General features: G+C 38.9%; 4 protein-coding genes across 4 annotated transcripts in view; 2 read left to right on the forward strand and 2 right to left on the reverse strand.

The window, feature by feature from the left end:
• The window catches only part of LOC114462196 (uncharacterized), a 3330-nt gene extending 1021 nt beyond the window's left edge, over positions 1-2309 (forward strand). Inside the window, exon 2 of the mRNA XM_028444893.1 lies at positions 411-2309. Within this exon, the coding sequence (XP_028300694.1) occupies positions 411-2309 (1899 nt within the window). The remainder of the gene's footprint in view (positions 1-410) is intronic.
• A 9314-nt stretch (positions 2310-11623) lies between these two features.
• LOC114462002 (inactive tyrosine-protein kinase PEAK1) lies at positions 11624-19938 on the forward strand. The gene is made up of 4 exons (XM_028444545.1): positions 11624-11882; positions 12051-12184; positions 14545-15023; positions 16401-19938. The coding sequence occupies exons 1-4, from the start codon at positions 11839-11841 to the stop codon at positions 17382-17384; spliced, it is 1641 nt and encodes a 546-aa protein (XP_028300346.1). The 5' UTR covers positions 11624-11838; the 3' UTR covers positions 17385-19938.
• Positions 19939-20378: 440 nt separating this feature from the next.
• Positions 20379-34973, reverse strand: oaz1a (ornithine decarboxylase antizyme 1a). The gene is given in 6 exon segments (XM_028445270.1): positions 20379-20998; positions 27528-27613; positions 28037-28212; positions 28309-28395; positions 28397-28463; positions 34761-34973. Coding segments are annotated over 6 exon segments (666 nt in total). The 5' UTR covers positions 34880-34973; the 3' UTR covers positions 20379-20867.
• Positions 34974-50824: 15851 nt separating this feature from the next.
• On the reverse strand, positions 50825-58823 carry amh (anti-Mullerian hormone). The gene is made up of 7 exons (XM_028443473.1): positions 58691-58823; positions 58385-58594; positions 58137-58303; positions 54774-54885; positions 54615-54705; positions 54117-54535; positions 50825-51546 (listed from the first exon to the last, which is right to left on the reverse strand). Exons 1-7 carry the CDS (start codon positions 58761-58763, stop codon positions 51161-51163), a joined length of 1458 nt encoding a protein of 485 aa, XP_028299274.1. The 5' UTR covers positions 58764-58823; the 3' UTR covers positions 50825-51160.
• Positions 58824-63490: the final 4667 nt, after the last annotated feature.

The raw sequence follows: 63490 nt of genomic DNA on the forward strand, positions 1-63490 counted from the left end.
GATGAATTCTGGATTGCGACCACAGTTATATACATCCTAGATATAATTTTAACTATAGTTAGGATAAAGACAACAAGAGTTAACCACTTTCGTTTTATAGGCGCAGGTATATATTCAATTTGTTTTCTATTAATATTAATAGCTATGTACAAAAAGGGATCGGCCCTCAGCAAAAAAATGACAAAAAATTTAGCAATAACATGGGGGTTTTTTATCTTCTCAGGAATCATCATGATAACTATGGGACAACCTACACAAGTTTTGGCCATAGCCTTTGTGGGGTTCGTCATAGGAATAAATCACCATAAAAGATTGATAGTACGGGATAGAAATGTTATTGACAGGGGAGGAATCCCCTTGCATAATATTTAATTTCATGCTAATGTTTGAATTCTCCTCCCCCATCATAGGACGGAAAATTGGTGCCCCGCGACATGACACTTCTACCAGAAAAAGCAGAATGGTACACCAAACAAATAAGGATTGCGGATGCAGAGCACGAGAGATCCCCAAGGGATTATGCTCCTGTGGGCGTCAGTAAAATGAGAGAAATTAATGACGATGCCTGGTTTTGGATGTCTTTCAGGCTTAACAAGTATAGATCTGATGGGAGAAATGGAGAGTTGCGCAAAGTGATTTGGGATACCTCAGGAATAAGGGGACAAGATGGATATTTAAATGACACGCCATACCCTTTCCGTAGGTGCGTGGGACTAAATCTCCCTGCACCAGCATGGATTAGAATTAATGGGGCCCAAAGAGAAAATAAGAATATAAAGACTACAATGATCATGTCCAAAGGTTTATTGATCCAAAACGAAAACAGAGAGTACAGATCTGCCTGTTTGGAATTAGATGTTGACGGTAATCCCTTTATTTCAGAAGACAAACCCCTGCATTGGCACCCAGGGGTTCTACCGTGTGACGTGATGATACCAAATGGGGCCACAATGGCAGAGGCTTTTGAAACTGATACAACTGGCTTTTTGCCCTTGTATGAGTTGCATCCTCGAATGGGAGTAGAGTTGTGGGAAGTGTTAATCAACCCACAGGATGGGGGGTGCCCATTTTGGCTTTTCGGGCAGAGGTTATTTTTAATGACACCAGAACCTTCAGTGAGATGGAACGATAGGGAAATGGCCGCTAGGCACCCCGATTACAAAAAGCAATCGGAAAGGATAAGCTGGGGTTTACGAGGCAGCACACGCTGGTGCCACACGGGGAGGAGGTGGTCTGCTTCTATGACATGTGACAGGGTCAGAATGGAAAGCGACCCCCTGAACTCGCGGGATCTTAGATCCACTGATTGCGGGGGTCCTGATTTAACGTACTGGGGGGATGCTTGGGTGCCCCGCAATAAAAAAGTCTATGAGACACCCTTGACCCTGGGGAATTACCCCTATCCGGACAGGGATACTCCTTATTTCTTCAGTGAAATTTCTGAGGGAAGGATGAGTTACCTGAACCCCCATCTTTACCTAATGACGAGAGCAGAAGCAAGGAAAGTTAATTTTACTGCACTCAGACAGGTGAGAGAGTTAGGCGATGGAATGGAGACAATTAACATCGGGAGTGACTACATCTCGTTTTACCAGAAACGTTACCAAAAACAAAACAGAAAAAACAACATCCTTGAAAAAAACAGATGTGGGGATATGTCCAAAATTCCTGCCGTGGCTCGGTTCCTGGCATTAGGGTGGAGCATGAGTGATGATAAAGACATAGAAGAGAAACTTAGCATTGAGGACGGGGAGGGAAGTGATTCTTCTTCAGGAGATGAAAAAGCTGGAGTTGGTTCCCCCGCTAAAAGACGAGGAGAGGATGGAGATGATATGGGTCCGGAGTGGAAAAAGGAGAGAATGACTCTGACTGAGGCCCTGTCTGTGTCACCTCCTCGTGCTGTCTCACAGTCTCCTGCGTGTATGGAGATGGAATGGGAGAGAGATGACAACACAGGAGAGATCTTCTTTGCCGAAAGGGTGGCCAGAATATCCCCCTTCCCCAGGGTGATGAAAGTCGAGTCTGCTGAAGAAGTGGCTGACTGCTTTCCCCCGCTGGAAAATGAATCGGATGATGATGGGGCGGAGCTGTTGGGTGCAGAGACATTCGTGGGTGAAAGGGGGGGGGAGGCCCCCAATGAAGGCATAGAGACAGTGACACCTGCCCCGACTGATGACAGTCTGGAAAGACTGGAGCGGGCGTTCTCGGTTCTCAGCGTCATACTGGAAGACGTCAGGGGTGTCGTTATGTCGGTTGTGAAGGAGGGTCTCACCCCGCCACAAGGGGCCTCGGATGCCAGCAGGCTCTGAGAAGTAACTTCGTAAGGGGTTGACACCCTAGACGGGGGTGGCTACTCTGGAAACACCCGGCGGGCGACAGCTCTGACCGATACCGGTCATATATGCTCATGATGATTAATAAGGAGGATGTTGTACGTTGTGTGTATTAATCATTCATTCATTATTCTGCAAAGAAGTGTTTATTTAACCACTACAGCTATATGCCTGTCCTGATGTGTCACGCCTATTAAACTGCCATTATTAATGATAGGAAAAATGTTACACAAGAAAAGTTATGACCATCTGGTGCTAATACTTCTATTTTCATAAAAAAGGGATACTGTGTTTTGCTAAAACGCCTTGTGCAACCTTTTACACTGTTGTACTCCCGTTGAACCATGACATCTGCATATATGCATAACCTTTTGTACTCTTGTATGCCATGACATCTGAGTGAACTTGAAGCATCTGTTACACCAGTAAGGCATTGAAAAAAAAAAAATGAACTTGTATTCTCTTTTCCTATTCGCTAAGGCGGTCAGGGCATGAATTATGACACACTATCACGCCACGCTTCTTGCTATATATATCTCACTGATTTTTAAGAACGGGAGCTTTTTAGAGGGAGAGCTTTTTAGAGACGGACATTCTAGTTGTTCGGCAGGCCCCTGTCCGTTCTTGTCGGCTGTCAGTTCAGGACTTTGATACTTTGAAACTTGTGATTGACTTTTGATTTTCTTTTTGTTTAATTTTTGTGAAACCTTTAATAAAATATATTAACTATTAAGAAGCCTTCTTGAGTAAATTAACCGCCTGCAATCATCCACCTGAGACAGCGCCCGGGTTTTGAAAACACACTCCTAGACCTCTGGTAAGTGAAAGCCCCCTCGGTTCCTTTCCTCACAGAGAAGGGAAAGGGGGGGGGCTAGCTCATACTGTTGTAAAAAAGAATTGTTTCCAGCTTTAACTTACACTCGGTGGGTCTTAATATCAATCCCACAAAATAGCGAGACGACTCTTAGACTTCCTATAAGAGGAGGTACAATTAGTCTTATCTTTTATTAGAAAACAATAATAAAGGATAGGCAGCCAGCCTCGGTGACAAGGTAGAGGGGGAATTCTTGTATTAAGAACGGCAGTTTTAGATCCCCTACCGTTATAAAGTCCCGCGGGCTATCGTCATTATCCTCATGGGAGTTTGTGTTTTAGCAAATGTTCAATAAAAGCTTGAAAAGAAAAACAAAAATAGTTTGTAGACTGTCGTCCCCAACGTGATTCCACATGATTTGAGCACTTTTGGGGACAAGCTCTCTGTGGTCTCATAGTCACTATGATATTTTAGGGTCTTTTTGTAGTTCGATTTTCTTTGGATTAAATTAAATATTCAAGTTAACACCATTTAAATAGTAAAAAGGTTAAAATACCAGTTAAAATGTAGTGCTTCAATAACAACATTCCATTGGTAATGAATACAGGAACATATAAATTAAAATAAAAACATGCAGATGAGCAGCAAGCACATCACAATGTTAATAAAAGGCTTTATTTTTAAAATCTAATAATTTATCCGCATTTTTCTTTTTAATGCTTTAACCATTTAGGGCAGACATGGGCAACTGGTGGATAATTTGATGCAGCCTTTTTTCAAATGTTGCAAAAAAAAAAAAATGTGAGATTGGTCATTATTCTAAATACTGACATGAATATTGATCATGTGGCCCTCCGATCAGATACAATCACATTTTTGTGGCCCCCACTGTGATAGAGTTGCCCATCCTTTCTTTAGGGGCTTTATGGTAGGACTAGAAAATGAGTGAATGAGGGTGAGTGTGTGATTGGGTGTAGGCCGGACATAGGCAACTGGTGCCCAACTGAGCCCAATTTTGTGCGGCCCCCAAAACAAACCCCCAAAAATTGTATTTCAAGAAGTTGGAACAAATATAAAAGATAAAATAAACATAAACATAAAATAAAAGATAACTCAGAAAACACAGACATCGACAGCAAAGTGGAGTACACAAAGAATTCCTAAAATATACAAAATGACAACAAAAACAGACACAACCACCACTTAAACAAACAAACTGTGAATGACTATGACAACACAAAGAACGACAACACATTACAGAATGGCTCCAAAGACACACAATCTGTAAACAAAATTATATAAAATGACATAAAAATACACGTAATTACAACAAGAACACAAACAATAATAAAAACACACATAATGACTCCAAAATGGCTAAAAACTGACAAAACAACACACCACAAAGACAAAACCGTTTATTATTCCTGTATTAAAACAACAGAAATACAGAAAGGGACCCCAAAAAAACACACAAATCGTTATCGACAACAGAAATGCATAAAAATTACAACAAGAACACACAAAATGACAAAAAACTGACAAAGCAACAAAACCACTAAGACAAAAATGATCAAATTAATGATCAGATGATTGGTCAAGTGTCTGTTTGTACGGTCTTAGTCACGACCTAAACTGGCCAAATAGGGGCATGGCGTATGGATAGAATGTCGGTATTGATACGGCAACCGTACAGATAGTCACTGCCTTATTCTAAATGTTGATAATGTGGCCCTCGCATCAGATACAATCACATTTTTGTGGCCCCCGCTGTGATAGTGTTGCCCATCCGTAGTGCACTGTTGGTCTTGCGGTCTGAACCACACTCCAGACCACTAAACTGGATAACAACCGCTGTAAAACACGAAGAAGAACCACTTAAAGCAGTAGAAGAAGAAATAAAACGAAGGAAAAGTTGTGTTTGTGTGCCTAATAGTGAATGTTAGTAATATACAGAGTTGCAGACATACACAGAGGCTGGAGGAGAATGCTAACCGAGCTAGCACAATGGCTCAGTTTAAAATACCGTCTCCACTGTCTCTAACCGCTAACCCTGCTCATAACTGGCACAGCTGGGAACAAAGCTTTCGGAGGTATATAGCGGCCTCAGGGCAGAAAGATGAACAAGTAAAGATTGACATTTTACTCCACACCATCGGCGAGGATACACTGGAGGTGTACAACACACTGACTGTTAGAGGGGAGGGAGATGAGCTGACAATGGAGGATGTTCTAAAAGCCTTTAAAGATTACTGCCGTGCACAGAAAAATGTTGTCTTTGAACGAGTTCAATATTGGTCCCATCAGAGGACAGGAGGGACATTAGTAAATACATTCATAACAGAGCTGAGACAGAAAAGCAAAAGATGTGAGTTTGGAATAAGTGAGAATGAAATGCTCAGAGATAAGCTTGTGTAAAGCATCACAGACTCTCACCTAAAAAAGAGACTGATACAGGAAAGAGGTCTAACGTTACACAGAGCAATAGAAATATGTAGAGCAACAGAGCAAGAAAAGACTGAATGTGGGGTGCAAGAAGATCCAGTGGATGGTGAACTGAAAATGATCTTCCCTGACCAGAGTCTCCACCATAACACCACTAGACAATCAGCTTCCCAATCTGTTCCAAATACAGATCAAACAGAAAAACTTGTGCTGGCTGCCTTCACACCCATCATTCATCTGCACCAATTACAGCTCCAGCAGCCAGTGACAGGAAAAATGTCTCCACATAAAGGAGGAACCAGAGATGCTCAGGCAAACTGCTTGTCCTGTTAAATGTGAAGATGAAGAGAAGAAGCCTCAGGCCTCCCAGCTACACTGGAGACAACTAACAGAAATCAACAGGAAGGAGGAACATTCAACCTGCACTTTAGATGAATTAATGAAAATACAAAGTGTGGGAATTAACAGCAAAGGACCAGAAGCAGCCCAGAACCCAGATCCAAGCAGTTCAGAAGTACAAGGTTCTGATGGAACGGAAACAGACTCGTCTCAGACTGAAGGTAGTAGCAAAGATGATGAAGACTGTTGGCAGAAACCTCTGTCAGAGTCTGACTGTGACTCCACCAGGAAAAAGAGAAAGATGTCTGACTCAAGTAAAAATGCTGCAATGGGACGTAAAGCTTCCAAAACACGGATTAGTTCATTTGAACAGATGAGTTTAAAGAAGAAGATTCAGGTAAAAATAACATCTGAATGTGTGGGTGGTAAGAAAGCATCACTTAGTGCAGCTTCAAAACTGAAAATCCACACAGGAGAGAAACCATTTAAATGTGATGTTTGTAGTAAATGTTTTATTCAAAAGAGGGAGCTTAAGTCACACATGAGAATCCACACTGCAGAGAAACCCTTTGAACGTGATGTTTGCAGTAAATGTTTTCCCCATAAGGCTGCACTGCTGTTACACATAAGACTCCACACAGGAGAGAAACCCTTCAAATGTGATATGTGTGGTAATTGTTTTCCTTTTAAACATTACCTTAAGTCACACATGATAATCCACACAGGAGAGAAACCATTTGAATGTGATGTTTATAGTAAAAGTTTTCTTCGAAAGGCTAACCTTAAGTTACACACGAGAATCCACACAGGACGGAAACCATTCAGTTGTGATGTTTGTAAGAAATGTTTTTCCTTTAAGGTTAACCAGCAGATACACATGAGGTTCCACACAGGAGTGAAACCATTCAAATGTGATTATTGTACTCAACGTTTTCCTCTAAAGCATCACCAGCAGATACACATGAGAATCTACACAGGAGACAAACTATTCAAATGTGATGTTTGACAATGGAAATGTTATGAACAAAAGTCTGAAGTTGATTGTATTTTTTTAGCTACATTGGTTTAGTTGACGTTTGAAGTGTAGTTAGAGGTTTGTAAGTTAGTTATTTCAGTAAGTTAACATAAAATATTGGGCAGCTTGTTTTTACAGTTGATTTATTTTGTGTAATTGTTTACCTTCTATACAGTTATACTTATAACTGTAAATATTTTTTTGTTTCTTGTTTTACTTTTGAATATTAACCACACAACTCACACTTAGCTAAATGTCATCCAAAAGTTGTCCTCATAAATCATATGAGTCATAATTTATTTATTGTGGATCCCCATTAGCGCAGTCAAGCTCACGCTATTCTTCCTGGGGTCCAATAAAATAGTTTTGTTTAAATACATAAAAAGTATCTTATCTCCAATGCAATCATTTTACATTTACATCATCAAAACAAAAATCAGCTCATTATACTCGTAATAAGTTATCTAAAAATCATAAAACATTATCCCAATACAAATTCATCAAACGTAAACTCCATATCATTTCCAATTTCAACCATAATACAATACTGTTATACATTCTCAAATCTGTGCTATATTCATATCTTCAGATAGGTTCCTTAATGACACAAATAGAACACTTTCATACATGTATGCCTAGAAGGAACTGTTTTAATAATATTTTAAATACCGTTACATTTTCTGTCTGTAATATTTCATTTGGCAGTGTGTTCCATGCATGAGTCGCCCTATAAGTGATCGTTCGTTGTAGGCATTTCAACTTGGCTTTTGGTAGAATAAACTTCCCTGCAGAGGCATGCCTCGTACTATAGTTGTGTTTGTCATTGCTAAATAGCAGGTTTTGATAGAGGATTTATGGACATTTATCATGTACAGTATTTTTAAAAATGAGAGTAATGAATAAAGTAGCCTGTCCTGCACAGATAACCACTTCAGTCTATTTCACATGTTCCGCACTGACAGCCCAACATCATATACGCGCTGCTCTGGTTTGTATGACCTGTCATTTTTTAATCTGAGCTGCTGAACTATTTGACCATATTGATGGACAGTAATCCAACTGCGAAAACACCAATGTTTGAGTAATTTGTTGCATTGACTTGCATGTCAAACAAAATGAATACCTTTTTATCATTGTTGCAGCTCTTGCCATTTTAGCACTTATGGATTAAGTGTGTTTGGTCCATGTCAGTTTGTGGTCTATAATGATTTCCAAAAGTTTTGCCTCATGGACTTGTGTAATTTTAACCCCTTGAATTTCCAAAGTAAGTTCAGGATTTGAATTTATTCTGTGGTCTGACCCTATGATCATTGTATAAATCGTCTCTGTGTTTAAGACCATCTGATTATTATTAATTCAAAACTTCTTTTAGCTCACCCTCCAAAACATTTTTTTTAAATCCCTTACATTTTTTGCTAATGTATATAGCGTTGAGTCGTCAGCGTATACGACACTATTTGCCTCGTTTAAGACAAAGGGCATTTCATTTGTAGAAATGGTGTAACGCAAGGGCCCTAAGCAGCTGCCCTGCGGTACTCCACATGTCATAGTCTTTATGTCTGTGTAGCAGCCATTAAAAAAGACCGATTGAGTTCTCCCTTTGAGGTAGCTCTGGAGCTTATATATTAGTAATGTATGATTAAGAATATCGAACACTGCTGAAAAATCCAGCATTACAGTTTCAACAATGTTCTTAGTTTCTATTTCTTCTAACCATTTATCTGTAATTTGAGATAAGGCTGTTATTGTAGAGTGCTCTTTTAGAAACTGGCATTCGTAAATCTGTTTTTGACTCCAGCATAAACAATTGGGTTGTTGTCAAATGGTCATGTGACACACATTGCATTGTGGGATTTGGAGTCCCATAGAAGAATGCAAAGCTGGTACAGAAGCACAAAGATTTCCATGAAGTGTTTTTTACTTAATTCTTTTTCTTTTTACTTCTTGTGTTTCTTATTCAGACAGGAAAGTGATTCACTTCATGTCATTTTTGTTGTGCTTTGTCTATCGTGTTTCCTGTGACATGCATGATGTCGCTTTGTGTTCGGGTGTTTCAAAGTCACAATATTAACATCCTCCATTGATTTATCAACAACTTTTCAATCTCAAAAAACACCAGTAATGCCACTGACTGTGATTTTGGGCTCACACTGGCATCAGTAGTTGATGAGAACAACCACTAGATGACTTACAGGAACAATTTTTAAAAAGTGATTTATGTGGTTAATAGGGCTGAACAATATGGATCAAAACTCATATCTCAATATTTTTTCTTAAAATGGTGATATATGATATAAATCTTGATATTTTTGACTCTATAAAGTATTTTCCAGAAAGTCAATTATGGGTTATATGTTATGGGACAGCACGTGTGAGTGAGTTCTGTAGTGTGGCTTATTTCGGGGAAGGTCTAGGTTAGGACGCACTCAGTGATCATCGAACTGAGCTTTTCATGTTGTTCTGAGAAGTAGCAAAAACAGCAACTCCTAAAATAGAATAGAGCAGACCTTTATTGATCCTCAGAGGGGAAATTCACATGTTGCAGCAGCACAATAGAAGAGCAGAAACTAAAATAAATGCCAACATAGGATAATAGTGCATTATATAGGGCTGTAGGACATACATAAATTAGAAAAAACAACAACAGCAGAAAAGAAAAAAAACAAATGTGCAAATGGCAATTGTGGAATTAAAAAATGAGTGTTATATAAGCTATAAAACATACAGATATAGGCAATATTGTAATTCTCTTTATCACCACAATAGAAAACTCAATATATCTTGAATCTCAATATGTTGCCTAGCACTAGTGTTTCAGCAGCTTTAAGGATTGGGTTCCTGGCCAAGGGATTCACAAAAAATGTCAAAATTGTAAAGATTTAAAACAAAGGTCCAATAAAGCTTTTTTTCCTCACAATTTAACCACTTGTTCCTTGTTTTTGGTTATGAATCATTGTCTTTACCAGCGTTTGGAGGTATTTCTTATCAACAGTAATTCATTTATTTATTTTATTAAACTTTTTTTTCTTCTCCCGAATGCTTGCAAATAAAATGTAAATCTGACAGTCTCACCATTGTAAAATCTGATTTTTAATAAGAGTACTACTTAAGGCAAAAGTCAAAATACACCAAAAGTTGACTCAATCAGAATGAATTTTGAGGTATTGAAATATGTTTGTTGATAATTATAGAACTCAAACTTATACCTTAGCTAGATTACATACCTTACATCAAATTAGTTTTATGGAATTTCCTCTCAGATTGAGATACTGACAATGGAGCTTTATTTCATAGGCATTGGGTGAAACTAAGGCTGCACGATTTTTGGTCAAAACAAAATTCCGATTTCAATTTGTATTTTTTATTTATTTTTTGCGCTGGTTTTATTATTACACGTATTTTCTTTTAATTGAAAAAGTGAAAAAAAAAATCCATTTTGGGAATAAAGTGCAACTGCAAAGCTTTAACAAAGAAGGTTAAATCCACTGTGGGTTTGATACAATAACAATCTGCCCAACCAAAAATGATCCATTTTAAAAAGAGAACCTTGCATTAGAAAGAAAAAAAAACTCACAAAATACACATTTTAAAAAGAAGCGGTTGTAGCTGGGGTCTATCACATTAAACATGCTGTTTGAAACTTGTTTTTCAGCAGTTTGTAAAGGGAAACAGACTCTTGCCTTGACTACACATGTAAAGACCATGTAAAGCGAGTTCTGACATTTTCTTCTAAACACATTAAATAGGTCATAAATGTATTCCTTAAAACATGTACAAAGCCATTCAAACATTTAGAATTTCATTGTGGAGCTAGGCTTCACAAACTGTTTCAAATTTCTGTGTTCTGGATTTAATGGGCGGGTCAGAAATCAGGGCCGCGTTATGTAACGGAGCCCTCATTAGCATTAATCCGTCCCTGCTGCTGAAGCACACCCAACTTCCGCGGCCTCCAGCGGGCACAATTGGGCCCCTAGCCGAAAACAACTTTTTTTGCACCACAATTTTGTTTTTTGCCTCTAGTGGGCGCAGTTCTGACTTTACCAGACCTTTCCGCTGACACCTTGTCTGGTTTTCTCATTTTTTTTTTTTTTTTTGGTCTTTCACACTGCTCTTTCCCATAGGGTTAGGGTTAATACACGAAGGTGGCGTGGTTCCAGCACCTCTAAGTAACATGCACCCAGCGTTTAAGTGTGGAGAGAAATGCTTGTTTTTTCATGATTTTGAGACCTAATTTTATATACTTTGCAATTTTTTTCATCTTTCAAATTTGGCTCAGTGGTCAATGACACGTCACTGTGGTGTGACAAACTCATGAAACGCATTTATTTCTGCTTCACACAGACTTTAACCTGAAATTAGATTTTCCGATTTGAACAAAATCTCCCTCAATAAATAATCCGATTTCAATTTTATATTGATTAATTGTGCAGCCTTAGGTCAAACAAAGTATTTGCTTCAACAACAAGAAGCCCCAATCAAACAACCTGGCATTGCACGTGTAAAAAAAAACTCAAACTACATCATCCGTCACCTCATGTTGAGGTCACACATTTACTGTAGATCACCTGCTGCTCAGAGATGGAAAGGGAAGAGTGAATTGAAGGGGTTGAGCTCTAACGGTTCCTGCACACTCAGAGAGGATGAGGTTAGCTCACAGAGCTCTTCTGACCTCAGAAACAGAACAAGGGTTTCCGGCACCAGAGAAAAGAGTTCAGCAAAAGACCAGCAGAGCAACCTCCAGAGAGAAAAGACGTCGGGGTGAATTGCACAGCTGAGAGAAGAAGTTACAGAGAAAAGGAGGCACAGAACAGATTTCAGACGTACTGTAGTCACATTTAGGGACAGAACGGAGTGTGAAAGGTGCAGGAATTGTTTTTCGTTGAACCTAACCGATGGCGTCAAACAAACCACCAGCACTTCCTGTCAAACAACACAGGTAGGACCAACTCAAAAAACCCTTGGATTGCTTTAAATTCAATGGAGGCAGAATGTTAAGTTTAGTTCGGTTTTTGTGAAACACTTTAAATATCACTGTAGTAATGATTACAGCATTGTGTTAATATGTTACTGTTGAAGTCGTTTCTACTTGTCTTTGTTCTTGCAGACATTCCAGTGTAGATTCTGATGACCGTGTATTCAGCCCAGTTGCAGTCCAGCATCAAAACTATTCATATGTTGATGTCTTCTCTGAGCCTGTTGACTGCCATGCAGCCCAGTGTCCCTTACACCAGCCCTGTGGTAGGTTAGCAAACCCCTTATGTTGTAATGAACTGCACAATGTGCTAACAACTTTGGCTGCAGCCTGTATGACATACTCCTCTCAGTTAACCTTTCAGTTCTTAAAAAAGTAAAGGAAGTCACTCATGACAGTTTTTGTTTTTCTAACTTTTTAACTTAATTTAATCAAGTGACAGTCACCCAAAAAAAGTCAAGCATTAGTCCAAACAATGACTAAATTAAAATATGAGCAGATATGAAATAATGTGATATTAAAAACAAGTCAATTAGAAATACAAGAGAAAAACAAGAGAAGACATCCTGCCTGTGCCAGGTGACCTCCACTCAGCAAGGATGGATCCCTATGCAAGACGCCTATTGCTAATCACCTATAACAATCATAATAATAATAATATTTTGGATTCATATAGCGCTTTTTTCAAGGAGACTTAAAGGGCATTACAGAAGTTACAGATACCAATATTCATTCACACGCGTCAGTCATACCGTGGTGCAAAAGCATGGCTGCCATTTCACGCCTATGGCCCCTCCGACCACCACCACCAACATTAATGCACAATTCATACCCATTCATACGAGGCAATGTGGGTAAATCGCCTTGCCCAAGGACACAACGACAATGACTTGGATAGAGCAGGATTCAAACCCCAAACACTTTGGTTGTTGGAAGACCCACTCTAGCACTGACCCACGGTCACCCCACCACCTACCTCAGAAATGAGCGATAACAATAATGATAGAGTCACACCAGCTCAGAGGTCGCCCGGGTTAACAAGGTACATGTAAGGTGTTGGGAAACCAGGACAATCTGTGAAGGGGAAAACGGGGAACCGATGGAATGCTACTATACCAGCAATCCCAGAGAGAGTCTGAGTAGCCGATTGATGTCATCATCTCCACCAAGATGGGAGACTAGGTAGGTATCAAGCCCCAGATACAAACAGCCTTAATGAAAGCTGCTGACCTAAGGAAGGAAATCATGAGAACAAAGGGATCCTGGTACTTCTGTAAACTACTGAAGCTGAGTTGTTAAGTACCATCAAAAAATCTTCTAGAAAATGTGAATGCTTCCCACAGTATCATACTGACAGTCACCGTCATTAAGACCAACAAGCTGATCCACAGCAACAGTAATTCTACAAATGCTGGAATATAAAATGGCAACAGTACATGAGAAACAGTACTCTCAATGAAAGAGATGGTTAGAGGCCATGATAAAGGTGACATGGAGAGAAGTCAGCAAGTTATTAGAGCTGCACAGGGGCATGGTGAATATAGGTTTACCAAAGAAATACAACAAGCTCTCCATTCCTGAGGCACTCGAAACAGTCAAACAAAGATTTATGGCTCTGTCCGTGGGACTGGAGCGGTACATCAAAGAAGTGGATCCCAGAAGAATAAACAGTATGTAGAATAGTAAGACTTGTATGGAATCAAACACGCTCCCCCCTCCAGTCTCTGTTTTGAATTCACCGGTATCCTCATGGACGAGCACAACTGTGGAGCTCTTAGTGACTTTTTTCTCAATAGAGCCTACTGACAAATGTAGAGATTTTATCTTGTGTTATAGGAGGGTTTTGTGATGTTTTAAAGACTCTGACAGGAATGCACGTATTACTCTCTAGTTACTGTCCTTTGCAATGCAATGTTGTGCCAAACAGCTTAAAATAACATCACGCGTTCCCCTGCTGGTCCATCACAGCAGCGCTCCTGTGATCCGGTGCAAGTTGCGCACTGCTGAACCTCTGTGTTCCTATCCGGTAGCAGGGTTTGTCAGTGGATTTATTAAGTATTCAGTTGAAGGAAAGCCAATTAAATTAAATATGTTTTACTTTGTTTTAATAATCTGCTTTGATCTGTTCTGAAAGCGTGTCTGCTTATGCTTAAATGACAGCTGAGGCTGGGTTAATACTTTATTTTCAGACTCAGTCAAATTTGGCTGTGCTTCAGCACAAATCCACTCACTCAGGTTTGCGTACACAAGGTCAGACTAGACGGGAGATCCAATTGTAACGTACGCTCACGTCAGAATTGATAAATACCCAAGCTTGTGTGAGTTTGGTCAAACGCACGTTGTATGCTCAGATCAGAACGTATGAACGGTTGATAAATGAGGGCCAAAGAGACTAAAATCATTTTAGGTTGGCAATAAATGAAGTTAATCTTTCAGAAAATTGTTGAATTGTAACATGTTGCAGATTCCATTGCATGTGTAGTACTATCCAATAGAAAATGACCTGTTGGTGATAGCTGAATTAGTTAGCAAGAAAATTGTCAGGAATATTCAACTACACAAAGATGGCAGATTGTGTTACTATTTGACGGTCCATCTCCTGAATCCTTCATGCTGTGTTTCTCAGATCCTTCCCCTCACCACTCAAGGTTTTTCTCTGATGGCGCCCCTCCACCTGTTCCAAAGAAGAGGTTGGCTCGCACCCTGTCCCGCCCTGCCACAGATGTGTCTATGCTCTCCTCTGTGTCCCCCCCACAACAAACACAACTTCATCACTTTGAAGACACACACGATGATGGGAGTCCTTTTCCTTCCCCGTCCATCTCCCAGCTGACGTTTGACTCGACAGATGAACATCTGTCCTCCATCCTCAATAGCTTTGTGGACCAGGAGGTTGTTTCTAATGCTCTCCAGCATAGTCAGCTCCTCTTTATTAGAAGAATGACAGAAAAAGTGCATGCTGGGATCCTGCTGCAGAGTGATACCAGTCTGTGTCAGCCTGAGGATTTCCTGTTGTGCGAAGACAGCAGAGCAAAAACCATCGGAAACCAGATTTACTACACTGTGCTCAACCCCAAGTTCCCAGGAAGGGAGTTTGGTTTAAAGGTGAGTTGGGATTGATTTCATTTGCTATTTTAAAATATTGTCTCTTTGCTGTTTCAGATCTAGATGTCTTATATAACAACACTGATCAGTGGTGAAACATGTTGGTTTATTTGTAGCACAGAGAGAACTCAGAGCTTTTTATCAACATAACACGTGTTACACTTACTGCTGTCACCTCAACCACTTCCTTCTCAGAGTGTCAAATACAGCAAGATTAATAAGCACACGACATCCTGTCACCTTTGGATGACTCCATCCTGTTTGTGGGTGCAACTTCCTTGTGTGGCAGAGCTTATTATCAGTATATTCAACTGGTAACTGTTGCAACATTTATAAACTGCTTAAGCTGTTTTCATTTTTAAACTAAATAATAACTGAAATATTTTAGAAAGAATCACAATTGTCGTCTTTCTCTACATCTGTGGTTTCAAACTGAACTGCTGTAAAAGGTCTGTCTGTGTTTACAACACAACTGAAATTATCTAAATGTTAAACTTGTCTTAATATACCTGGAGGGAATCATCACAAACATTTGGAATTTATTTTTAATCTGCAGTTTGCATGTCTTTTTGTCACAGCATAAAAAAAACAAACATATATATATATATATATATGGATTCAACAGGAAAATCTTTTTTCTAATTTTGACTTTATTTAAAAAAACCCTCAATGAATTATTTGATTTTATATTGATTAATCGTGCAGCCTTAGGTCAAACCTTGCCTTACCCCCAGGAAAAACCAATATAATCCAGCCAGCAGCAAAAAGGGACGTTTTAGTTTGTAACCGGGTACACCCCATTCAAAAACAGAAACACCCCATTCTTGTTTTTTACTTCTGAATTGTAACTTAACGTCTAGTCTTGATCGGTATTTCATCTGACCAGCAGCATAAAGAGTTAGGATTAGGGTTAGGGTTAGCGTTAAGGTTACTTCTACTTGACTTGGACAGAAGTCAAGGAGCGGAAAAGAGGTTTTTTCAAACCCTTTCTGATTGGTTGGTGAAAAGCTACCCGAACCCCCACTAAGGCAGTTTTGTAGCCCATCCAAAACGCACCACAGCTGGCCTGACCCTGCTCGGAAAAACACCAGTTCTGTCAATGAGACGTACCGTAAATGTTAAAGTTTTGTTTACTCAGAGAACTTTTTTTCAGGAAATTTGATTTCCTCACATGTTTCGACTGTAAACTGTCAGTCTTCCTCAGAGGATGGAACCTTACCAGTTTGTGCCAGCTTCACGCTGCCCTTTCTCCCACACAGTCCACACAATCAATCCCCAGTAGAATGTCAAAGAATAACAGATTGCAATTTCATTGAAGATTAAACTTCTGTTGCCTCCAAACTGAAATGACACTCATGTTTTCTTACTTCTGTGCAGGTACACAAACACACTGATGACTCTTTCTCAGCCCACCCAAAACTCCAACCATCACATGTCAATGTTCAAGATGTTATCGCCTACTTTACTCCCAGTTGCTTGTTAAAGTATGACACCAACACAAACAGAAGTCCAGCATGTTCGCCTTCAATGTCAACCTGCAGTACTACCCAACCATCAGACGGAGGCAGTCCCCTCACAGTCCAACACCTTCTGCAGAAAGGTCACAGTGTCAGCATTGAACGTGACCTTGCTCATGCCACTCTGCGGGACTTTGTTGAGGAAAGGCATTCACTGCATGGCGCTGACCGTTTGCGTTATGAGAGGCAGGTGTGTGTTGTGCTGCTGCAGGTGTTGATGGGTGCTCAGCGTCTGTACAGCAGTGGGAGTGCAGCTCAGCTCAGACCACAGGAGGTCCTCCTGCTGTGGACCTATAGGGGGAGAGAGGCTGAGGAAGCTTTCAACAGAATCCATCTGCACAAGTCATGGGGGTTGCAAGGTTGTCCTCGTGTGGTGTTAGTGCTGCAGTCTGCTCTTGTTTCAGGACAAAAAGCACTGGCCACCATTAAATGTGAGATCGAAGCATTGATTCAGTTCTGCCTGCAGCCACAGGAGAACTCTGAGGTTGTGGATTCACCTTTTCAATTCTACAAAAAAGGACTTCTCCACCTGTCCTCTCTGCTTCTGAATGAGAGTGGACCAAAGATGGCCGACATGGTAACAATGGTTCAGGTGCTTCTCTGGGGCCCACACACACCTGCATTCAGCCAGACACACTCGACCTGTGCTGCGGCTCATCACTGGCTGACTGAGAAGCGAGCGCTGCTGGTTATGATGCTGGCAGAGAGGGGACTGCTCCAGGACCAGGGAGGGTCCCCTCTGGATTGGGAGGATTGCTTGTATCTGCAGTATCTGTCCAGCGCAGACTCAGAAACAGTTGTGAATGTGAGCAGTCAGCTTCAGCATGTGCTGAACACTGAATAAAGTTTACAGTGGAAATGTGAGCATGGATCATCTAGAGCCTGTACTATGAAGCTGGATAAGTATACTGGCATATCTCTCTGTTAGCGGGCTTCACCTAACCAAGCATTCTCCATCAGAGAGCAGCTGTACTACGAAGCAGGATTTGAATATGCTCACTTAAAGCTAGGGTTTGTAGAATGGTGAGGCACTCCATGCTCCCCCCTCCCCTCCTGAATGAAACTGTGTGCACGTGCACACTGTGGATCTCTTTAGGACTGCTTTCTTCACAAAGACTTGTAGCAAATGTAGGAACTTTATCTTGTGCAATTGGAGAGTTTTCTGATGTTTTAGAGTTATGAAAGCACTTATCACTCGCTGCTGTGAGAACAGTAAGAGGATTAGAGTCACAGCTGCTGCTCAAACACAAGCAGCTGATCCCAGCTAATCAGAGCAGACACACAGTTGCTTCTCCACCTTGGCCTTCCTTTTTCCTCTTGATTTCCCGTGTAACCGCTGTAGCAAAAGCCACGTTAGAGACTTCTACTTGAATATAATGCCATATTATATTCAAGTTGATGTAAGTAATGTGCGTTCCCTGCTCTCAGCTCGGGAACGCACATTGAGTTTTGACGAGCAGCCAATAGTCATGCTTAAAACAGCTCATGGGATCGCCTTGTTATTAGAAAGACCTCTGATTGGCTGAAGTCCAGCGTCAAGCTCCTGTAATTCTAAAACTCATTTACAGAAATTCACTGTCCACTCAGAACACTTTGGACTTTGGATATGAATATTTGACCAAATAAACCCTAAAAAAAATTTACAAACTGCAGCTTTAAAAGAGTCGATTTCAGACAGAATACGTCTGCGCTCATGTGATCCCAAACAAAGAAACTACGTAGAGCAATTGAGGAACAATTCTTTAAAAACATGATGAATTAAAATCCATAATTCAGACCAAAAACAAGTGGGACGTCTACAGGTACGGCTAGAGCTTCTAAGTGTGCACCCTTGGTTGCACTATCACTCGGGAAGGAAGGAGAGGTTATATTATTTTAAGTATGCACTTAATACCATTGTCAGAAGGGAAAAGTTTGGTGAATGATGTGTCTACTTCAGTTTGGTTAGGTGTTCAGCTTTTTATTTTATTCCCCATGTAAAGCATCTTTGAGTGTTCAAAAAAACACTATATAAGTTTGATGTATTATTGTTATTTATTATTATTACCATGGTGATTTAGCCACCAAATAAATCTTCGAAATCGCTTACTTCCAAATAAATCCCAGAAGTAAGCGTGAGGGGGGAAATCCAGCTTTGTAGTACAGGGCCCTGATGATAACTTTGAATGAAGCCTGAGGTCCTATTTCTTGTCCCATTCACTCTCATTCACTCCTATGGGCCATTTAGAGACTCCAATCAACCTTACAGTCATGTTTTTGGATGGTGGGAGGAAGCCGGAGTACCCTGAGGAAACCCACGCAGCACGGGGAGAACATGCAAACTCCACACAGGGCTTGAACCCAGGACCTTCTTGCTGTGAGGCGAACGTGCTAACCACTAATCCACCGTGCGCCCTGCAGTAGACGATTTTGATTTCATTTTTCAATTTGTATTTGAATACCAAGCTATTTTTGCTATTTTCTTTATAATGGTTTGCAGCAGCAATGACCTGAAGTGGAGGTGCAGATCGTTATTACTGTATGAGAGCAGTCAAACACAGATTTGCTGATAAAAGTTCAACTTTGTACAGAAACTACAAGACATTTTGGAGTATTGACTAATGTGATCATCACCGGAGGATACTACATACTGTTTCCATTCCTCTACCAAGAACATTACTACATTACTTTTAATCCATGAAATGCACCATTTAGGCTTTGTCATTTGATGGATTTTTTATCTACATTACAGTTTTTCTCCAATGGTTTGGCTCATTTCTTGAAACTGAAATTACATTCTCAAAAGAACATGGACAAACCTCCAAACCTCTTGGCAATTTGTTCACAACAGAATTGAAATTCTCCTTCATTTCATTAAATAGTAAATGTCTGAATGCATCTTTGTAAACGACTAAGCCTTCATTTAGCACAGTTTCTTTTTCAGTCTAATGATTGTTCTCTACAAAACATGTCGACATTATTTCATTGTATAAGTCATCACATACATAATAGTTTGTTCAAGTGTCAAAATTAGTCAAGAAAATGACTGTAAAACCATGAATACCATACATAGATCTTCTGGAATAAATACATTGACAGTCAGGTGAAACTAGAACTCGACTAACAAAGGAGAAGTTTCACATATTTCAGATAACCAATCAAAATGTGTTTAGTTACCTGACAGATGCACAGTATATGATTGTGGAAGCTGCCAACAAGGAAAATGGCCAGGAGAGGCAGGGTGAGGACATGGTGTTAGTTGTAATACTCCAGCTTTATTTACAGCACTGTAGGCTATACTTATCATTTTCCTTTTCTTTTTTTTGTTCATGTTTTTATTACAGGTCACGCTGTACATTTCCCTTTCAATCTGATGTATGAAAGTTACTGTAATGTGTGTGAATAAAAGGTACCATTTCCTTGGCAGCGTGAGTGCAATGTGTGATGTCAAACCTTGGAAGGTTACTCTTACCAAGAAATCCTATTTTGTTTTATTTTGTCAATTTTATTCACAATTGTATTGTATTCTGTTAGTAAGACACAAAAAAAAAACAAGCACAGTAAGGGGGTGTTGAAAAATATTGATTCGGCGATTCTCGGATCGATTCAAATGCATCCATATCGATTTTTTTTTTTCAATTTATTTATCCAGGAAAGTCTTTTCCACTGCAGGAGACATTGTAACTGCACATAGAAATGCACTGAAACCTGTCTATGTTGACCAGCTTGTGTTTTTTCACTAAATCTAAAAAGAAAGTGCTAACTTTCTGCATTTATTTGTTGTTCTAAGCATATACCTCAGTTATGTTTCACTAAAGTCATGTTGCACTGAAGTCAAAGTTGGTTTAAAAGCCACAGGCAGATTGTATGTTATTTTTTTATTTTAAGTTGTTGGCACATGGCATGTTATAGCCAATGTTTTGAGCACCAAGTCAACTGGAGCAAATCAGAATCATGCACACACAAAAAAAGTCATCATCAATAGGAGAATCAACTGATAATTACAAAGACATCTACTAACGTGTGTGAGATTTTAATCCATCATAAATATACTGAGGTGATGAGTCGGGTTTGAAGGAGGGGTCAGCACTACATAGTGAGAGAGTGGTGAGGGTTCACTACCCAGATATTAGGAGGGCGCTTGCTTTACATTCCTAATATATTAATAACATCATACCCGAGGGGAAATACCATAGAAACACAGCACATGGTAGGTAAAACAGCAAAAGCCTCTGACAGGAAACCTTGACCATAACGACCTTGGATATCATATTCAATTACTCAAATTAAAAACTGTCTGTGTGGAAAGAAACAGGAAGGACAAACATTTGCAACTGTTCAGCATCATTTAGTCATCGTCGGAGGAGTCTCGCTCGATGCTGTAAGCCATGAAGAATGCGTCAGGGCGGGCGGGGACGAGGGGATGACCCGGTCTCACAATCTCAAAGCCCAGGAAACTGAAAGTACGCAGCAGGGATGCTGAGCAGAGAGAACAGACGAGGTCAGCGTATACGTTTAAAGACACTTAACAGGATTATAATTGTAATCACATAGTTGGTTATTAATCACAAGTATAACATAAATATATGTTGCTGTAGTAATCATAATTGAGTTGTAATTAAGTTCAGATAACTTCATAACTGTAATTGACATGAACATTCTATAAAAACTGTCAACTACAATTTAATGAAACATAAAACTGCAGAACCTTGTTATAGTTCTAAGGCTTACACATACGTAGTTTATTAACATTTATTAAAAAATGTTTCATTTTAAGTGTACCTGTCAGTTCTCTTCAGGATCATTTTACCATTAAAAAAAAAAATAAATAAATAAATAAATCGATATCAAGGAGTACACTGACAGAAAAAAGGCTCAGACGCCCCCACACCAAAAATATGAATACCAATGTTTTCATGGATAAGGAAACCTAACAAGGTAAACAAGAGATGAAAAATAAATTGGATGATAGATAATATTTTGACCCATGAAAAAAAACACTTAACGTTTAACAACACAGAGCAAAATGTAATTCTAAAAGTCTTTTATTCATACATTTGTAAGGATTTATGTAATATATTACATAATGTGAAAAATACATTATATAACACAAAACAATATTTAACAGAATCAATTGTATTTATGGTAATGTTTTGTTTTATATTCAAGACACTTTGATAAGAATGACTGCATATCATTAATTACACTTATTAGAAAAAATAAATACATTAATCCATCTATTCATATTCTGCCAGCCAAATAAATATTAAAGAAATCATCTTTTTTTTGCTGTTTTTCATTTGATTCCCATTAAAACACTGTGCACATTGTAAATTGCACTTTTCATTAGAAAATAGAAATTTGAAACATAATAAAACCTTTTTTTTTTTTCTTTGTGAATATTAGATTACAGGTATTTTCAAAACACTTTTAATTTTAATTATAATTGTATATTTATAAGGTTCATTTTTTCACATTTTTGGTTGGTGATGTGCCTTGGGATTTTTTTTTCAATGAAAAGATGTATTGTGGCTCAAAAAAGGTTGAAAAACACTGATCTAGAGTGCAGACATCATCAACACAAGGATCGTTATGTTTTCCCCTCATATAAACCAAGAACAGAGTTTTAAAGGAGACATATCATGCATTTAAATCCTTCCTTTTTAGATATAAATCATACAGTTGTGGTCTATATAAAGCAAACTGCAATGCTTGGGTCTGAATTCCTCATTATTATAGCTCCACAGGCCCCTTTTCTACCCTTTTCTGATGTGCTTCTGAGAGCAACTCGTTTTGGTGCGGTCTCTTTAAATGCAAATGAGACACTTCATACCCCGCCCCCTCTCCAGGTTGCAGAGGTGACATTCGGTTCAACTGCAGAACCCTAACAAGTGAGCTAACACAAGCACCGAGCTAACGCTAGCGCCAAGCTAACGTCACGAAATGCATTTTAATACAGTCTTTTCAAAGACAAAAACGGCAAAATGAAATGACTAATGAAAACTTTAGACTTAAATTAAATCACGTAGGCCATATCATCAAGGATCTAAAACGAGCACACAGCGTTAACATATGAAGACGGTGCAACTGCTAATGCTAACAAAACAATGACAGTGACGTCTTATCATCACACTTTTTAGCGTTATTTACAGTTTACCAAAGTGCTCTGTTCATCGTCTCCAAAGATAGAAGGAATTGAACCCTCAATCAGACAAAGTCTTTTGGCAAATCCTTCTTTATACTGGCGGAGGTTGCTGAAGCAGTCATCCATTAAGTGGTTCACGCACACAAAAATGACCTTACCCACAGATGTGGGTACATTTCTGTGAAAAATAAAACTCAACCAGGCACTTCGAAAAGGTTCTGATGCTGGGAGACGGTGTAATGAAGCGTGTGGGTTACTACATCCAACAACCCAACATTTTGACTTATCCTCTCGTAACTTCAGCATCCTTGAGCTTGGACTACAAAATAAAAGCGAGAAATAAAAATGGCGGATTGCTCGAAGTGTTGGACCTGGAGTTGATGTACTAATTTGGCAGTTCCGCTGCAAATACTGAGACGTTATTGTTCAAAAAACATAATAGAGAATCTAAAAATCGAAACAGATTGAAAAATATGACCAAAACAGAATATAAAGATATCAACGGAGCACCTGAAGAGACTAATTTAAACTTTTCTGTACTTCTAAACACTCTAAATATACAACAAAATGCAATTGAGGGCTAAAAAAAGTGGATTTAGCATGATATGTCACCTTTAAGTCACTTCATAAACGTCTGGTCTGGTTACAGTACAGTTAGGATGGGGCGGGGCTTAATGCAACTAATTACATCCATGGCTAGTCTTGTCTTTATATGTGAATGTATTACCAATGGTGGTCATTTGCATTGTTTTCTTCTATATCTTAAGTTACTGATTATTAGTTTTTTTCCTATTCTGTTTAGCACTTATTGTGCATTTCTAAAAGTCCAAAACAGACAAAAGCAAAATGGTGAAAATGATATACTGTAATTAAGAAATGAGGGTGGGATTCAATAAGTCTTTCTTCTTCCCATTCCTTTTTGAGCAAACATATTATTGCAATTATAAGTCTACATGATTCGTATATATTATTTTGAACATCTCTGTTTTCTCTTTTGAAGTTTCCTTGTAAACGGCAACCTTTTTTGTTCCTTTTTGTTTTTCTTTGTTGTTCCTGCTCAAAATGAAATGACATGAACTCACTAACTGTGGCTGTTGTTTGACCAAGGATACATTAATCATCCTAATGTTAATATGCAACATCTTGTCATTTGTTAACCTGGCCTACGTTTGAACTGCTTTGTTAAGAAAGTCACTGTGGTAGATTTTCAGACACAAGAACAGGGAAAAAAACAATTCCAGGTCAGAATGAAGCACGTATTAATAGCCTTTGTTTAATGCTAGCTGAGTGCCTGTACAAAGTAACATAAACATATGATTTATTTACAGAGCTTAATCCATCATTAGAGAGTCCTAGATGGTTTCAAACTATAACAAGAAAACATAGTCATCAACATCTTCCGCCAGATTGGTTGTCATTGTAAATCACAACCTTGTTCTAAATGTCCTAAATCTAAGAACTTAGATGTAAACATAAAAAAATATCACATTAGAATATAAAATTACTAACTATCTTAAACGGTTTCTGAGAAAAGCTGTCCCCTTTGAAGATACCTCAAACAGAGTAAAAAAAAGGCACAAGGGCAATAACTCCGGAAAAAATATTTGCGCACTTCTCATTTTCGAACTCCATCAAGGTATTGATACTCTGAAACCACACACCGAATTTGGTTATCCTATCTTAAACGGTTTCTAAGAAAAGCTGTCCCTGTTGAAGATACCTCGAACAGAGTCCAAATAATGGAACAAGGGCAATAACTTGGGAAAAAATAATTGCGCGCTTCTCATTTTTGAACTCTTGGTTATTTGGTTATCCTATCTTAAACGATTTCTGAGAAAAGCTGTCCCCTTTAACTCGGACGGACGGACGCACTGAGCTATGTCCCCTTCACACTTTGTGGCAGGAGAAAATAAACTATACAGCACTCAATGATTGTTTCTCAGGTCAAGTTAAAAATCTCAAGAACAGTTAAATATTAGCTGCATTTGGTTTAGATATATCCCATCATACCCTGTTTGTGAGCCTCTCTGTAACAGTCACACATCCTAGCTTTATTCCCACTAGCCAGCTTAACAGATCCTAGGAAAAATCCAGAGTTCCAGCTTGATCGAGCCCGTGGTGGATAAATCTGCACTTACTGTTGCAACAGTTTGTAATGTTTCGATCAATCGCTAATAACTTGAGCCTGAGTGAAGCGTGTGCAGGATTACTATTGCAACAACACATCATCAGTAAGTTTAAACTAACCCGTCTCACAAAGGTCTAAACCCAGCTCAAGTTTTAAAGCCAGCATCAGTAACAGACGATGTGATTTTACAATGACAGAAAGCAGAGGAAAACGTAGGGCTGGGCGGTATGACCAAAAATGTATATCACGCTATGTTTCTAAATTCTAACGGTTTCACGGTATTTTTTTTTCATGCAAAATCAGGTGTTCACAGCATTTTCCACAGGTTGAGAATCAGAATGGTTTATTTTGCCGAGTACAGTCAAAAAAAAAAACAGCGCATGGAATTTGACTTGGTAGTTGGTGCGCAGAACAAAAACACAAAAACACAAGCCAGCAGCAAAAATAATAATAGTGATAAAAATAAGATCAAGGGATAAATAAAGGATAGAAAATAAAGGTAAGAGAGATAAATTACTTACTGTAGGATGGTCGATTTTACTGTCATGATGAGTGAATATTGTAGAATAATTCTACACTAGTAGTAAATAATACAAGTTTGCAACAGCAGCCCAGTGGCTCTTTGTCACGCTAGCTTAGCTTTAGCATTAGTTTGATTTCTAGCTTTAAATGCTGCATACTCAGTGGTGTGGTGGTTTCTTATGGTGAATAAGGTTTGTTTGCAGTTCCACCAGGACTTATTTCCGCATTATAGGAATCACAAATTGCGATCCTTTGCTCTCTTTTTTTGTGCATTACTGCCCAACTGCCGGCATGCTAAGCTAACCGTGCCTCCGTGTCTCTGAGTGTTGTTCTCCTGTAGCAGAGGCATGCGTATGCAGGCACATGCTCACATGCAGCTTCAGAGCTTTCAATTGTGTCTTTTTTTTATCAATTTACACGTATGATTTACACCACAACTAACACCAGAGCGCTACTTCCTATTTAGAAGTGTAACGTTGAAAAGGGTCCGGTCTGAAACGCGTCGCGGCGCAGAGTTCCGAAAGTTGTGTAATCACATACACCGGTACGGCAGGATATAAAAAAATTACTATCATAACGAAAATATATACCGGTATTCGGTATGAACCGGTATACCGCCTAGCCCTAAGAAAATGCATTAATCAATGTCAAAATTTTAGGTTTTTTTTTTTAACTTTATATATAAATCTTTCCCGTCTCCTGAGTTTTCTAAAGCAATTCACTTGAAGATGTACCAATGTATGTTGTATATAAGAGTATTTTAATGCTGTCATAAATTAAAAATAAAAAATGTTAAAAAATAAAAATAAAAAAAATCAGTTGCTTTTCTGAATCAATTCTTTGATTTGAGCACATTTAAGTCTCCACTGCTGTAAACAGGTGATATGATAGAGGAGAATATATGATAAGAATGTGAAACTCTTAAACATAGGATTTGTGTTGAATTTAGTGTCTGAGGATCATTCAGCAGGATAATAACTGACTAATCTGTAGTTAGAGTTGTTTTCTTTCATTTCAATCAATGTTTTTATTTTTAAAAAGTACCTTTTCTTATTCCTATCATCAGACTATAATCAAGGGGGCCAATGGGCTTTTTGTAGACCCCAGTGAGGGTGACGTTGCTTCAATATATCGAGATTCAAGATATATCAAGTTTTATTTTGGCGATATGGAAAATTACAATATCACCTATATATATATATATATATATATATATATATATATATTCATAGCTTTTTTGCATCAAAACACTTGTTTCAGGATTGGTTTCTTTCACTTCTTCTCAGAAAAGCACAGTTAGATGGATTGCTGAGTGCTTCTTAACCCAGACTGCGTTAACGGAATCGCGTAATCGACCAATGAAAACAGTAATACGCGGAAATGGACAAAATTGGCGTTAAACGCCGTCACTGTGGTGCAAGGAAGGTTTTTTTTAATGGGGAAATGTTTCCATGGACCACTCTTTAGGTGCACCGCCCTCCACCCTGAAAGCTCCATCTGTTTTTTGTGAGACGCAGCAGCGCTCCGTGAGAATGTGATCATCTTTAATCATCTTCCCCTGCTCAGTGTTCAAACTGTTGTGTCAGGCTAACTAAGAATAACTCAGTTCCTGTTGTCCTTTAGTTCTTTTTATTCCAGCCCTTTTTCCGTGTTTCGTAGGTCAGCAAGCTACCTCAAGTACAACTGTTTCAGTGGGAACTTACGTTTTACAAATAAAAGTCCGTTGGAGCAACGTTATTAGAATGTTACATTCTAAAAACATCTAATCAGCGCTACAGAAGATAGTTTAAATTAACCTAATTTAAATTATCCTAAGCTGATCAAAACTTCATCAATAAACCTGATCAGATTCAGTAAATCACTGAATCCCTGAGAGAAAATTGTGTGACATTAATGCTATTCTCATACATCTTTATATGACATATAAATAATTAAAACGGAGCAGTCAGAATAATCTAATAATATTTCTAAAAAAAAATTAATTTAAAAAATTAAAGTGGAAACACGGAATTAAGGAAAAAATAAAACGGAATTTGGAAAATAAAATGAATTTTATAGGGCCCTACCAGACCTTCCCCTAAAAGAAGCCACACTACAGAACTCACTCTCATATGCTGTCCCTTACAGCAGAAAAAAACAAAAGTGGTACATTTTGTGCAGCTGTTTGTTAAAAAAAAAAAAAAAAACCCCCCGAGGTGAAAAGTCCGTCTCACCTCTGTCATCACGGCTCTTATGGAAACAGATGAACACGTGGTCAACGTGCAGCTGCTCTTCTGCAAATTCCAGCAGGAGGGCAAAGCTGCAAAAGCACAGAAATCAGAGCATTAATAATTCATAACATGATTAGAGAGCACAGGTTCATCTCTGATGAGTAGTTAAATGAAACTTTCTCACATCTCCATCATTATGGCAGCACGATTTTAGCTCAAACAAAATCCAGATATTTTTATTTTGAAAACTCGATTTTCAATTTAGATTTTAATTTCACCCCATTTAAGAAAAACACACTGGGTTTCATTATTTCAAGTATTTTAAAATTTGTAATCACGGCACGGGGAGAGAGACTTGTGCCGTGATTATTCTCCTGAACGGGAAAACCTATTTCCCTATTAGGACTTTTTTCCAAAATCGCCCTCAATAAATAATCCAATCTCGATTTTATATCAATTAATCGCACAGCCTTACCTGATCAATCAATAACTGGACGTTTAAAAGCACTGACCTGTCTTTGCTGCCCTCGGGCAAAGCTCCAGGAGGGATTTCAACGTATAGGTTCCCCCCTTTCAACGCAGCCCTCCACACACAGACCTTTCCCTCAGAGCGACGCGGCTCAAAGAGCAGGAAGCGCACTCTGCTGTTGACGGGTGGAGGCTCCTCAAGAACCAGTAACTGAGCATCCTGGGACCACGGGAAGAGAAGAAAAACCATCAGCAACTGGTTAAACTGGGAGAAATATTTGGAATGATGTAAGGATAAAGAAGTGTTTGGACTCACAGAATAGAATAGCTTAGCTGAAAGATTGCGATCCCGCTGATCATTCCCTCGCCCACCTGGGATCTTCAGGGGTGGGAGAGGGGCATCAGGAGCACCACAGAGGCCCCGGACACTGGTTACTGCTGCAGCAGGAGCACCTCCTGGGACTGCACACACTGCTGGACAAAACAAACGCGCCCACAGATGGAACCATTATACAAGCAGCTTTCCTCTTGATCACGCTCCCAGTATAAGCACACAGGCTAGTACTGCTGAGTCACTTATCAACAACACAGTCACACATTTATCACAGCTCAGCATAAATGGCAAACTGGGCGTTCAATCAGTAACTGTGCTGCTCACCCACATATGGATCAGGCAGGGTTGAGGTCAATTACAATTACATCTTCAATTGCAATCAATCGCAATTACTGAGACTTTTTGTTAGCATTCCCCTTGATAACGGGGTCAGTTTTGACCCCATGGCTTAAATCAGCTGTAAAATACACTAGAAAATATTACCTATCATCTAATTTGTGTTTCATCCCTTGGTTACCTTGTTAGCATTCCTAATCAATGAAAATATATACTTAAATATTTTTGGTGTAGATGTCTGAGCCTCTTTTCTTGTCAGGACACCCTTAGATTTATATTTTTAATGGTGAAATGATCCTAAACATTCACCGACAGGTAAACTTGATATGAAACATATTTTATTGATTAATAACTACCTATGTGTAAGACATCGAACTGTAACATGGTTCCCCAGGGTTGCGTATGTGATATTTCCCAGCTATAAGATTAATAATTTGATAACACCATGACCGAACAAGTACAAAACAAAATTAATTTCATTTTGAAATATATATTTTTTTTTTATATAAATAATTAGAAAGAAATTATGAATAAATGTATTGTTGCATTGAAATACTAAATGCGAAACATTACTTTTTTTTTTTTTTTTTAAATCAATCATTTAAAAAAATGAAGTAATACACCACATAATTCAATTGTAGCACATGTGGCCCTTGATTTATTTTTGTGCGGCCCCCAAAGTAAATGAACAAAATGGCTCTGAAAACACACAAAACCATAGAAATTGTGCAGACAACAAAAATACACAAATTTTCTTCAAAAACACACAAGATCACTACAATTATACACAAAGCCAAAAGAAAAAACACACCAAATAATATTCGAAATAACAAAAAACACACAAAAACTACAAACATACACAAAATGACTGCCTAAACACACAAGAAAAACACAAAAATGACTTTAAAAACACAATAAAAATTAATTATACAATCAAACTTGACGTTCAGAGCATTAAGTTTAATCTGAATTTGATTCTAAAATTATTTTCAACTTCATAACACCAACAAATTGTTTTAAGTAAGTAAATAAATAAGTAATCTTTATTTATAAAGCGCTTTTTACAGGTAGAAACCACAAAGTGCTGAACAAACATTTCAGAATCATCCCGTCTAAAGAGAACATGGAAGAACAGTCACAAATAACACGGGAGACAAGAACGGGAGAAACTGTGGGTCGCCAAGGGCATTGGAGGCGCCAAGTATTTAGATGAAAAATGGGAAAACAACAAAAGGAAAAGTGAGAGGAAAAAGCCGATTTTGAAATGAGTTCCCTAAAGGCGAACAGACTACAAGACCAGGAAAAAAAAACCTCTCAGCAGAAACAGTTTCTAAAGCTTCCTTTTTTTTGTAAAACCACCTTCAGGCTACCTTAGCTTATGCTAGTCAAAGCCTGTTTGACTGGACGTGTACGTATGTGCACACATTTAGATTCCTGTTGAGAACAAAACCAGTTTGTGGCACCACAGCAATAAAAACACCCTCTCGCTCACACGCACATGTCTGCGTAAATGCCATCACGGTGCTACATGTGGAACAGATGTGTGAAACGAATGAAACTCAATGTGCACGTCTGTGCAAGTCCTTCTATAAAGTGATTAACACATTAAAAGTAAAACTGGATTTATTTATAAAAAACATCAGAGCAGCAAGAACTATGGTAAATAAATAAATAAAGGGGAAAAAGTCTTTAATACAACAACACTTGAACCTTATAAAGGCACTGAAAGGAGAACTGAATAACATCTAACTGGATGGCTCATCCAAAAGTATAGTTTAACTACGCTTTTATTCTCATCATACATTAAACAAATAATGGTTGAATACATAGGCGGAGTTTGAGGTTCTTGCCAGGGGGGAGGAATAAAAAAATTCAATTTGGACCAACCATAATGTGTGTAACGTATACAATCATGCAAAAATGATTAGTAACATAAGTAATAATGTTGAAAAAAATCGATTCCGCGATGTATCGCGATATTACGTCACGCGACACTCGGATCAATTCAAAATGTATCTATATCAATTTTTACTTTTACTTTATTTAACTTTCTGCATGTATTTATTGTTCTAGGCATATACCTCAGTTAAGTTGAACTAAAGTCAAAGTTGGTTTATTTCTTTATTTTAAGTTGCTGGCACATGGCATGTTAAAGCCAATGTTTTGAGGATAAAATATGCCAATAAAATATACTTCATACATAATGTTCTCATGAAGGTGTACACATTTACAGATTAGTTGTTTCTTAAGTCACATATTTAAAAAAAAAAAAAAAAAAAAAAAAATCGCCTTATATTTTATTATAGGGATATATTGTATCAGGATACAAATTGTATCACCAGAAGCCAGGCATTACACACCCCTACTGCTGACTAGGGTTGGGTGCTGAAACGTGGTTACTCAAACAGAGAACAATAGTCAGCAACAGTAGGTATGAGAAAAACTGACCCATTTATTATTAACCAATTGGTTACATACATTTTAACCTTCAACATAATATTGAATAAAATAAATTAAAAAATGAATTATAAGACCCTGAAAAATAACCTAAATAAATCCAATAAAAGCAAATTATACTTTTAAAGTGCAAACAATTCAAGTTCACTTCAGTTATTTTTTTACTGTCAGTATATGGTGGGAACAACGGAGGGCGGGGACAAAAACTACAAAAACTTATCGGAGATTTTAGATGCAATCCGATAAAATCTGATATTCGTTTTCTGGATGACATCAGACCAATATTCAATATCAATATCGGATCAGCACACCCCTAATCTCAAACTCCACTTATGTTTTCTACTAGGGATGTAACGAATAATCGTAAGGCAGTTAAAAATAGATTCATAAGTATCACGATTCACATCAATAGTTTGAAAATTGAATCGCAGTACTTTTTTTAACCCGCAGAGGGCGCTATCCAGAAGTGTTGACGGCAGGCAGAATTTGCTAATACTTTCTTTCTGGCCACCTTCTACTTTTAAACATGTTCATAAATGATTCCTTACCCCTTTGGCGCCGGGAAAAAAAATCTGTTATATTACGTGAATATCTGTAAAAGTCACGCTTTCTATTAGCTCTGTCTGCTAGCATAGCATCTCTTCTTTACTGCAAGATATCTGCATGCCAACCGACCACTGGGTTACCAGTGCTGGTCCAAACAAATATCTGACCTAAATTCAGTGAAATTACTGTTTTTTAAGTGCAATTCTTAAGGCACAAAATACATTTTCACTTGCACTTTTAAAAAGAACTATTATGCAGTTTTGCATTGTTTACTATAGAACCAGAATTTAAATTAATAATCCTCTTCTTCATTTGTGTTATTCCTTTCTTTATTTCATTCAAGATTTATTTTTAGTTAAATTGCATTGTTTTGAATAGTTTATCAAGGGATTCTTTTGACAATGAAAAATAAAAGGAAAACAGTCTAGTTTTTTTTCCCCCCAAAAAAAAGGAATATTTTTCAGTAATCATTTTTCTACAGTCCTATTTTGTAAAACAAATCATGAGAGAATCGTATCGTGAACCCAGTATTGTGAATCGAATCGTATCGGGAGTTGAGTGAATCGTTACATCCCTATTTTCTACCGTCCCTTAAACCAGTGGTTCCCAACCAGGGGTACGTGTACCCCTAGGGGTACTTAAACACATTGCAGCAGGGGGTATATGGAAACATTGATTAATCTATTTCCAACATGCTGAGTCATTTTTAAACCTATTTCAGACACTGTACATGCTCACCCAACAGCTTTTCCACCAGAGCATTATTGAAATAAACAATATTGTGGCCTAAATATCCTACTAAATTGTTACTAACATGTTATGCACATTGCTAAAAGTTGAGGTAAATATATTCTCTGATATACAATAATTGTAATGCACAAAATTGATAATTAGCGTAAATGTACAAGTTGACATTTTCAAGCTGTAGGAGATTTCAGAGGCCAACATGTTAACAACATGTAAATAATACGGATTATGAGCATGTGCCCAGCGGAAACTAAAAACTAAACAATATTTACACAAAATGACTCCAAAATAACAAATTACAGACAAATACACCAAACAACAACAAAAATATGAAAATGACTCAAAATACACAAAACTAAATATTTATACACAAAAGGACTCCAGAATCACACTATAATGGCAAAAAAAACAAAACAATAACTATACAAAAAAAAAGCACAAAAACACAACAGAAAGACACAAAAATACACATAATGACTTAAAACGTACATTACAGAAAAATACACCAAACAAAAAAATATATCTAAAGATGAATTTAAAAAAACAACATATTTATCATGTGCATGTCCCATATAATTAAACCAGGGAAATCACACACGCTGTTTTACTTTGCACCTGCAAATATACCCCTTTATAACAGTACAGAGTATGTACACCTCTTTGTACATCCAACCTTCAAACACATACTCATTTGGCCATAATTGACAACCCTACTTAAGCTCCTCCCACTACATTAAGACATGCTTCCAACGGGCACTGTACTAGTGTAAATAAAACAAGAAATGTCACTAAATTTGAGTGACGAAGGGGTTCTCCTAATCTGAAGAGAGGGATCGGGGGTACATGAGACAGAAAAGGTTGGGAAACACTGCCTTAGACCACCAGTGAACCAATCTGGAGAACACAAACGAACTGTAAATGGGTCAGTACACTGTGTGTGTGTAACTAACGTGCAGTAATATTGAGCAACAAGGTGCACACAGTGTATTTGTTGGACACACACAGAGTAGCTTGTGTGTACAATATGTCATCATCACTGGACTCCTCCACACCTCCCCCTCCCCACAGTGCAGTGGAAATTTCCTACGAGTCCATAACAGAGTGTGGAGCAGAGCTTCAATCCTGCTGAGACATGGCAACAACAAGCTGGGACAAAAGACCCATGAAATATAATAAAAAACCAACGATAGGAAACAACCTACAGATCAATCAGAACACAATAATGTACAAAAACATAAATCCTTACTAATAAGTAAACAAAGAGTAAATATTAACCTTTTAATAGGAGCAGAGTTAAGTGGAGAGAAAACTAAATACCATACTGTTAATCTACATTCAGAAAGGAGGGTTAAAGATGGAAAAAAAATAGTTAATTCTTCATTTCTGAAGACAATCTTCTTATTTATTAAACATGATTGTATATTTAGATTAACCTGCGGCACAAGTTAAATGTGCACAGTGTAGAGTGTTTTGCAAAAAGGTTATCATGACGTAATCCATGTCACACATTTGTTATAAAGGGATGAAGATTAGCTAAAGATTAACGCTGAGCTTCTAATTAAACAACGTCAACAGCATAGAGATTAAAAATAAATAAATAAATAAAACAAGTCATTTCTGCTTGTGATCGAACAACGTGCACGATTTTAAAAGCTTTTTCCTGTGATTGAAGATGTCAATAACTAAACAGATGTTAACCATGAGCACAGTATTTAGGATTTAAAGGTAAAGCTTAAAAGGCGCTTTGTCAGCTGGTGCTCTGCGGATGTGCGCAGGTTAGCTTAGCATTTAGCATTAATCTAGCTATCGAAGCTGTGAGTAAACAAGTACGTCAAGCTGACTGATAGAAACAAACTGCGTTAGTTAGAAGCTTTTATTTGGTTTAATGACAGGATTAAAGCACTAGGAAAAGGTTTGGCTTTTTCTGACGACTCTTTATTTATTTTTTCCTATTTTTTTTTTTTTTTTTATCTCTAGCGTTGAAATAAACTCAACACACATTCATATATGGGCCAAGTTCAAATGTATTATTCTGTCAATAAAAATAAATAAATAAATAAAATATGAAAAAGCGTTTCCACCGCGAAAACAATATAGATTGTTAAAATAAAGGGATTTTCGGGAAGCTGCGAATTTCTTTCTTTTTTTTTTTTTTTTCGTTATTTAACCCTTTCAGTCATCGAATGCTAATAAAAGTGTGTGTTCACCTGTTAGTAAGTTATATGTGCATGTATATGTGAGGATGAACAGGTTAATAATAGTAAAATTAGCTGCTGTTATGTAAACACGCAGAGCTAAGCCACAGGGCCTCACTTTGTAAAGCCCACCAATGACAGCTGCTCACGTACCTTTCACTTTCGGGTTTATGACTGGGTGGCTCAATAACAGGCATCTCGGCTAAGTTTCTCTCTTTTTCTCTAACAAAACAATGACTATTCAAAATCGTCTGTAGGTTGGATTTAACCATCCGGCCTGCGTCCACACAGCTGCTCGCTCCGTCCTTTGCGCTCCTCTGCGGCAGGGGCGTGTCCGTGCGTCGTGACGTCACATCACATTCGGTGGCTGTGACGCACTTTTCAGCTCTGCGGCGGAAACGCTTATTTGTTTTTTTGTTTTTTGGGGGGGGTTTCGGTTTCTTTTCTTCATTTTTTTTTTTTTTTTTTTTTTTTGACAGAATAACAAAATTATCTTGCCTCAATACATTATTTAAGGAGGTAAATTTGTGTTTTTATTATTCATTCAAAAAAAACTTTCAATCAAAATAAAAATCACTTCGATTAAAAAACAATAATTATAATAAATTAAATTAAAAAAAGTTTACTTCAATCAAAAAACAAAAAAATGTTTTTGATTCAAAGTAAAAAAAAAAGTGCTCGAATGCAAAAAAACATATTTGAGACCCAAACAATTGCATTTGAACACTTTTATTTTATGACAAAACATCCATTGCACTTCTTGTAGTGTTGATCTTCAAAAGCATGTGCAGACAAAGTTAAATAAAAAAATAAAAAAATAAATAAATAAATAAAGAACAACAATATGGCATTTTTGCAAAAAAGGGGAAAAAAGGAAGAAAAAAAAAGACACATTACATAGAAACCGTAAAATTGTAATTTAAGTTGAGAGTTATTGCAATGAAATAAACATTTATTTTATTGCATAGATGTGACCATCACCAGGAAGGGTAAGAACAACTTTATTAAAGGGAGGATATAAAAAGAGAGGGTGGTGTTACACCTAGGTGAGGAGGAAGGGAACAGGAAAGAGGAAGTTAGGGTAAGAAAATGGGCGGCGTTACATCCCGTGAACAAAGGGAAGGAGTGAGTGGTTATATCTAAAACTCGTATTTAGGATCAACGTGTCTAAAGTTAAGCCCAGTACGAGTCATAGCGGTTAGAATAAGACATTAGTTGGGTCTTTCTAACTTTACTGAAGTCCTGATGTGGTGATCTATATGCTCCTGCTCCTCTGACATTGTTACACTGAATGATGTTTCCTGCAATAATTTCTCATACTACACTATTGTTTTGTTTATTATCCCGTTATCTCAGGAAAGCAAATTAAATGAACTCGTTATCGCGGGAAAACTAAGTCTCGTAATCTCGAGAAAATGAAGTTGTTATCAGAAAACGCAGGAAATAAAATGTATGAAAGCATGGCCCTAATGTAATAATCTTGGTTTTTTTGTTCCTATAGTAGTTAGGTTAACGCTATTATACGGTATACGCTTTAACAAACAAGTAGGTTTTGAGTTTAGCCTTAAAGGTGGAGAGAGTAGCAGCCTCCCGTACTAAGACTGGGAGCTGGTTCCATAGGCGAGGAGCCTGGTAGCTGAACGCTTTGCCTCCTGTTAGGAACGTCCTGTAGACCAGGAAACTGAGAGCGGAGCGTTTTGCCTCGACGATAGGGCACTAACAGGTCTCTAAGATACACAGGAGCTTGATCATGTAGAGCTTCGTATGCTAACAGGAGGATTTTAAACTCCATTCAAGATTTTACAGGAAGACAATGAAGAGAAGCCAATACTGGAGAAATATGCTCTCTCCTGTTAGTACCTGTTAGTATTCTAGCAGCAGCATTCTGAATTAACTGGATAATTTTTAGTGAGTTACTAGGGACATCCTGACAGTAAAGAGTTACAATAATCTAGTCTAGATGTAACAAATGCATGGATTAGTTTTTCAGCATCATCCTGGGCCAAAATGTTCCTGATTTTAGAGATATTACGGAGGTGGAAGAAAGCTGTCCTTGTGATTTGTTTAATATGAGAGTTAAAGGATAATCAGTGTCAAAGAAAACACCTAAGTTTTTTACTGTGGTTCTGGGTGACAGAGTAATGCCATCCAGAGACAATATTTGCTCTGATAATTTATCTCTGAGGTGTTTGGGACCAAATAGAATGACTTCAGTTTTATCCTGGTTAAGAAGGAGAAAGTTACGGCTCATCCAGGATGTGATGTCTTTAAGACAAGCCTGGAGTTTTAATAACTGATGAGTTTCATCTGATTCCATTGACAAATAGAGGTGTGTGTCATCCGCATAGCAATGGAAATTTATATTATGTTCTCTGATAATATCTGGCCCCACCCTACCTCAGAGCTCCTGCAACAACACCAACCCACCCGCCACCTCCGCTCAGCCGACACCAACTGCCTCACTCCCATCAATTGCACTAACTGCCGGACCTTGGGGGGCCGAGCCTTCGCTGCCCCCACCCTTTGGAACTCACTCCCACCACTCATTAGAAACTCTGATTCACGACCAAACTTCAAATCATTACTCAAAACCCACCTGCTCAAACTGGCTTTTCCATAAACCCCTTTTTGTTTTGTTTTGTTTTGTCTTATTCCCCATGTAAAGCGTCACTGAGTGTCCAAAAAAGCGCTATACAAATTCAATGTATTATTATTATTATTATTATTATTATTATTATTATTGATAATGTTACCTAGTGGAAGCATATATAATGCAAAGAGTATTGGTCCCAGAACTGAACCTTGTGGAACTCCATGATTAACTATGGCGTGCACTGAGGAGAGATTATTAACATGAACAAAGTGGGTTCTGTCTGATAAGTAGGATTTAAACCAACCCAGCGCTGTTTCTTTAATCCCAAAAACACTTTTCAGTCTCTGCAGCAGTAGATGATGATCCACTGTATCAAAGGCTGCACTGAGATCTAAGAGCACCAGAACTGAGACCAACCCTCTGTCTGAGGCTAAGAGGAGATCATTGGTTACTTTTACTAAGGCAGTCTATGTGCTGTGATGGGCTCTAAAGCCAGACTGAAAGCTCTCGTATATATTGTTTCTAAGTAGGTGATCACAGAGTTGACCTGCAATGACTTTTTCAAGAAATTTGGAAACAAAAGGGAGATTGGATATTAGCCTATAATTGGACAAGTCACTTGGATCAAGGGTTGGTTTTTAAGGAGAGGTTTGATTACAGTGGTTTTAAAAGCCTGTGGCACATAACACTTCAGTTAAGAAGTTCAGTTTCAGATAAGTAATTAAATATGCATCTTTTAGAGTTCACGATACAATACGTTAGATCAGGGTTTTTCAACCTTGGGGTCACAACCCCATGTGGGGTCGCCTGAAATGTCTAGTAATAAAAAAATGACAATACTGATTAATACAGAGTCTCTAAAGGGACATAGAAAAAATACAAAAATGTGTTTTTTGTGTGCGTTAGACACTAACCTGTGCTCACAAGAAAGTATCAGTAAATTTCTTGTGAGTGTCATGACTGCTTACTTAGTCACTCCCTGTTCCTTGATTTTGCCTGTTCCTGTCCATGTTTTCCTGCCTGCCCAGTTTTCCTGCTCTCCACAGCTGCTCCTCATTCCCTCGTCAAGTCGGAGGATATATATACTCCCTCAGTTCAGTCAGTTTCTTGCTAGATTGTCAACCTGTGAAGAGAGACTTTCAAGCTCTTTGAAATTATTGAGAGTTCCTGATTCTGATTTGTAAAGTGTGGAATCTGTGTTCCTTATTAATAAACAAATCCGATTGGGGAATATTTCAGTTATCCTCCTTGTTTTGTTTGGGGCCCGTTTATTCAATCTTTTAGATATTTCACTTTCTTCCTACTCCTTCCTGCGTTGCATTTGAGTTCTTCTGTATACCCGTGATAGTACAATCTAGCCACGCTATGAACTCAGCATCACAGAAGGAAAGCCCAATGGAGCGGCTAGACAGACTAGAGAAGTGTATGGAGCAACATCAGGCTCAGTTACAATCTACTATTTCTGATGTTCGTCAGTCGGCTGCAGCTAATGATCAAACCATTGCTACTTTGTCTGCTCAGATCCAACAGCTGGCAGTTACTGTCACTCAGTTAGTCACTGCTGTTGATCCCAATCCTGCACCAGCTCCGCCCTCTGCTGATCTTGCTCCTCCATTACCAGTTTCTGAACCTCGAGTGGGTACCCCAGAGCGCTATGGTGGTGACCCTGAAGGATGTAATCCTTTTCTGACAAACTGCTCCATACTCTTTGCCCTACAACCACATACATTTTCCACCGAGAGAGCCAAGGTGGCTTTTGCCATAAATCATCTTATTGAAAGGGCTCGGCTGTGGGGAACGGCTGAGTGGGAGCGACAGACACCTGCTTGTTCTTCCTTCCAGGCCTTTGCGGATGAACTTCGTAAAGTTTTCGGTGAAACCTCTTTAGGTCCGGACGCAGGGGGAGGTCTACTAGAGATGCGACAAGGGACCCGCACTGTTTCTGGTTATTCTATTGATTTCCGGACCCGAGCCCTTCAGAGCCAGTGGAATGCCGCTGCCCAAACGGATGCTTATCTCCTGGGTCTGAATGACTACATCAAAGATGAGCTAGTTTCACATGACCTTCCCTCATCTCTTGATAAATTGATAGAGCTTGCCACCAGATTGGATCGTCGTATCCAAGCCCGACGGCAAGAAAAGAGGCACAGAATTCCTGAGCGACTTCCTGTTCCACGACCACGTCCTCCAGTAGATGTAAACCACTTTCCGGCTCCTCACGATGGTGGTCCCGAGCCTATGCAGGTGGGCCGAACCAGCCTTTCGCCAGAGGAGCGAGAACATCGTCGCCAGAGAAATCTCTGCCTTTATTGTGGAAAGCCCGGCCATTACATTTTCAGATGTCCGGTAAAAGGGCACGCTCATCAGTAGAAAGGGGAGTACTGATGAGTCTTTCCTCCACACCATCCCCTATCAAACGACCCCACTTCCAGGCTCGCCTGTTGCTCAAACGTGGTACTCACACCCTGGCTACTTTGATAGATTCAGGCTTTGATATTTGCCTTTTGGATGAAAACCTGGCCCAACAATTAGAGATCGAAAGCGTTCCTCTTCCAGCATCTGTTCCTGCTAATGCTCTGGACGGCAGACTCCTGGGTACTATCACACATTGCACAGTTCCTGTTCATCTGATACTGGCTGGCAGGCACCATGAGACTGTCCAGTTTCACATCCTGAAGACTCCACAACATCCTGTTATTCTGGGGTTCCCTTGGCTTCTCCGACATAACCCGCATATCGACTGGTCTACGGGTTCCTTTATTAGTTGGAGTCCGTATTGCCATCAGATCTGCCTGAAACAAGTTATACCAGCTCTACTACGCAGTGACACCTTTGGTCCTCCATCTGATCTACAAGGGGTGCCAGAGGAGAATCATGATCTCCAAGAGGTGTTCAGTAAGACTAGGGCTACCTCACTTCCTCCACATCGTTCGTACGATTGTAGCATTGACCTGCTACTTGGAACATCACCTCCTCGTGGTCGTATTTACTCCCTGTCAGGACCTGAAAGAGAAGTAATGGAAAAGTATGTCAACGAGTCTCTGGCTGCAGGCTTAATCAGGCCCTCCTCATCTCCCGCTGGAGCAGGCTTCTTCTTTGTTGAGAAGAAAGATAAGACGCTAAGGCCGTGCATCGACTACAGAGGGCTTAACAACATCACTGTCAAGAACCGCTATCCTCTTCCGCTCATCTCATCAGCATTTGAACTCCTGCAGGATGCGGTCATTTTCACTAAACTTGACCTATGCAATGCTTACCATTTGGTCCGAATTCGGGAAGGGGATGAGTGGAAGACTGCTTTTAACACTCCTACTGGACACTATGAGTATCTAGTTATGCCATTGGGTCTCACCAACGCTCCCGCAGTTTTCCAGGCCCTGGTTAATGATGTTCTCCGTGACATGTTAAACCAGTATGTTTTTGTTTATCTCGACGACATCCTGATTTTCTCAAGGTCCAAGGAAGAACACGTTCATCATGTCCAATCCGTCCTGCAATGCCTGCTTGCAAACTCACTCTTTGTCAAGGCAGAAAAGTGTGAGTTCCATACCCCATTTGTTGCTTTTCTTGGTTATGTCATTGGTCAGGGAAGCATTTCCATGGACCCCTCCAAGGTAGAAGCAGTTGCGTCCTGGCCTGTTCCCGAGTCCCGTGAGATGTTACAGCGCTTCCTTGGGTTCGCAAACTTTTACCGAAAGTTCATCCGGGGTTACAGTTCGGTTGCTGCTCCACTCACAGCACTTACCTCCTCCAAAGTACCCTACAGGTGGTCTTCAGAGGCGGAGGAGGCCTTTAAGTCACTAAAGAAGCGTTTCACCTCTGCCCCCATTCTTAGGGATCCGGATCCTGAAGGGCAGTTTGTGGTGGAAGTCGACGCTTCTGATGTGGGTGTGGGGGCGGTTTTGTCTCAACGAGCACCTGATGATCAGAAGCGGCACCCCTGCGCCTTCTACTCTCGACAGTTAACATCGGCAGAGAGGAACTATGACATTGGTAATCGGGAACTGCTGGCAGTTAAATTGGCCTTGGAGGAGTGGAGACACTGGCTCGAAGGCAGCAAGGTGCCATTTCTGATATGGACAGATCACAAGAATCTGGAATATCTTCAGTCTGCAAAATGCCTCAACTCTCGGCAGGCCCGGTGGGCTCTGTTTCTCACTAGGTTCAATTTCACTCTGTCCTATCGACCTGGTTCTCGCAACACTAAGCCGGATTCGCTGTCCCGCCAGTTCTCCACCTCGGAAGTCTCCACTGCAGAACCCGAGACAATCCTGTCCAACTCCCACATGGTTGCCATCCTCACATGGGGGGTGGAGGAACGGGTCAAAGCTGCTCTGGAGGACAGTCCTGGACCCAGCACCTGCCCTGACAACCTTCTCTTTGTTCCTCAACATCTCCGGTCGGATGTTCTGCAATGGGGCCACAGTTCTAAACTCACATGTCACCCTGGTATCCAGCGGACTAAAGAGTTCCTGCGGCAAAGGTTTTGGTGGGCTTCCCTGGATGAAGACACCAGAGATTTTGTCAATTCCTGTCCTGTATGCAATCAGTCAAAACCTACACACCAAGCACCTGCTGGACATCTTCATTCCCTACCTGTTCCTCATCAACCTTGGTCCCATATATCCCTTGACTTTGTTACCGGCTTACCTGCTTCTGACGGACACACCACCATCCTGACAGTCGTTGATCGTTTTAGTAAGATGGCTCATTTCATTCCTCTTCCTAAACTTCCATCGGCGAAGGAGACCGCCCAACTTATGTTGCTAAATGTTTTTCGTCTGCACGGACTACCTACTGATTTTGTCTCGGATCGGGGCCCACAATTCACCTCCATTTTCTGGCGGGAGTTCTGTTTGCTTCTAGGAGCCACTGTCAGCTTTTCATCAGGATACCATCCTCAATCAAATGGCCAAACCGAAAGAATTAACCAACAGATGGAAACCATTTTGCGTTGTATGGCTTCCAGAAGTCCGTCCTCCTGGTCCCAACAGTTACTGTGGGTCGAGTACTCGCATAACACTCTGCAAAGTACGGCCACAGGCCTTTCACCATTTCAATGTGCGTATGGGTATCAGCCACCCTTATTTCTATCCCAAGAGAAAGAAGCATCTTGTCCATCTGTTCAGGCCTTCATCAAACGCTGCTACAGGACCTGGAAACAGGCACGAAAACCCTGCTCCGTTCAGCACATCGTTACTCTGCTTCTGCTAATCGCAGCCGCTCTGAGGCTCCTGTATACCAAGTAGGCCAGATGGTTTGGCTTTCCACAAAGAATCTCCCTCTTAGAGTTGAGTCCAAGAAACTCGCTCCAAGGTTCATTGGTCCTTTTGAAATTGAGAAGGTGGTCAACCCTGTGGCTGTGTGCCTCAAGTTACCCAGGGCCATGCGTATTAATGCCACTTTCCATGTCTCGAAGGTTAAACCTGTCCATGAAAGTCCTCTTGCTCCCGCCCTACCTCCTCCACCACCAACGCGTCTGATTGATGGGGAACCTGCATACACGGTCCGACGCCTTCTCCGTTCCAGGCGCCGTGGCAGAGGCCTCCAATACCTAATCGACTGGGAGGGGTATGGTCCTGAGGAGCGATGTTGGGTACCTGCCAGGTTTATCTTGGACCCGCGTCTCATTCGAGCCTTCCATGAGCAGCATCCGGATCAACCTTCGGTGGCCGTCACTGCTTCTGGTCCGATCTGGTTCTGGGGTGCCTTCTGTCCTTCCTCCTGCGGCCTTAGATGACCAGCTGGACAACAGTGGTTCTGTGGAGGAATCGAGTGGTGGTTCTTCTGTCTGTTCGGAGGGTGGTTCGGGGCATTCTGAGGAGTTCTGACCCTCCACTGTGTTCCCCTCCTCCCTCCCGGTGTCTTGGTTGCTGTTGGGACGGCAGGAGCCGTCCCTTGAGAGGGGGGTTCTGTCATGAGTTTGCTTATTTAGTCACTCCCTGTTTCTTGATTTTGCCTGTTCCTGTACATGTTTTCCTGCCTGCCCAGTTTTCCTGCTCTCCACAGCTGCTCCTCATTCCCTCGTCAAGTCGGAGGATATATATACTCCCTCAGTTCAGTCAGTCTCTTGCTAGATTGTCAACCTGTGAAGAGAGACTTTCAAGCTCTTTGAAATTATTGAGAGTTCCTGATTCTGATTGTAAAGTGTGGAATCTGTGTTCCTTATTAATAAACAAATCCGATTGGGGAATATTTCAGTTATCCTCCTTGTTTTGTTTGGGGCCCGTTTATTCAATCTTTTAGATATTTCAGTTTCTTCCTACTCCTTCCTGCGTTGCATTTGAGTTCTTCTGTATACCCGTGATAGTGAGAGCGAGAAATGTTCACGTGAACACAAGTTAGTTTCTAGCGCACACAAAAAACATTGATTTTTATCTTTCCTACTAATATCCCTTCAGGGGCTCCGTGTCAGAGACATTTTTTCTCTAGAATTAGTTTTTTATTACGGTGGTTTTTGTCATGCAGGATAAGTGCACAAAGGGACAAAGTTTTTTATCAGTATATTTCTAGATATTTCAGGCGACCCCATATGTGGTCATGACCCCAAGGTTGAAAAACGCTACTCTAATGTGTCCACGGTTTAAATAACTTTAAACCAAATCAGATCAGTGGCAAGTTACAACACTTAAACAAGATAAATAAGAAATTCAGACAAGATAAGTAGCTTCATAACATTGAAAAATTATAATTATAATAGTTAAACCATTGTAAATACTTTGTAAGATTTCTGAACTCTCAGTTTGGTTTTCATTTCACCTTTTAATCTTCAGTTGTACACGTGAATTAATTCCTCCATGACTCGTTTCATGTATCATTTTCTTATTTTCCTTTCTGGACATCATTATTCTTAAATAAAGATATACTACAACGATCTTATCCCTCTCTCGTCTTCTCCTACAGTTGAACCATGAGCCGTGCCAACATACACTGTAAATATCATTTTCTTTTTTTCCACACTGTCATCTGTGCCTGTCAGTCACACAGTGAATGAGCTGAGCTGTAGGGAGCGTTTACCGCCATTCAACGCTGAAACGAACCTAAAGCAGCACATTTGGTAAGTTTACACTATTATGTGCATTCTCTCTCTCCTGTTAGTGACCATAATAATGTGCCTCTCTAAACTTTAACATACAGTGTCATTTAAAAGCCTCGAATGGTAGCATAGATTCTAATTGTTCTGATAAACAACTGTTTTTTATGGAAACCTGTTTCCGCCTGTAGAAAAATAAATAAAAAATCACTACAGCATATGAGTTAGTGAAGTCATAATTATGAGATACAAACTGAGCAGTTGCTGCAGTCGACCGACGCAGATGGCTGCCACCTGTGAACCTGGTTCTGATGGAGATTTATTCCTGTTAAAAGGGAGTTTTTTTTTTCCACTGTCGCTGATGCTTGTTCATGTGGATCTGTTGGGTTTTTTTTTTTTTGTTACAATTATTATATTTTGATAGCGCTTCGAGATTACTTTTGTTGTAAATAGCGCTATATTGATAAAGTTCAATTGCACTGACCGTTAACATTCTTGGTGACACTTTGAATAATAATTCATTCAAAAGACATATTTTGAATCCAACACATTGTACATAGTTTAGAAAATAATGGAAGTTCATAAATAACTTTTTTTTTTGCAAAATGATTCTGTCACATATTTTTGTATTTTGTTTCTTTTCAACTTCACATAAAAAATTATCATAATCATGACTTTCTATCTCATAATTATGACTTTAATATGACTTGCCATAGATGATTATTTTGTTAGTGGCGGAAATGGGCTTCAATCCTTTTTAGGCAGTGGTTATCGGTACAGTTACCGTATTAATATACCAACATTCTATCCGTACGCAGATCCCCTTTTTGGCCAGTTTAGGTCACGTGACTAAGACTAAATCTAACCCTAACCCTAAGACACTACGTGTATTTTGGTAACCGTACCAATATCACCGGGGGTTGTCTGTACGGCAAACGTACAAATAGACACTTTCTAATTTTTACTACTTTCTGGTTTACAGTTTTCAGTTCACGTCCTACAGAGTTAATAGATTCTGAAGTTCACAAGTGAGATGAAACTCCACAAACACACTACTTTAGTTAACCTCCATAAACTGTGCTGTAAATACATCTGATCTGATTGTGTCTTTCTGAAGTGCCTTATGAGAGAATTCTGGCCATTGAAAATTTGAGCCAAGTCCCAAATCCATGGAAGGGAGTGACAATGACCCGTTGTCTGGTGCTGGCACTGGTTGTTCTGCTCGTGAGCTCAGGAGTGCAAGAAGTGCACGGTCAGTGCCTCACATTTGGTTCTGTTTCTACACAAAGGCTTAAACAGCAATGGGAAAATTCACTGTGTGTGTGTGTGTGTGTGTGTGTGTGTGTGTGTGTGTGTGTGTGTGTGTGTGTGTGTGTGTGTGTGTGTGTGTGTGTGTGTGTGTGTGTGTGTGTGTGTGTGTGTGTGTGTGTGTGTGTGTGTGTGTGTGTGTGTGTGTGTGTGAGTGTGCGTGCGTGTAAAGCTAAATCACACTGAAGATCATGTGTAGAATTCTCAAAAATATTCACAAATATATTCACAATTTTAGGGGTTTTTTTATTTTATTATTTTAGATTGTCATGTGTTTTTAAGGTTTTCACCATGTGGGGTTTTTTTTTTTTTTTAATTTTCAAGTATTTTTCAGATTTTCATGTTTTTTTGTTTGTTTTTTTTAGATTTCCATGTTTTTTTAGATTTTCACGTTTTTAGATTTTCACATCTTTAGATTTTCACATTTTTGTTTTTAGATTTTCATGTGTTTTTTAGATTTTTACATGTGTTTTTTTAAAAAGATTTGTACATTTCATGTTTTTAAAATTTTCACATGTTTTTAAGATTTTTACATGTGGTTTTTTATATTTACATGTGCTTTTTTATATTTACATGTGCTTTTAAAAAAAACAGATTTTCATGTTTGTTAGTCTTTCACGTTTTTCAGATTTTCACATGTTTTTTAGATTTTTACATGTTTTTTTTTTTTTTTTAAATATTTTTACATGTGCTTTTCAAAAAAAAAGATTTTCACATTTGTTAGATTTTCACGTTTTTCAGATTTTCACCTGCATTTTTCAGATTATTCACAGATTCGCAATTCCAGCATCAATAACTCTTTAACGAAACGTCAAAACGTAAATTATACGCATGTGAAAATCTGAAAAATGCAGGCGAAAATTGTGGATACTATTGTGATTATTTTTTAGACAAATCTCTCCCCATATATAATATCTGCCTGTTCGTCTTTTGTTTGTTTGTAACATTCGTTTGTGCTGCAGAGGCTGTGGATTATGTTATGGAGGAGACAGGAATCAGGACTTTGGTTCAAACTCTGAAAAATGGATCACTACCTCAGGTACCGTCTACTGCTCTGTCTGTGTCCAACACACTTCATCAGAAATATTGAAACTCAACTAAGAATAAAGGCAAATAAAGGCCGTGAATAAAGGCATTACATTTTTATTAATAATATGTTTTTTATTTAGATTTTAAAAAAAAAATGTAAAAATGCTTTGAAAGACTAAGATAAATTAAAATTATGGTAAAACATTAAGCGGAATGCTAAATGAACCAATCAGCAGTAACTAATAAGGAAGTCAAGACATGTAAATACAAGCAGAATTAACAGGTTATTGAATTCTTTGGATTAAATCAACTAGAATTTAAATCAATGGAGCTTAAATAATGCTAATGACTAAAACATGACTGAAAACTATTATTATTATTATTATTATTATTATTATAATACAGAGATTTGAACAACAGAGTGTGATTTAAAATGTTCCTCTTTCCTCAGTTCATGGTTCAGTGTCAGACTCACACAGATTATTAACGCTGCTGTTGTGCTGAGTTTAACTTTAACCCTTTCCACAGCCAGGTCAGGTGATCCATATCAGTTACAAATATGCAACACACTATCAATTTTCACACTTTGTCACTGATGACTTTGCCTGTTATTCCCATGTTAAAGTGAGCAAATGGATTTAGGAGATATTTTTCTCATGTGAGACAGTTTTATATATTTAAAAAATAAAAATTGGCCTTAAACAGAAAAAATGCCCCCAATGTGACGGACAAAGACGTACTCTAATGGAACTGCTATACAACCTGCGTTACAGGAGGCTTTTTTTTGTTTTTAAATGGGATGATTGAAAAGCTAAGCTGTTGTCTGTTGTAAGTTTATACCACATTCTATCGTCTTCCAACTTACAGCTTCTGGATATGATCACCTTTTTTTTTTTAATCAGATAAAGACATTGCAGGCCTCATAGATCAATACATCGTGCATTGTTTGCTCAAAAAAGATATGAAATGTTGAAATTGTCGCTTCAAAGTTGGTTTTGATCTTCACTGTAAACTCTCCCTTTATTGACGTTGTCAAAAAAGTTTTGCGCATTGCATTGTGGGATGTGGAGTCCCATAGACAGATGCATAGAAGTATTTTTACTTCATTTTCACTGTGACATCTTGTTTCTTTGCTTCCAAAACTCTGCTAAAGTGACTTTGAAACACATTACTGGTGTTTTGGAGGACTGAGGGTTGCAGAAATACAACCGTGAATGTTTAGTTTGGGATTTACAAAGAAAGATCTGAATCTGACTGAAACTGAAGGTGCATGATATCATGGAGAACACGGAACAAACTAGAACACAAATGTAGTCAATCCAATCACTATCCTCCTCGTCTGTCAAAGAAACACAAGAAATAAGAAGCAGTGCATCCACTCCACATCCCACAATGCAATGCACAAAACCTTTTCAAAAAATGTCAATAAAGGGAGTGTTTACAGTGCAGATGAAAACAAACTTTAGAACAGAAATTTCAACGTTTTACATATTTTACAAGAAAATGATCTTTAATTTCTTGATCAGTAAAGGTGTTGAGAGTACTTATATATATTCTACTCAAGTAGAAGCACTGTTACTTGATTAAAATTGTACTCAAGTACAAGTACAAGTAAGTCATACATATAATACTAAAGTACAAGTAAAAAGTAGCTCAATTAAATTGAACTTAAAGTAAAAGTTACAAATTACTTCCCAAGTTTTAGGGTTAGGTTTAGGTTAGGTTTAATCTTAGTCACGTGACCTAAACTGGCGCTGCGTACGAAGAGAATGTTGGTATATTGATACAGCAACCGTACGGATAGCCACTGCTTTAAATAAAAGGTTTGTCAAATTGTACAATTATTTTTAAAATAAAACAACACCAATAAATTCAATTCAAAATAAAAGAAAATGTCATTTTTTGGAGTTTGACAATGTCCGTTAATTGTTTTAAAACAAAAATTAATAATTTATTCAGTGATGGTTGGGAAATGTAATGAATTACTTTACTTCTTTTAAAACGTACTTAAGTACAAGTAAAATTACTGATTTAGAAATATACTCAAAAAAGTACAAGTACCCATAAAATAAACTCAATTACAGTAATGTGATTACTTGTAATCCATTAGTTTTACCTCTATTGATCGGTTACACGTTGTCTTTCTCTGAGAAAAAGATTATTGCATGCAGCACATTTAAGGCGTGGCCTCCTCTGTAATTCAGAGACTCTTCCTGTTCTACAGATTTCCCTCTGGGACTCGTTGACGTGGTGGTGGGGATCTGAGGAGCTCGGAGTCATCAGAAGAAGGAAAAAGCCCATTACCAGAACAGTCCTGAAAGCCAAGCCCAAAGCCTAACAAGTGAACATGTTCTAAAAAGTCTATCAGTAAAGGTCTTACATAAACTTTAGTTTTTACTCACTGTTGAATCATCATCAGATTCAATAAATATTCAAGTTATTGAAACAAATCTTCTGTCAAACTCATTTTAGTTTAGGTGCCAAATACGGACCAGTTTGACCTCAGTGGGCCCCAGATTCTTAGATGGAAAAAAGAGCAAATTCAACATTAATGCGTCCTGGTTTGCACTTCCATCTGATATATACTGTAAATGATAAAGTATGCAAGTATATCAGTGCCTGCAGGATCTTCACTTAAATTTCCCTGATTTTTGGAATTTGAGGAAATTTTGCGAAATAATTTGAGGAAAATTTGCCAGATTTTAGAGAAGTTAAGAGTTCTTTCAACAATTTGAGATAAAAAAATGAGATAAGAACTGGAAAACTGATCTCTGCAAATACTTTTGATTGTAATTGAATATCTGTATTTGGAGGGGCTGAGATACAGTATCTACAACTGAATTAGTTGGTGATTTACAAAATGTTTCACGTTTACTCTATCATTTTTACTTTCTTCAGCGGACCGGATTAGATTCTCTAAAGGGCCGGATGTGGCCTTGAGTTTGACACATGTTCTGTTATTAATGGTTACTTCAATGAACCAACAATCTCTTCAGTTATTTTACTTATTATCAACAACTTGGTCATGTGGGGATTATATTTTCTATATCAACAATGTTTTAAAAGGTCTGAAAATGCTAGTCTTCAGCACTGGGGTAACGTTAGTGGTATTAAAGATAATAATAATAATAATAATAATAATAATAATAATAATAATAATAATAATAATAATAATAATAATAATAATAATAAATGATATACAAGTTCTTTTAAGGAATATGTGTTTATTTCGATAGGATAGTCGCTACTGTAAATATACAAAAGCTTTTGCTACAAGGTTTGTTACAGGGATTTTCTGGTTACAGCAGTTATTTGACTTAAAGACGAACTAAACCCCAAACCCACTTTTTTCTGCTGAATACATACAGTATGTATTTGGGTATTAAGTAGTGCTGTTGATTGATCCTAGTCTATCTTTTAACATTTCAGTAAAAGTGTTTAAATTTTGCATATTTAGTTGTAAAATCTCAGAGCTACTGGCCACTAAGGGTTGAACGCCGGCTTTTACAACATTAGATTCCCCTGCGTCATCAACTTTCACTGTTGGCCCCGCCCCTCCTATAAAAGCTGAGAGGAGGGAGGAGGGTTTCCTCCAATCAAAGCCCGCAGTGAGCATTGATTGACAGCTTTAATGAGGACGTCTAATGCTCCGTGTGTGAAACCGCTGCTGTAGCGATAACGTTTGTGACTCTGTGCTTTGTAACCGATCCGGTTTGCCACGCTGTCCGGTAATCCCCACCGGTTGCGTTTTGAGTGCGCCACGGTGCGCTCCGGTTGGACGACTGTGACCTCAAGAAATAGAGGAGTTCTCACAATATGTATGTAATCGCACGAGAACGCAGTTAAATGTATGTGTTATAAACGCAACAATAAACAGATAAACAGGTCAGTGTTCCTAACAAAGAGGCTCAAGAAGGTTGGACTCTGGATTTGTCAGAGACACATTTTTTAGAAACAGCCTACAGAGAAGAGATAAAACTGCACCAGTAAAACATGAACTAAATCAAAGTTGCTGCAGTTTACAGTGCAGTTACAGTATGAGAGGAAACAATATAGTGAATGTGATTTTGTTTTTACACATTATGACGTTTTGGTGATGTAGCTACTTGAAATATAATCTGAAGTGTTTTATTTTGAAAAGTAACCCAATATTTTATTGCAGAATATGTGCTTAATTTCCTGTTTAGCTTCATTTGCTTTGTGCTGATTGATGCTCCAGTGTCCGCCAGAAATAGAAGCCCTGCATGTATCTGGCGGAGGGCATCGGACTACCACAGCTGGGAAGGAGCAGACACGCACCGCGAAAGAACCGGTGGAAATGAACACGTAGACTAAAGTGGAAACCTATCAGCTCCGGTGACGCGGCAGTGACGTAACGCAGCGGAGCCGCATCCAGTGGAAATTGGGGGGTACTGGAGTAACGCCCATAATCAAGGCATTTTTTGAATTTCCTCCCTAGTGGCAGGTCAGCAGAAAGCAGGAGTTTAGTTATTCTTTAAGTGTTTGTACGTGAAACATGCTTTGAGCAGCAACCGTTCGCACACGGGAGTTTGTGACTGTTTACCACATGAAAACACAAGTGAAACAGTGTTAACGACATCCACATTCCTTGGCGATCACATCTGGTTCAAAAGAGACGTAAGGCCCCTGGTCGTCCAGATCCATGACGCTCAGGCCTTCGTAGGCCACGGGCACACAACAGGGTGCGCGCTCGCTCACGTGGCCGCGCTCGATGTGGTTGTTGAGCAAGACGGCGTGGTTCTTGGTGTTGGTCAGAGGGAAAGTACACAAGCCTTGGCAGTTGTTGATGTTGGCTGTGTTTGGGCTCAGCACGAATTTATCCAGGGCCACTGTGAGGCTTCCCAGATCACACACGCTGTGAGCCCTGGTGGTCCTCGTCCTCCTCTTCATGTCGTACGTATGGACCACTGTCTGTAGGGCTTTGAGCAGCAGGAAGGCAAAGAACTGCCTCTCACCTGTTTCACACACAAGGTGAGATTTAAAGTTGGAAACAACACAAACAGTTAAGTCTAAAACATCACAAAACAAAACCTCTGTATCTGCATTGTTTTGGATCAGTGATCCTGATCATAATACTATGATCATCCACTCTATAAAGGCTCGGAAGACATTTCTATCCCCATTAATAACTATACAGTATGTCCAAATGCATAGCCAACCTGACATAACTGGGTCAAATTTCATAAATATTGATCAATTAGGAACCCATATATGAATTGTAGAAAGTTTGCCAATAATGAGAGAGAGGAATTTTTCCATTTTTCAAACTGATCCAGAATCAGTATATTAATTCGAATCCCGTCCAGAACTTAATGGAATCTTCCATTACGTACGGTCTATCTGTGGTTCAAAGTCTGTTACAGTAAGTGGTTTTGATGTAATCAAGCTAATAGACAAACAATCAAATAAATACAGAAATGGCAGTGAAAATATGACCTCCTTGACCACGATAATGAGACCAGTCGTTTAGCATTAATTTATTATGTTAAACATGTAGAAACTGGGAGAAAACTGTTATCACACAATCATTGTCTGATGAATGTCACTTTACCTGAAATTTTATGCAAATTATGCTGTCATTATAAAAATACATCAATTTTATATAGCGCTTTTAGGGATTATTCTTTCATTCCACACTTAGTGGTGGTAAACTACTATTGTAGCCACAGCTGCCCTGGGGCAGACTGATGGAAGCGAGGCTGCCATAGTGCGCCATCAGCCCCTCCTCTGTCATTATCTGTCATTAGCATGAATAAGATGTCAGGAAGCATAAAGTATTGTTCGCTAGATTATGACACCTTTGGAGCTATGTTGGCATTTTTGGGGTTAGGTAGAAGGATCTAGTGGTATAGTTAGGGTTAGGGTTAGGGTCAATTATAATTGTAATTGCGTAATCGATAATTATTTACAATTATGGCATAATTATAATTGTAGTTTTAAAAAACTGTTGCTGCATGAAAATTATGTAAAAATTGTCACATATAGAGAACCACGTTACAGTTATATGTACAGTCCTACACATAGGTAGTTAACAATTCATAAAATGTGTTTAATATCAAGCTTATATATATATATATATATATATATATATATATATAACGACACAAAAAAGGCTCAGATGCTACACCAAACATTAAAACCTATATTGTCATTAATTTGTAAGTCTAACAATGTAACCCACAGATAGGAAATAAATTAGACATAGATATTTGTTTTTAGTGTATTTTACAGCTGATTTAGGACCTGTTATCATAAGAGAACAGAAGAGGAAGATTAACTTTTATTTGGTTATTTGTTTAAGGCTCAGTATTAGTGATTAATTGTAATTTAACAAATAATTTAGAACGTGATTGCAAGTCATTTTCTGAGGATAAAAAATAATTGCAATTTAATTGTAATTGGAAATAATGCTGGTCACTGTAATCATAATTGAATTGTTATTGAATATGGGTAATTTAAAACGTAATTGTAACTGAAAAATGTAATTGACACTAACCCTGGTTAGGGTTAAGGGTTAGGAAAACGAACGACACTTAATTGACAGCCTTCATGACACCTTATTAATGCTAATGACAGGTGTCATGTCATAATATTGACAGCGTAATGTCAGCCTTTATGTATAAAACTTCAAGTTGAGTGTTAGCCAAAATTTTAAATTCAATAATCATAACATCATCAATCATAACATAATCTGATCGCTAGAGCGAACATGGGCTCGTCTGTAAACGGTCGCATTTTCTGGTCCAATAAACAGGAAGAGGTTCAAATTCTGATGTAGCTGGTTATGATTTACAGTCCACATAAACAGGACAGAATCATAACATAACCTAACTACTAGAGCGGACATGGGCTCGTCTACAAATTTACAGACCTTGGATTCGCTGTTAGCTTACCAATAAACGGAAAGAGATTTGTCACCTTTATAATAAGTATTGACTAGGCCACTGGCAGTGAGGCCCAAGGCCAAGGCAGAGTGACTTGATAATAATGTATCATGTTTTTCTGCAGTCAGTGCCTTCTCCTCGTCCTTCTCTGTCTTCTCTATTTCAAGTGTTGTGAAGCTGATGATGGAAGTTCCTGATCTGTGGTTTACGGCTCAACTAGTCTGAGACACTCTGATGTTCTATCTCTCTATCCTGTTCTGTTGGTCCTTCTGTCCACTAACCCCAACCAGTCACAGCAGATGGCTGCCACCTCTGAACCTGGTTCTGTTGGAGATTTCTTAATGTGAAGGGAGTTGTTTCTTCCCGCTGTTGTTAAATGCTTGTTCATGTGGATCTTGTTGGGTTTCCTCTTTCCTATTAAGAATTTTATATTTCATAAGCGCATTGAGATGACTGTTGTAAATTGCGCGATACAAATAAAGATGAATTGAATTGAATTGAATAAGCAAGGAGGGGAAATCCCATTTTTATTGTTGGGCGTGACAACATCTTTTATTTTGCTAAACGAAACCCAACCTTTGATCATGTATATTCAGGATTGTTTGTTTGTCCACGTGTGTCCATCCTGTGGTCCACATCACCTGTTGCTGTTTTCTTCTCCTGCAGCTCACTGAGCTCTCTGAGCCTCTGCAGCCTCTCCACTGCTCTGTCAGACACATTCTCCTCCTGGATCGTCTGCATTATTTGAACTGAAGTCTCTGCCAACCTCTGCCTCAGCTCCTCCAGCAGTGCAGCAGACAGAGACAACTCTCCATGCTGAGCTGGGAACACCGTGCCCCAGTTTTTGAAGGAGAAGATGGTGACGGTGGAGGAGTTGATCATTCCTGAGAGCAGGGCCTCACTGGAGGATGAGTCCAGCCTCAGTGGAGGGAGAGACTGTAAGAAGTCCAGCTGCACTGGAGAAGATGCTACAGCGACCTGAGGAACAACTGAGTCCAGGAAGCGCTTGAGTTCACAGAGGAAGGAAGTCTGCAGGGATGAAGCTGAAACAGGAGTGGGTCTGAGGGAGGGAGAGAGAGAGTGAAACAGAGCTGCAATCTGCTACAGCAACGTCAGCGAGAAGCAGAAACCCAAAGCACCTGCTGCTCATTCCTGTTTGTGCAGAGAAAAGCAGAAGTGGAGTAACGCTGATGTTGTTTCCACCTCCAAAGAGGTCGTTTAAAGCTTCTTCTGCAATAAGAGGAAGTCTGAGATTTCACACAAGCAAACACCAGCAGAGGATGAAACGGATCTCCTACTATTGATGGAGGATTTGGTAGAAGCAGAAATCCTCCATTTCTGGAGACTATCATCCGTTGATGGTCTTCCTGTTAGTAGAATATACTGCGTTTCCTCTGAAACACACACAGACTAGAACAGAATACAAGAACATGATTTGGACCATTAGCTTATAGCTTCAGCTAAAATAAAGTCTATGAGTCTGAATGAATCAAATTAAATGTGAATCCTGATTTTGTCATTTGAACGAGTCAAAACAATCCTCTGCAAATTTAAATATTAAGTGTGAATGAAAGTCATTCATTTATTCATTAAAATCTGATGGATCTTTTTTTATTTCAATAACGTAATCACAAAGCTTAGTTTAAGTCTATAAAACCAAAGTTAGTATTTAATGCGTTAGAGTTGGTTTATAATAGACTATTTTTACCATTTTACAGAGTAACAATAGTATGAATGTAACTCATATTTGTACAAAGAGTTTATAGCTATTGCTAAATTCCAACTATTGTGCCTAGTTGGACGTTTACATAAGATAAGATAAATGCACTAAAATATAAATGTAAAGATGATAAAACAACATCCTACACACACAATAAAAACTGCCTACAATCATCACAACGCTATATGAAGAAAAGTTAATATAATTGTAATTGAACTTTAGTCATTAAGAATATAATTGTAATTGACTTTCAGGGGGGAAATAATAATGACAATTGATTTGTAATTAGAAAAAATGCTGGTTGTGGTAATCTTGATTGATTTGTAATTGAACATGGATAATTGAAGAAGTAATTGTAATTGACCCCAACCCTGGCTGAAACCAGATTCAACCCTGGATGCCTGAGTTTTTGGCTTGAAAAATGATGAAAAATGATGGTACAGAAACATGACATGCCATGTGTTGGCATCTGATTACGATTGTCTTCAAAATATTTTTGAAGTTTTGAGAGTCATGCGCCACTCTTTTGAAAAAGCGGTGCTTGGCCTCAAATGTGTTTTACTATCCACACACCGTTGTTATTGTTTTCAGCCAAAAAACTGCACATTACAGTAAAACACATGGATAATTAAGTGGCTATTGTGATTGTGAGTCCATCTCAGCGCTGCTTCAGGGTGTGTGTGTGTGTGTGTGTGTGTGTGTGTGTGTGTGCGTGTGTGCGTGTGTGCGTGTGTGCGTGTGTGTGTGCGTGTGTGTGTGTGTGTGTGTGTGTATGTGTGCGTGTGTGTGTGTGTCAGCAGCAGCAGCGGAGTCAGTCAGCTGTATCAAACACTTAGCGATTAGTCCAACAGCTGCGTCGCATTGGGTGACAACCACATCAGACCATGTCAAAGGAGATATGAGGTGCTATAACGGCTACTAAAAGTGGAACTGATTGTGAGCGCTCACGCTGCCCTCACGCCGCCCTCACGCCGCCCTTCAGATATAATAATCAAAATACTGAACGTACAGATAATACCTGTGGATAAAGGGACTAGTGGTTAAGGGAGCAGGCTGTAATCATAAACTCACTGGTTCTAATCTCCCTGGTCTATCATGTTAATCAGTCCCTTATATTAACCTTAACTGCTTCCTGGGCGCTACACCATTGCTGCCCACTGCTCCTCAGGGAGGGGTTAAATGCAGAGAACACATTTCATGCATGTAGCTTTACATAATATGACAATAAAGTATAACGCATATTCTATAATAAACCGCAGTGTTTGTTTTACCTGTGAGGTAGTTTGAGAGGGAGGAGATCACATTCTCGCATTCTTATAGGGTAGGAGGAGCCAGGATTGTCAGGAGGAGGAGTTTACCCCTTATGATGTAATAATGGTGCTAAAATCCAACTTGCCCGTATGGAGCTGACTTAAAAAAATGTGGAATAACAAGGAAGAGAGGAAACAGAACGTTTTCATCGTTGACCCTCTGAATGAGGCTAAAGGGATGTATATCACTGTAGCAAAACCATTATAAAGTGATTTTTCATAATACTGCCCCTTTAAATTACATTTTTATTTTTGACATAATTTTTGTTTAGTTATGTTTCTCTTTTTTATTAGTATTTACTTTTTTTTCCTCACAGGAGCTAATAACCAATAATAAAAAATAAAAAAATTATGAAAATGTTAAAAATTAATGTGGAAAACACAGAATTTGGAAAATAAAAAAATTGAATGACTGCAGGTGGATCGACAGGTTTGTGTTTTCAGTTGACAGGAGTGATAACCACAAGACAGAACATATACATTGTGATTCACAATATAGATCTATTCTATTCTGCTAAATGTAGACAATCCACTGCTGACTCCTACAGACAGAAACATTCCACAGACATCAATGGTCATTTTTAATGATTTGTTTGTTTTCTAGTGTGAACTTGAACAACCTCTGATTGGGTTGAAACCAGGGTAATTGAGTTCATAGATACTTGACTTTGTAAATGTAATTACCATGGAAATTAACTAAAAACTGTCAAGTACAATTAAATTAAACAAAAAACAGGTCTAAGTCAACAATTAATAAAATATGTTTCATATTAAGTTTTCCCAGTGAATTTTCACACTCATACTGGTGGTAAGGGTTATTAAGAGATTAGAAATGTTTGTGATGATGCATTTATTTTATTCAGAATTTCGTATTAGTCTAGTTTTACATGACAGTTAACAACTCCAATAAATTACAACAATATTTAAATTTAGTAATCACAATAATGAAAACACATACATTCATCAACTATAGATAAAAAATGCTGAAAAATACTATATGTTCTGATAAATGTCTTTATAGTGGGAGGATGGATGGATGATGGATGGGTACATGGATGAATGAATGAATAAAGGACGGATGGATGAATGGGTACATGAATTAATGAATGAAGGGATGGATGGATGGGTAGATGGATGATAGATGGATGGATGAATGGATGGATGAATTGGTCGATGAATGGATGATGGATGGGTACATGGATGGATGAAGGAATGGAAAAATGGATGGATGGATGGATAAATGGGTAGATGGATGGATGAATGGAGGGATGGATGAATGAATGGATGAATGGATGAATAGATAAATGGTAGATGGATGAATGAATGGATGAAGGGATGGATGGATGAATGAATGGGTAGATGGATGAATGGATGGATGGATAAATGGGTAGATGGATGGATGAATGGATGAAGGGATGGATGGATGGATGAATGATGGGTAGATGGATGAATGGATGGATGGATAAATGGGTAGATGGATGGATGAATGGATGAAGGGATGGATGGATGGATGAATGAATGGGTAGATGGATGGATGAATGATGGGTAGATGGATGAATGGATGGATGGATAAATGGGTAGATGGATGATGGATGGATGGATAAATGGGTAGATGGATGATGGATGGTTACCTGCTGTTGGGGCTGCAGAGACCCACTACTGAAGGCCAGGTCCAGGTTTCTTCCTGTGAGTGGACTGTCCAACACTAGCAGCAGCACAGAGTCCTTCTTTAGCAAAGGGGATGATGGGAGGTCAAAGGTCAACACAACCCCTCCCTCTGCTTCCTCTGAAACACGGGCTGAGGATGAAAGCAAAAACTGAAAGCGGGATTCAAACCTTAGAGGAGACAACCCCAGAGAACAGGAGGTGGTGTTCTTACCTGCAGACGGATGTAAAACCTCTGGTTCTGGTCCAGTTCTCTGGTTCCTCCTCACATCCTCAGAGAGCTTCAGCAGGACTGAAGGTGACGGGTCAGAACCCGAACACATCCCAAACAGACTCAAACTACTGTTCACCAGCTCACCTTCACGCCCGATGTCTTCCCGTAACACTGTGAGTATGTCATCTACGAAGCACGGTGCAATGGATGCTGATGGTTACACACACACACACACACACACACACAGGTCAGAAGCACACACATCAACTAGCACTGACACACACTCCCATCACCGCTGAGTCTGACCTGTTGCCGTGGAGACCTGCAGGGACAGGTGGAGCATCAAAGCTCCCACATGTAGAAGCTCAATAGTTAACATCCTGTCCTGGTAGAGCTCACTGGTGTGTGTGCTCACTGCTCACTCACTGGGTGTGTTTTCAAACGCTCCAACAGAGGATGCGAGTCACGCCTCCCACTTTCCCTCCCTGAAGGTCCAGCAGCCAAAATAGGAATCCTGCAAGTCCTGGAAGATCAAAGGACAGATCTAGGAGATGTTTGCACTTTGACATCACAGAGCACGTGTTAGCTTGTTGGTTTCGATGCAGGAGGTTGAGTTTTTTCAAAGAGAAAGTATCTCTGTCAGGGATTATTAGACGTTTAGCTCAAATTTATTTAGTGAAACTTAAAAACAGCCTCACACTAAGAAGCTCTAGTACAGACATGTGGCCCTCAGTCTATTTTTTTTTGTGGCCCCCAAAGCAAATCCCACAAAATTGTAATTCAAAAAGTTGGAAAGAATATGAAGCCCAACATGATACACAAAGTACACAAATGCACAAACACAACTGAATTCCAAAAATACACAAAATGACTGGAAAATACAAAAAGCAACAAAAAATACAGAAACTCACCCCAAAAATGTACAAATCGGCCAGAAAATTGCAGAAAAAGACAAAAATTCACAAAATTACACCAAGAACACAAAAAAATAACAAAAACACATACAGACTCCAAAAACACACAAAGCCAGAACACATTACAGAATAGTTCAAACATACACAAACTGTTTACAAAATTACACAAAATAAGAGGAAAACACAGAAGACAACTACAAAAATACAAAAAGTGACCCCAAAAGCACACAAATTGAGAACAAAAAGGCAGAAAATGACAGAAAAATAGACAAAATGACACCAAGAACACACAAAATTAACAAAAACACACACTATGACTAAAAACTGACAAAACATCAACACCACAAAGACAAAACCTTTGTGGTAATACTCTGATTGGTCAACATTCTAAATGCTGACATGAATATTGATCATGTGGCCCTCGGATCAGATACAAACCGCTGTGATAGAGTTGCCCATCTCTGCTCACATAGCTGGATTGCTGCAGCTGAGGTTGATCTTGTTGACATGTTCTGCTGGTCTGTGATTGGTGTGGAGGAAAAAATTCTATCTCATATATTGCTATCGATTGCTATTTTCTGCTAAGACAGGAAAAATGGCTCATGCTTATTTTTAAGAAAGCTTTTGTCTTCGAATAAAAAGACAAAATATTTTCCTCCACAGCAGAACCTCCAAGTCTCCTAAAGCCTTGAGGTACAAATGTTAAAACATAATGTGTATGTCATTCGTTTTATGAGTCTAATGATATCACAGTCGGATCCATTCCAATGATGGAAGTTATAAGACCTCATAGTTGTATTATCACAGTTTCAATCATTATGTTTAATGGGAAAATGATTTCCAACAAAGCAGTTTGCAGTGAGAACACATCCAATCAGAGGGAGACAATAACCAGGAATTTATGGCTTTAGATTTAGTATTTTTAACCGTTTTTAACGTATTTTACCCCCCTGAGATTTAGTCATGTTAACAATGTATTATATACATTATCATCAGTGAAAGGTAAGGAAATAATATTGATTAGGTCTTCATCATGGCGCCTGTACAAGAGCTCGCTGTTTATTCCAGGAAGCCCATGCAAGTATGGGGAGAACATGCAAACCCCACATGAGTAAGAGACGTTGAACATCCACGACAATGATGTTGGAAAATCAGTAACTGAAATAATGATATTACGGTAAACATCTACAGGATTTGCCGGTTGGAAGATACAAACGCACATGTAATATCGTATTTCATCATTGATTTAACATCAGCTCATAAAGCCTCTCAGTGATAATCACATTAGTCATCCAGCATCTGATGTAAACAGGATTTTCTTTATTTCTTCCATGAATGAAGGAGGACTAAGAGAAACATCTATCATCACTGGGACAGAAGATACTGTATCTCAGCCTTCCTCCTCACAGCTGCTATGACTTGTTTTGCAGACAGTCAAGGTCTCAGAGCGGATACACGATAGAGATAAAACCACATCATAGGACTGGCTTGGTATTAAAGAGCCATTCATTCTTCTGCTGGTGGGATCAGAAGTTCAAGTTCATTCCTTGCAGAGGTCCAACATGTCTTCACTGGGCATTTAATCAGCTCCATTCTAGGAAAAATGACTTTGTTCCCTTCCTCCCTGACTGTCTGCACCCTATGTGGTCCTGCTTCAGGCCTTTACAGGGCAAACATGTTCAGCCGTATATCATTACTTTTCTTTGGACTTTGGCACCAAACAAGGTTGTTTTCCTGACTTTCAGAGGTGGGAGGTTTGTGTGAACAACAAGTGGTGAAATATTACAGCAAATAATGGGTTTATAATATAATCTACTGGTAAAGAAGCTCCATGACTACATTTTGGTGCCAAAGCTTTAAAACACATTGTAGATCAAATAAGAGGTTTTCAGGTTGATTTTAATGTTGCATTTTATGGATAAACTTAATGGAAACTTTAGATATAAATCAAGATTAAGGGATTTAAAATAATTATAAATATATATATATTTGGGACAATGCTTCAAATATGGTCTAAAGAGGAAAGGGTGCATGCTATCTGAACAATGTTGACAAAGTAAAAGCAGTTTAACGCAAACAAAAATATTCGTGTATTTTAGCATTTTCATTAATTTCTTTTTTTGCTTGAAGCATTAATACAGATGTTGTCACCTGGTTCCCCCACTCTCTATTAGTGGCTCTCAACCTTCTTTGGCCCCAGTACCCCCTTTGCCCAACTACAACACTTTGCTCAGATAAAAAAAAAGTGATAACACACATTGAAAAATCTCATTGTAAATAAGTGGAATGAAACAATATTTAGTGCCTTCTGAATACATTTTTTTTAATCATTTCCTAGTGTGGGACCAAGACTGACCCAAATATTTACAGTTCATGTTCCTTTCAAAGATAATTTCCAACTTCATTATGATTATCATTTTTAACTAAAAATAAACACAAAACACCAAATTCTTTAATGCTTTCATTTGTTATTGTTCCACTTTTTCTCTGAAGTAATCCTCGTAGTACCATCGCGGCCCCCACAGGGTAAACGTATCCCCATTTGAGAAACACTGTTCTATATAATCAAACTTTTTTTGCAAAAACTCAAAATTTGGGTTCAAAAAATTTTTCATTTCATAATTTTTTTTCTGACATGTAGGTGGAGCAGACCTTTTATCACCCAGAAGTTCTATCTTAGTGTTGCTACATTTTAGATCAAGACCCCATCACCTCAGCTTCTCTGTGCATAAGTTGCATGTTCTCCCATTGGACTTCACCCCAGTTTCAAAAACTTTGAATAGCTTCACTTAATACTTTGTAGAACATTTTACTCTTCACTACATGTCTTTACATATTCGTCTACACACAATCCCTCACCAGATCTGATCTAGAACAGCAGCTTTAGAAGCCAATGGTCACCATGAACAACAAAACAATTTCCACATCATAAAAAGCATTTTTATTAATAATCATTAAAGAAAAACAAAAACAAAAAAAACAATTATTTCAATTTGTTTTAATAGAACATCTTAGGATAAAAGCACCAACATCAAACAGTGACAAAATGTCAATGAAAAAGAACCTCAGGGTCTTTAGAAAGTAGGTTTGCCATTATTGCACCTCCAACCTGCCCTGGCTGATCCAATTAGTTGGCTGTACACAAACAGCTGGTCACATCTGTCCTGGAGTTCCAAAGATCTCTAAACCACAGGACAGTGGACCGACTTCTGACAGATAGAAATCTAGACGGAGGCAATTGTGAGATGAGAAAGCTGCTGAGAGGGAGTTTCACAGCTTGTGTCAACACATAAAGCTCAGTTGGATGGCAGAGGCTGGATGTATGTGCCAGTAGGAATGACAGGGGTTGGGGGAGGGGTCAATAAGACAGAATGAGCTCACTGAGTATAGTCCTGGTCCTGAGTCAGGTTGGAAGAGGGACATCATGCCACGGTTTAGTAGATGAAAGCAGCATGCAATAGTTTAGTTAGTAGAAAATGATGATCGAGCCATCTGAGAAGTTTCCTGAGTGAAGACCTTTGGCAGGATTTAGTGTGAACAGCTTCGACTACAAAGCTCTCAAAGATTATCGACCAATCACGCACCAGGATGCTGAAAGCCTGCATAGAAACCTCACCTGACATTCAAATTACCTCGGTTTATCACCAAAAAAAAAAATCCCTTTTGATCATATTGAAACTTTCTTTGAAGAGCTCGTCATTTCCCAGCAGCCACCAAACACTCCTCTTTGCACATACACCACAGCACATCTCCACACTGGACCAAGATTGGATCAGAAACAGCCAGGAGGTGAGCTTTGTGTTGGTGATTATCAAACCATACGACCCTACAGCACCACAGGAGGAAGAGTTTCCATCAATAGCTGCAATAGTTTCCTTGTTTCAAGTGAAGGAAAGCACCATGCTGTCTGACTAGTAGTATTAAAAATGCACTGAAATATGAAGAGGAGACACTTAAAAGCTCAACAGGGAACTGTGACTTTATCAAACACCAAGAGTAAGAAACTCAAAACAGCATCAACAGTAATTATAGAATAACTCTCAGTGCTGGTAAGAAACAGACGACGGTCTAAGATCGCTCTTCACTTGGAGGTGAGCGACACACACGTGTGTGTTTACAGGACAGATATTTCACTCTTAAGTTTTGTTTACATGAAACTACTTTTCCCTTAGATATGCACCAGTGATGTGGA

The sequence above is a fragment of the Gouania willdenowi genome, chromosome 4 (assembly GCF_900634775.1).
Source record: "Gouania willdenowi chromosome 4, fGouWil2.1, whole genome shotgun sequence".
Classification (NCBI taxonomy): domain Eukaryota; kingdom Metazoa; phylum Chordata; class Actinopteri; order Blenniiformes; family Gobiesocidae; genus Gouania; species Gouania willdenowi.

Excerpts from the sequence above, each read along its gene's own strand:
- LOC114462002 (XM_028444545.1), top strand. The coding sequence starts at position 11,839 with ATGGCGTCAAACAAACCACCAGCACTTCCTGTCAAACAACACAG. Across the intron at positions 11,883-12,050 it reads CTTCCTGTCAAACAACACAG|ACATTCCAGTGTAGATTCTG; the intron begins GTAGGACCAACT and ends TTGTTCTTGCAG. Across the intron at positions 12,185-14,544 it reads TCCCTTACACCAGCCCTGTG|ATCCTTCCCCTCACCACTCA; the intron begins GTAGGTTAGCAA and ends TGTGTTTCTCAG.
- amh (XM_028443473.1), bottom strand. The coding sequence starts at position 58,763 with ATGTTAACTATTGAGCTTCTACATGTGGGAGCTTTGATGCTCCACCTG. Across the intron at positions 58,595-58,690 it reads GCAGGTCTCCACGGCAACAG|CATCCATTGCACCGTGCTTC; the intron begins GTCAGACTCAGC and ends TGTAACCATCAG. Across the intron at positions 58,304-58,384 it reads GGTTTTACATCCGTCTGCAG|CCCGTGTTTCAGAGGAAGCA; the intron begins GTAAGAACACCA and ends TTTCATCCTCAG.